Source organism: Miscanthus floridulus, chromosome 4 (genome assembly GCF_019320115.1).
Source record: "Miscanthus floridulus cultivar M001 chromosome 4, ASM1932011v1, whole genome shotgun sequence".
NCBI classification, from domain to species: domain Eukaryota; kingdom Viridiplantae; phylum Streptophyta; class Magnoliopsida; order Poales; family Poaceae; genus Miscanthus; species Miscanthus floridulus.
Genome location: NC_089583.1, coordinates 26839782 through 26911870, shown reverse-complemented (window position 1 = coordinate 26911870; position 72089 = coordinate 26839782). Strand labels below are relative to the sequence as shown.

General features: G+C 43.6%; 2 protein-coding genes and 6 pseudogenes across 2 annotated transcripts; 6 read left to right on the top strand and 2 right to left on the bottom strand.

Annotated features, from left to right (window-relative positions):
• Positions 1-13934: 13934 nt before the first annotated feature.
• On the top strand, positions 13935-14611 carry LOC136548295 (putative multidrug resistance protein). Its single transcript, XM_066539879.1, has 2 exons — positions 13935-14212; positions 14311-14611. The coding sequence occupies exons 1-2, from the start codon at positions 13935-13937 to the stop codon at positions 14609-14611; spliced, it is 579 nt and encodes a 192-aa protein (XP_066395976.1).
• Positions 14612-16532: 1921 nt separating this feature from the next.
• Positions 16533-20420, top strand: LOC136548294 (putative receptor-like protein kinase At3g47110; annotated as a pseudogene).
• A 3198-nt stretch (positions 20421-23618) lies between these two features.
• Positions 23619-25515, top strand: LOC136548293 (putative receptor-like protein kinase At3g47110; annotated as a pseudogene).
• A 6753-nt stretch (positions 25516-32268) lies between these two features.
• On the top strand, positions 32269-34298 carry LOC136548292 (putative multidrug resistance protein; annotated as a pseudogene).
• Positions 34299-38187: 3889 nt separating this feature from the next.
• LOC136548291 (putative receptor-like protein kinase At3g47110) lies at positions 38188-47086 on the top strand (annotated as a pseudogene).
• A 1756-nt stretch (positions 47087-48842) lies between these two features.
• On the top strand, positions 48843-49442 carry LOC136548290 (uncharacterized). The gene has a single exon (XM_066539877.1). It carries the CDS (start codon positions 48843-48845, stop codon positions 49440-49442), a length of 600 nt encoding a protein of 199 aa, XP_066395974.1.
• Positions 49443-54901: 5459 nt separating this feature from the next.
• LOC136551206 (uncharacterized) lies at positions 54902-57095 on the bottom strand (annotated as a pseudogene).
• Positions 57096-57409: 314 nt separating this feature from the next.
• On the bottom strand, positions 57410-70648 carry LOC136548289 (uncharacterized; annotated as a pseudogene).
• Positions 70649-72089: the final 1441 nt, after the last annotated feature.

The following is a 72089-nucleotide window of genomic DNA, read 5'->3' as shown; positions in this document are numbered from 1 at the left end:
ACAAGGCATGGCAGCGCGGGGATATGACCACACGAGCGAGGGATAGGCGTCACATCGATTAGTGCTTGGACGGAGCCATTGAAGGTGTGCCCGCGTGCGGCCACGCACACACAGCAACACGGCATCGTGATGCAGTAGACTATGTACGACATCGAGCTCGGGCTTGGTAGGTGGGTTGTGCGGTTGAGAACAAATGCTATAGCGCCTGGGTTAGTCAGAGGGCGTGGGACAGCGCCACGAGCAGCGGCGCAGCTTTAGACAAGGAGGGCAGCGGGTGGGTGAAAGCTCTAGTTTGGTTTTGGTTAATTGATGAAACCCTAAGTGCTAACCTAGTTTATCAAGATGATTATGAGATAGGTAGCACTACTCCAAGTAATGAAGCAATGGCGAAGATCATGACAATGGTGATGGCATGGTGATGGTCAAATGCTTAAGCTTGGAAAAGAAGAAAGAGAAAAACAAAAGGCTCAAGGCAAAGGTATAAAATGTAGGAGCCATTTTGTTTTAGTGATCAAGACACTTAGTGAGTGTGATCACATTTAGGATAGATAGCCGTACTATTAAGAGGAGTGAAACTCGTATCGGAATGCGGTTATCAAAGTGCCACTAGATGCTCTAACTCATTGCATATGAATTTAGGATCTAGTGGAGTGCTTACACCCTTGAAAATGTTTGTGAAAATATGCTAACACTTGTGCACAAGGTGATACACTTGGTGGTGTTGGCACATCTACAAAGGAGGTGGTGTTTGTAGGGTTGAGATGGGTTTGTAAGGTGAAAATTCGGCGCTTTCGGGAAAATGAAATGCCTATTTTCTATTGCACCGGATGCAAATTCTTGTGGTTGGCACATTAGATCAAGGGTGAAGAAGTTAGAAGTGAAAATGAGTTGATCGCAAAGACGCTGGCATCGGTCAACTGACCGGACGCTGGGTCTGAAAGCACCGGACGCTGGTTTTTGTGTCCGGTCAAACTGACGGGTCTGCACAGTACCGAGGGTATAGCACCGGACGCTGGTCTATGTCCGGTCAAGGTGGACCGGACGTGTCCGGTCGAAAAAATATGCCTCGGGGAGCTTACTGGAAACGACCGGACGCTGGGGCTTCAGCGTCCGGTCAGTTTTATCGGAGCGTCCAGTTAGCTTCGTAGCCATTGAAATCTGACGAACAACGTTTGAAGCTGGTGACGCATGGCGTCCATCGGGCGACCGGACGCTGAGGGCCAGCGTCCGGTCAGTATGACCGGAACGTCCGGTCAGAGCGCGTTTTGCCCAGTGAAGGGGTATAACGGTTCTATTTGATGGGGGCTCTATTTATAGCCCCATGGCCGGCTCAAGGGATATCTCTTGCACATTTTCATTGACATAGCAACCTTGTGAGCTTAGCCAAAGTCCTCCCACTCATCTCCATCATTGATTCATCATCATTGTGAGATTGGGAGAGAATCCAAGTGCATTGCTTGAGTGATTGCATTTAGAGGCACTTGGTATTCGTGTTGCGCTGCGGGTTTCGCTTGTTTCTCTTGGTGGTTGCCACCACCTAGACGGTTGGAGCAGCGGTGAAGGATCGGCACGAGTTGGTGATTGTTCGTGGCCGCCTTTGGTGATTGCGAGGGGAGTTGTACCTTCCCCGGCGGAGTGCCGAAAGGTAACTTTAGTAAATTGCTCGTGTCATTGAGTTACCTCACTTGTGGGTCAGTTCTTGCGGTGTCCTATCGTGTGGACGAGGTTTGTGAAACACCTCTTAGCCGCCGGACCACCAAGTGTTGGTCGAGACAACGGGGACATAGCGTGTTGGCAAGCACGTGAACCTTGGGAGAAAATTGATTGTCTCTTGTCTTTGGCATTCTCCCGTTGATTGGCTATACATTCATCTTGTGATTGGTTCATCCCCTACATGTCGGTATAATCACTCTACTCACTCATTTACATTCTTGCAAACTAGTTGATACAAGCTCTTTAGTGTAATTAGAATTGAGAGCTTGCTTTATTATTTACATTCATCTAGTTGAGCTCTTTAGAGTAGCAAGGTTGAGAGCTCTTAGTGAGTAATTACATAGCAAGTTTGTGTGCCTAAGTAATCATTGCAACTAGAATTGTTGGATAGGTGGCTTGCAACCCTTGTAGAGCTAGAGCAAGTTTGCATTACGCTATTTGTCGTACTAATCAAATTGCTCTAGTTAATTTGTAGATTTTTAAATAGGCTATTCACCCCCCCTCTAGCCATATTAGGACCTTTCAAGTGGTATCAGAGCCGTGGTCACCATTTGATTAAAGGCTTAACAACCTCGGTGTCAAATTATGGCTCAAGTTGTGTTCAACCATGTGGGGGGGCAAACCACCATTCTTTGATGGCACATGCTATGGTTATTGGAAGAGAAAAATGAGGATGTATCTTGGTTCAATAAATGATCAAGTATGGGAAGTTACCGAGAATGACTATGCTATCATTGATCCCGATAATCCAACAAATCAAGATAAGATCAACAAGCAATGCAATACAATGGCTCTCAACACCATATACAATGCCATTGATTCCAAGGTGTTTGAGCATATCAAGGATTGTGATAGAGCAAATGATGTGTGGAAGAGATTGGAGGAAACATATGAGGGCACACCTGCGGTGAAGAGTGCCAAGTTGTATATCCTCAAGGATAAATTGACAAGCTTCAAGATGAAGGAAGATGAGAGCATTCCGGAGATGTTCCATCGATTGCAAGTCATTGTCAACAACTTGAAGGTATTGGGAGAGAAGATCAAAGATGATGATGTCTCCCATCAATTCTTGATGTGCTTACCTCCAAGATTTGAGATGTTAAGATTGCTCATCATAAGAGGAGGATTGAAGGACATTACCCCCAACCAAGTACTAGGTGATGTCATGACACAAGAGACATACCGTGTGGAAAGAGAAGGGGATGACAAGGATGACAAGAAGGAAGAAGAGGACAAGAAGAAGAAAAGCATAGCATTCAAGGCTAGTTCATCATCATACAAAAACAAGGGCAAGTCCAAGAAAGAATCAAGTGATGATGAAGATCTTAGTGATATTGATGATGAGGCTATGGCTCTCTTTGTGCGCAAGATGGGCAAGTTCATGAAGAAGAAAGGCTATGGTGCAAGAAAAAGAAGAGATCACACAAAGAGCAAAGAATATGTGAGATGATGCTACAATTGCAAGAGCCCCGATCATGTTGTAGCAAATTGTCCCTACAATAGTGATAATGATGAAGATGAGAAGAAGAAGCACAAGAAAGATAAGAATGAAAAGAAGGAGAAGAAGGAGAAGAGAATGACCTTCCAAAAGAAGAAGAAGGGTGGAGGCTATGTAGTCACATGGGATAGTGATGGCTCATCGGATAGTGATGACTCTAGTGATGATGGCAAGAAGTCTATCAAGAGAGCACTAGCAAGCATCGCCATCAACAACAAGCCCTCCATCTTCGACACTTCATCAACATGCCTCATGGCAAAGCCTACCAAGGTAAAATATGATGAGAGTGATGATGAATGTGAAAGTGATGCTTTTAGGAGTGATGATGAGGATGAGGAGTACTCCAAGGAGGAGCTCTTGGACATGTGTGAGCAAGTGCATGCTTGCAATGAGATGAAGAGAAAGGAGTGCAAAGAATTGCGCAAGCAAGTAAAATTTCTTGAGCAATCCTTTGATGAGCTCAATGCCACTCATGAGGGGCTAGTGGATGCCCATGAGAAGCTTGGCAAAGCTCACTCTAAGCTTGAAAAGGCTCACTCCTCTCTCATTGAGCAAGTCAAGAAGGAGGAAGCCAAGAAGGAGCAAATGATAGTAACATGTGATGTGGGACTAACATGTGATCTTATTAATGAATCTTTTCATGAACCCATTATTGTTGCTCCCACTAACACTTCTTGTAGCACAACCATTACCACTCCACCTATGAATGATACATCACTAATGGTGGAAAATGAAACCCTCAAGAAGGAGGTGAATGAGCTCACTCATGCCTTAGGCAATGCCTATGGTGGAGATGCCCGCTTGCTAAAGTACTTGGGTAGCCAAAGGTTTTCTCTCAACAAAGAGGGATTAGGCTATACCCCCAAGAAAGGCAAGGCGGCCTTTGTCACTCCCAAAGCTAGCTTTGTGAAGGGCAATGGTCGGTTTTGCAATAGATGCAAGCAAGTTGGGCATATAGAGCAAAATTGCAAGACTAACAAGAACAAGCTACCTAATGTATCCTCAATCAAATTTGATTCTTGTTACATGCTTTATAAGGGTGCCAATGGTGTGAAGGCTAAGTTCATCGGTACACCGATTGTGGGCCCAAAGAAGAAGGCCATTTGGGTACCAAAGACCTTGGTGACTAACCTACAAAGACCCAAGCAAGTTTGGGTACCTAAAAAGAATTGATCTTCTTTTGTAGGTAAATTATAAAGCCGGAGGAAGGCATTGGGTGCTTGATAGTGGGTGCACACAACACATGACCAGTGATCCAAGAATGTTCAATTCAATCAATGAAAGCAAGAGCAATGGGATTGATAGTATCACATTTGGTGACAATAGCAAAGGCAAAGTCAAGGGACTTGGTAAGATTGCAATATCCAATGACTTGAGCATTTCCAATGTGCTACTAGTAGAGAGCTTGAATGTCAACCTATTGTCGGTAGCCCAATTGTGTGATCTTGGTTTCAAATGCATATTTGGTGTGGATGATGTAGAGATCATAAGTGTAGATGGCTCAAACTTGATATTCAAAGGATTTAGATATGAGAATCTATACTTAGTTGATTTCAATGCTAGAGAAGCTCAATTGTCAACATGTTTGATCACTAAGTCTAGCATGGGTTGGTTATGGCATAGAAGGCTTGGTCATGTTGGAATGAAACAATTGAACAAATTGATTAAGCATGACTTAGTTAGAGGCTTGAAAGATGTCACATTTGAAAAGGATAAGCTATGTAGTGCATGTCAAGCCAGAAAACAAGTTGGTAATACACATCCTAAGAAGAGCATGATGAGTACATCCAAGGCATTTGAGTTGATGCATATGGATTTGTTTGGACCAACCACATACACTAGCATTGGTGGAAATAAATATGGATTTGTGATTGTGGATGATTTCACTAGATACATTTGGGTGTTCTTTCTTGGTGACAAGAGTGATGTGTTTGCAATATTCAAATCATTTGTCAAGGGCATTCACAATGAGTTTGAAACAACCATCAAGAAAGTTAGAAGTGACAATGGTAGTGAATTCAAGAACACTAGAGTTGATGAGTTGTGTGATGAATTTGGAATTAGACATCAATTCTCGGCCAAGTATACTCCTCAATCAAATGGGCTAGTTGAAAGAAAGAATAGAACCTTGATTGATATGGCAAGATCAATGTTGAGTGAGTACAATGTGAGTCATTCATTTTGGGCCGAAGCAATCAACACGGCTTGCTATTATAGCAACCAACTCTATTGTCACCCCATGATGGAGAAGACACCCTATGAGCTATTGAATGGAAGAAAGCCCAACATAGCATACTTTCGGGCTTTTGGATGTAAATGCTATATATTGAAGAAAGGCACTAGATTGAGCAAGTTTGAAAAGAAATGTGATGAAGGTTTCTTGCTTGGTTACTCCACTACTAGCAAGGCTTATAGAGTTTGGAATTTGGCTAGTGGTACTCTTGAGGAGGTTCATGATGTGGAATTTGATGAAACAAATGGTTCCCAAGAGGAAGATGAGAATCTAGATGATGTAAGAGGCACTCAATTGGTCAATGCAATGAAGAACATGGACATTGGTGATATAAGGCCTAGAGAGGTGATTGATATTGAAGATGACAAGAATCAAGTGCTCTCTAACTCAAATGTGCAAGCTAGTGGTTCTCATGATCAAATCCAAGCAAGCACTAGTAATGGCAATGTGCAAGATCAACAAATGGCTAGTTCATCATCTCAACCAAGTGATCAATCATATGCTAGCAATCAAGTGCAAGTGCTTCAACCAACCAATGTTGCAAGAGATCATCCATTGGATACTATCATTGGTGATATTTTAAGAGGTGTGCAAACAAGATCAAGATTGGCATCATTTTGTGAGCACTTCTTATTTGTGTCATCCATTGAGCCTAAGAAGATAGATGAAGCTTTGAATGATGTTGATTGGGTCAATGCTATGCATGAAGAGCTAAACAACTTCACAAGAAACCAAGTATGGGAGTTAGTTGAGAGGCCTAAGGGTCATAATGTGATTGGAACTAAGTGGGTCTTTCGGAACAAGCAAGATCAAGATGGGATAGTAATAAGGAACAAAGCAAGATTAGTGGCTCAAGGTTACACTCAAGTTGAAGGTCTTGACTTTGGAGAAACATATGCCCCGGTTGCAAGATTGGAAGCAATTAGGATCTTGCTAGCTTATGCATGTGCCCACAACATCAAGTTGTACCAAATGGATGTGAAAAGTGCATTTCTAAATGGGTACATCAATGAGCTAATGTATGTTGAGCAACCTCCCAGTTTTGAAGATGAGAAGAAACCCAACCATGTCTACAAGTTGAGAAAGGCTTTATATAGATTGAAGCAAGCACCTAGAGCATGGTATGAGAGATTGAGGGATTTCCTACTCTCTAAGGGATTCAAGATGGGAAAGGTTGACACCACTCTCTTCACCAAGAAGCTTGGAAATGACTTGTTTGTAATGCAAATCTATGTTGATGATATCATCTTTGGATCAACAAATCAAGAATTTTGTGAGGAGTTTGGCAAGATGATGGCAAGAGAGTTTGAGATGTCTATGATTGGAGAACTTAGTTACTTCCTTGGTCTTCAAATCAAGCAAATGAAGAATGGCACATTTGTGAGTCAAGGCAAGTATATCAAGGACAAGCTCAAGAAGTTTGAAATGGATAAGAGTAAAGCTATTAGTACACAAATGGGGACAAGTGGAAGCTTGGATAGTGATGCTAGTGGAAACATGGTGGATCAAAAGATGTATCGGTCTATGATTGAAAGTCTACTCTATGTGACTGCATCAAGGCCAGATGTGATGTTTAGTGTATGCATGTGTGCTAGATTTCAAGCCTCACCAAGAGAAAGTCATTTGAAGGCAACTAAGAGAATATTGAGGTACTTGAAGCATACACAACATGTTGGATTATGGTATCCCAAAGGAGCAAGATTTAAGTTGATTGGATATTCGGATTCCGATTATGCGGGATGCAAAGTTGAGAGAAAGAGCACATCGGGCACATGTCAACTATTGGGAAGATCACTTGTATCTTGGTCATCAAATAAGCAAAATAGTGTAGCACTTTCAACCGCCGAAGCGGAGTACATTTCGGCCGGTAGTTGTTGTGCTCAATTACTTTGGATGAAGGCTACTTTGAGTGACTTTGGAATCAAGTTCAAGCAAGTGCCATTGCTATGTGAGAATGAAAGTGCCGTCAAGCTCACCAACAACCCGATTCAACACTCAAGAACAAAGCATATAGATGTCCGTCATCACTTCATAAGAGATCACCAACAAAAAGGGGACATTTGCATAGAGAGTGTGGGCACCGAAGATCAACTTGCCGACATATTCACCAAGCCACTTGATGAGAAGAGGTTTTGCAAGCTAAGGAATGAATTGAACATACTTGACTTCTCCAATATGTGTTGATGCACCCCCATTATATGACATGCCTCTCCTTCGAGCAAAGCAAGGTAAAGTTGATTGACATGTCATCCATTCATTACTAAGGACTTGTTTAGTGCTTCTAGTCATTCCTATCATGTCCTAGGCTCATTCATGAAAATCAAATGAATTTGATGCTTATATGGTACCACTATTGCTTGTATGTTTGAAATGATCTAGTGGTAGCATATGACATGTTTGTGGGCTTGTAAACCTAGTGTTTGATTTAGAAAATGAGCTATAAGTGTTTAACTCAACATGGTACAAGATAACCCTTATTTGGAGGTACGAAGAAGCTTGTCCTTGGATCAAACCGAGTTAAATGTCTTTTGCAAGTAATCTAGATTGAACCAAATTGGGAAAATGATCCTCATTTCACATGGTTTCACCCCAACCTATCGATAATTTGAGCTCATCTTTTGTGCTAATTGTTGACAAAGGGGGAGAGAAACAAAGATATGAGTGATAGGGGAGAAATAGTGGGGAGAGAAAATATATGACAAAGAAAGGGGATTAATTAAAATTTTGAGCATACAAATAGGGGGAGCAAGCTCATAAACTTGTATGGTGCATTTGAATGAGCATTACATATGTTTGTTTGCATGACATAAGTTTTAATTTCAAATATCCATGCTTGTGTGGCGTATGCTAGTTGTAGGTTTGAATGTTGAAATGAAAAACTAGCATGCGTAGGCTAAGTAACTAGACCTATGCTCTTTCTATAGAAACTAGACCCTTGCATGTAATGTTGATCTCACGGGGGATTCTAGTTTTTGTATATGCCTAGTTACTAATGGTGCTAAGGATGGTATATCGGTGCACTCCGATTGGTATCACGCTTCAAAGGTCCATCTCTTATACCTTAGCATCATTTGGTAGAAATTGACTCCTATATTTCCTATCTAAGCATATGTGCAAGCTACAATCCAAACTCTTAGAACATATGTAGGGGGAGCAATTGCTATCATATGGAGTTCATGAAACTTGTCCATATCCTTTACCCATGGTAAATATGCTTGGGCAAGCAACATGGATTCAAATGAACTTTAATTCATATCTTTGTATAAGGGTTGTCATCAATTACCAAAAAGGGGGAGATTGAAAGCTCTAGTTTGGTTTTGGTTAATTGATGAAACCCTAAGTGCTAACCTAGTTTATCAAGATGATTATGAGATAGGTAGCACTACTCCAAGTAATGAAGCAATGGCGAAGATCATGACAATGGTGATGGCATGGTGATGGTCAAATGCTTAAGCTTGGAAAAGAAGAAAGAGAAAAACAAAAGGCTCAAGGCAAAGGTATAAAATGTAGGAGCCATTTTGTTTTAGTGATCAAGACACTTAGTGAGTGTGATCACATTTAGGATAGATAGCCGTACTATTAAGAGGAGTGAAACTCGTATCGGAATGCGGTTATCAAAGTGCCACTAGATGCTCTAACTCATTGCATATGCATTTAGGATCTAGTGGAGTGCTTACACCCTTGAAAATGTTTGTGAAAATATGCTAACACTTGTGCACAAGGTGATACACATGGTGGTGTTGGCACATCTACAAAGGAGGTGGTGTTTGTAGGGTTGAGATGGGTTTGTAAGGTGAAAATTCGGCGCTTTCGGGAAAATGAAATGCCTATTTTCTATTGCGCCGGATGCAAATTCTTGTGGTTGGCACATTAGATCAAGGGTGAAGAAGTTAGAAGTGAAAATGAGTTGATCGCAAAGACACTGGCGTCGTTCAACTGACCGGACGCTGGGTCTGAAAGCACCGGACGTTTGTTTCTGTGTCCGGTCAAACTGACGGGTCTGCATAGTACCGAGGGTATAGCACCGAACGCTGGTCTGTGTCCGGTCAAGGTGGACCGAACACGTCCGGTCAAAAAAATATGCCTCGGGGAGCTTACTGGAAACGACCGGACGCTGGGGCTTCAGCGTCCGGTCAGTTCTACCGGAGTGTCTAGTCAGCTTCGTAGCCGTTGAAATCTGACGAACAGCGTTTGAAGTTGGTGACGCGTGGCATCCATCGGGCGATCAGACGCTGAGGGCCAGCGTCCGGTGAGTATGACCGGAGCGTCCGGTCAGAGCGCATTTTGCCCAGTGAAGGGGTATAACGGCTCTATTTGATGGGGGCTCTATTTATAGCCCCATGGCCGGCTCAAGGGATATCTCTTGCACATTTTCATTGACATAGCAACCTTGTGAGCTTAGCCAAAGTCCTCCCACTCATCTCCATCATTGATTCATCATCATTGTGAGATTGGGAGAGAATCCAAGTGCATTGCTTGAGTGATTGCATTTAGAGGCACTTGGTATTCGTGTTGCGCTGTGGGTTTCGCTTGTTTCTCTTGGTGGTTGCCACCACCTAGACGGTTGGAGCAGCGGTGAAGGATCGGCACGAGTTGGTGATTGTTCGTGGCTGCCTTTGGTGATTGCGAGGGGAGTTGTACCTTCCCCAGCGGAGTGCCGAAAGGTAACTTTAGTAAATTGCTCGTGTCATTGAGTTACCTCACTTGTGGGTCGGTTCTTGCGGTGTCCTATCGTGTGGACGAGGTTTGTGAAACACCTCTTAGCCGCCGAACCACCAAGTGTTGGTCGACACAATGGGGACGTAGCGTGTTGGCAAGCACATGAACCTCGGGAGAAAATCAATTGTCTCTTGTCTTTGGCATTCTCCCGGTGATTGGCTATACATTCATCTTGTGATTGGTTCATCCCCTACACGTCGGTATAATCACTCTACTCACTCATTTACATTCTTGCAAACTAGTTGATACAAGCTCTTTAGTGTAATTAGAATTGAGAGCTTGCTTTATTATTTACATTCATCTAGTTGAGCTCTTTAGAGTAGCAAGGTTGAGAGCTCTTAGTGAGTAATTACATAGCAAGTTTGTGTGCCTAAGTAATCATTGCAACTAGAATTGTTGGATAGGTGGCTTGCAACCCTTGTAGAGCTAGAGCAAGTTTGCATTACGCTATTTGTCATACTAATCAAATTGCTCTAGTTAATTTGTAGATTTTTAATAGGCTATTCACCCCCCCCCCTCTAGCCATATTAGGACCTTTCAGTGGGGCAGCCGCGCTACAGGGCGGTAGCGGTGGCCGAGGGGCGAGTGCCAAGGCCATCGGCCAGCAGCAGGCGTCGCAGCCGAAGGTGGCCAAGCCATGGCCACGCCGCAGCCAGGCCGAGGGCGGCCACCATCAACCTGCCCACGCACCCGCGAGGGCAGAGGCAGCCATGGCACGCACCAAACGCGGTGACCACACACTCTCGGCCGAATGGCCAGACACGTGCTAAGCACGAATTTTAAAACGTCAAAACCAACCGCTTAGAGCCCGGTTGAGTTTAAAACAACAATTCAAGATTCTAGTGGCCACTAAGGGCTTCTCGTCCGAGCAACGAGCATGGCCGGAGAGTGAGCATCGAGGGAGATAGAGAGGTGCCAACAGGAGGTCATCGCGCTGAACGCCAGTTCACGAAGCCTGAAACAAGATCAACAACGTGTTCTAACAAAGTTAGGGCAATTTCTACGACACCACGACAACTCCAACTCATTCTTGGACTTCACCATGCTAAAGTACTCACTTAGAGGCAACTGACACTACAAAATCATAGAGCTAGTGCTTAAGTGTTTTAGCTAGAATTCAATTGCTAAAATATCATTGTCTACAATCCTTTTTGGATTTAGAAAAGGGCAAGGGTTCAGTTAGAACTAAACAACCACTAACACTTTTGCCATAATTTTTAAAATATCTAACCCTTATTAATTTCAACCAACAAGCATTTCACACAATAGTCCATACTTCATACTAACCCATAGGAGCAAAATATTTAAGCACCTTTTAACTATTCTGCTCAATATAATTCACCAAAAATGGCATTTGAACATAAGTTTAATTTCTTGTCGATTCAACGAAAAGTTCTAGTTTAGATTCTGGATTCGATGTTTTGGGCTTTCAAAAATACTATTGAACAACATCTATTCAACCAAAACAAAAGTTGCATTTTTATCTACTAAACTTGTACTTCAAATCTTACTTAAATACTAAATACAAGTTATATTTTATCTTTGTTTACAAAAATTGCTTTCCAGGCTTAATCAAATAAAACAAGCCATTCGCTATTCATTCGCTAGAATTACTATCAGGCATTTTCAAGCACTTTCTTCACGCTTTTTCCAACACAAACCCTAAATGACCTTTATTCACGGATTATTCAAAAGTTTTTAAGCCCAAGACAAGTGGATCGGTAACACTTAATTGGTTCCTTTATTCACGAAGCGAGTCACACACTAAAAAAACGTATTCACATGGATTTATTTGGCCTTGACCTCTGAGCTAACGAAGGCGGTAACACCAGGGTGTTATAGCCACCTAGGTATGCAAACAAGATGAAGCAAAATTTTGTTTATAAGTTGGACAAGGCCTTATATGGACTCAAGCAAGCACCACGTGCTTGGTATGCGTGACTGTGTGAAAAATTGGAAGCTTTGGGATTTGTACCCTCAAAGGCAGACACTTCAATGTTCTACTATAAGAGGGGGAAACATATCATGTTTGTCCTGGATTATGTAGACAATATTATTGTGGGGAGCTCCTCTCACGAAGCAACAAATGCTTTGCTCAAGGACTTGGAGCGAGAATTTGCGCCAAAAGATCTTGGGGATATTCACTACTTCTTGGGTATTGAGGTCAAGAGATCTCGAGATTGTTTGAAGCTGTCACAAGAAAGATATGTTGTTGACGTTGTACAATGAGCCGGTATGGGTCAGTGTAAGCCCATTAATACTCCACTCTCCAAAACAGAAAAGCTTATTGCAACTGAGGGAGATAACCTTGGACCTAAAGACTCGACAAGGTATAGAAGAATAGTGGGGGCATTACAGTATCTCAGTCTCACAAGACAGGATATTTCCTTCTCTGTGAATAAGGCTTGTCAGTTCATCCTTGTGCCGACCATAGTCCATTGGTGTGATGTGAAGAAGCTAGGATACTGCGATCTGTGCATGGGTCCCTAAATCTGGGACTCATAATTGGAAGATCTCAGTCCATGATGGTAAGTGCTTTTTCGGATGAAGACTCGGTAGGATGCCCTGATGACCAGAGATCAACTGGTGGTTTCGATGTGTTTCTCAAGTCAAATTTGATCTCATGGTGTGCCAGGAAACAAGCGACAGTTTCACGGTCAAGTAGATAAGTAGAATACAAAGTGCTAGCCAATGCGACTGCAGAGATAATGTGGGGGTAGAAACTCCTTGATGAATTGGGAATTGAGCATCCTTCTGCAGCTCAGTTCTGGTGTGACAACATTGGTGCAACATATCTGTCAACAAATCCAGTGTTTCATGCTCGTACCAAACACATTGAAATATATTTTCATTTTGGAGAGAAACAGTAGCACAAAACTTCTGGATATTCAGTTCATTCATTCAGAAGACCAGCTTGCTGATGGGTTTACAAAGCTAGTTGCAGGAGCCAAGATATATAAGTTCAGGAACAATCTCAACCTTGTAGCCGGCTGAGATTGAGTGGAGGGTGCTAAGATGAGTATTGTTCAGTAGGGTTGGTTAGGAACGTTCCTTGTCTTGTAATCCATGGTACATAGTTTGTTATGGGTGTATCTATCTTGTTGTATCTTGATTCATTGGACAAGCCACACTAGGGCTGTTCCTGGCACGCAACCGAGCCGTCATGTGACGCAACTCGTTCCACCAATTCTCACAGGTACGAGCGATTCATCCTGAGGAAAACGAACATGACGTGGTCGTTTTAAAAATAGAGAATGAGAAATTTAGAAATCTTATTGTATTACTCAATTTTTGTAGATATTTTATTTAAAAATGGCTAAATCATAGATTTTAGAATTTGGAATCTAATTTTAAATAATCTCTTGGAGGTACACTTAGACAATGTGCACATTAGGGGGCGCAAGCAGCAACGGCGATTGGGGTGGGATGTGTCGTCGCCCAGTCCAATCATCACTGCTTGTAGGATTGTATATTGGGCAGCATAAGTGGCGTGGCCAGGGCAGGCCCTAAAAATTAGGGGGCCCCTAATCTGAGCATCTCCAACAGTACCTAAAAAATTCTTCCTAAAATCATTGAGTTTTCCAAGTCCCAAAACAATATTCGAAGCATCAAAGATGGGTTTCTCTAATAGTTTTCTAAAAAAAACACTCCTAAAAAATAAAAAAACAAACCCAGTGGCATTTTCATAAATGGCGTCATCTAAAGGTAGAGAAAAAAGCATCGTGTGCGTCGCTGCGGTTCGATTGCTCCTCCGACTCGGCGAGGGGTGCGATGTCGGAGCCGACGGACGCTGCCTCGCTGGCTGGCACCAGGACCGTGGCAAGGATGTTGTGCTGCTCGAGCAGTCGAACCATCTCCGCCACGCTCGAGGAGTCGGCGAGGCTCTGGATCAAGCAGGGACTCGCCAAGGGCGTCGCCATCGGCAGCAACGGCATCATCTTGACCATCTGGGCATTCAACGTCTGGTACGGCAGCCGCCTCGTCATGTACCATGGATACCAGGGCGGCACCGTCTTCGCCGTCTCCGCTGCCATTGTCGTCGGTGGCCTGTACGTGACCGTGATTTTATCATCAGTCTGCTCTGCTGCATGTTACTCCTAGTCCTAGATGATGATGTGATGACGGCGCCATTAACGAAACCATGCAGAGCTCTGGAGTCCGGGCTGTCGAACGTCAAGTACTTCTCCGAGGCGAGCTCAGCGGCGGAGAGGGTCCAGGAGGTGATCCAGCGGGTGCCCAAGATCGTCTCAGAGAGCAGCGCCGGCGACGAGCTGGCCTATGTCGCCGGGGAGGTGGAATTCAAGAACGTGGAGTTCTGCTACCCATCGCGCCCGGAGACCCCGATCTTCGCGAGCTTCAACCTGCCCGTGCCGGTGGGGTGCACGGTGGCGCTGGTGGACGGCAGCGGGTTCGGGAAGTCGACGGTGATCGCGCTGCTGAAGCGGTAGGTGACCCTGGACGGCGTGGACATCCGGCGGCTGCAGCTCAAGTGGCTGCGTGCGCAGATGGGGCTTGTCAGCCAGGAGCCGGCGCTGTTCGCGACGTCGATCCGGGAGAACACCCTGTTCGGCAAGGAGGACGCCACAAAGGAGGAGGTCGTCGCGGCGGCGAAGGCTGCCAACGCCCACAACTTCATCTCCCAGTTGTCACAGGGCTACGACACGCAGACAAGCTATTTACCACACCACTTTTGCAACTGTCGTATGCATGCAGTCGTTTGGTTCGCTACGCTTAGCAGCAGAGGGTCACGTGTGCCTCACGTGTCTCCCCTTCATACGTGGACAGCCACGTCAACTGCTTGACACCGCCTGGGCTGTTTAAGACCTATATGGACCGAATTAAGTGGATTGGAGAGCCAAAAGTGTGATTTCATAGTTTGGGGACCCAGACGAAATCAGCCCAATACTTTAAGGACCGGCCGTGCAATTTTCTCTTTTATTTGTCAAGATATAGTAGCATCATTTGGGGCCTGGCTGATTGGATCGGTAGTGTTAAGTTCACATGCCCATGACAAGAGTTTTGGTTTTTCCACTATTAATATTTAATAAACAAGAACATAAACATAGGTTGATTATAAGTTGCTTAAGCTATCACAAATATAAATGTGTGAATGTTTAACATAGACGGTTTATGTAAAACAGTCGTATCTATTAATTCATTTTCAGTGGTGGCTTAGTAACATAAACCATATAAAAAAATATTTTTAAAAATTCAAATGCTCTCCGTCATATTATAATCAGTAAAGCATAATTTAACATATAGTTATGAATAATTAATTAATCTAATTTAATAAAGAAATTCACCATCTAGATCTAGATAATGAAAATCTAGGTCTTGATCTACTACTAGATCTATAACTACTCCACTCATGTATGGATCCATAATTATGAAATTGATGATATATAATGGAAGAAACATGCTTTGCATCCCCCCTCCATACACACACACCATAAAACCTAGATCGAATCAGACCACAAATTATGAAGATTCATCCAAACATATATATATAGGACATATGCATTAACTAAACTTCTTGAGCAACCTCATTTAGAGAAATGGAGATCAAAACCTACCCTTGTATTTTGCATGTTTGAATCTCTAGGGATGTCTAGAATGGGGGGCTGGCTTGGTTAGTACAGTACTGGTTGGGGAGGAAGAATGGTATTTATAGGGCATGTTTGGCACAGCTCAGCTTCACTAGTAAAGCCGTTTTTTTATAAACAGCTTCATGAGCAACTTTTTAGATGAAGCTGAGCTATTTTGGAAAAACTGTTTGGCAAAACAACTTCATGCATGGATGAGAAAGAGAAATAAGGGAAAGAGTTGGGATAAGCTACTTTTTCAGCTTCATCCCAACTCATGTCTTTGTGAGAGGGGGAGAAAAACAACTTTATAGCTGTTTTAGAAATGAGTGTTTGGCAAATAAAATAGCTCACAACAGCTTGTGAAGCTATTGTGAGCTGTGCCAAACATGCCCATAGAGTTGTTTGTATAGTCTTTAGGTTAAGAAAAATACTAGCGTAGATACATTTACACTAGAGTTTTTCTTAACATACTGACTATACAAACAACTCTATGGGCCTGTTTGGCACAGCTTCACGAGGAAAATGGACTTGGCGAATGACCCATAAACAGAATTTGACTAATCAATACTACCTTTTTGACTGGACTTGCTACTTGATGGAATAATGACACGCGCGTGCATAGAGCACAAGCACAGCTGCCCAAGTTGTGAAGTGTTGACGCACTCTGCATGCTATTTATGAAACCCTTGACTTCCTGAGCGCACAATGCTACTAGCTACCAGAGGCAAGGAGACCATTCTCTGTACTGGCTCAAATCCCTCCGCACCTAGCAGCCTAGCTATGATGTTCCTCCAGCTGCTTTTGCTGCTCTCCGCCATAGCAACCAACTGTGCAAGTGCAACCGCTACCGCTTCCTTGCCAAACCATAATGGTGACGAAGGAGCTCTTCTCGCTTTCAAGGCAATGATGTCCGGCCACTCTGGCGTGCTGGACTCGTGGAACAAGAGCACCAGCTACTGCAGCTGGGAGGGCGTCACCTGCGGCAGGAGGCACCGGTGGAGGGTGGTAGGCCTGAACCTCAGTTCCCAGGGGCTCGCCGGCACCATCTCCCCTGCCATCGGCAACCTCACCTTCCTGCGCTTACTCGACCTGAGCTACAACAGCCTTCAGGGTGAGATCCCAGCCAGCATCGGCTCCCTCCGGCGGCTCCGAGGCCTTCACCTGGTTCAAAACACGCTCACTGGTGTCATCCCGAGTAACATCAGCCGCTGCATCAGCCTCCGTGAGATTTTCATCCAAGACAACAAAGGCCTGCAGGGAAGCATACCAGCCGAGATTGGCAGCATGCCATCGCTCGGTTCTAGCGCTGGACAACAACAGCATTACCGGAACCATCCCGTCGTCTCTTGGCAATCTTTCCCGGTTGGCCGCGTTGTCCTTGGCAATCAACTATCTTGAGAGATCAATCCTTGCAGGCATCGGCAACAATCCATATCTCAAGTGGCTTCAACTCTCCCTTAATAATCTCTCTGGTGTGCTCCCTCCTTCCCTATTCAACCTGTCATCTGTTTATTACTTTTTTGTGGCAAATAACAAGCTGCATGGCCATCTACCAACTGACCTGGTGAAAAGCATTCCGAGCATCGAAAAACTTTTGATTGGAGGAAACCGATTTACTGGAGCTCTTCCGCTGTCGCTAACCAATCTCTCCAGGCTCCAGCTTCTTGACTTGGGATTTAATAATTTTACTGGAGTTGTTCCTGCTGAATTGGGCAGGTTGCAACAACTTCAAAAGTTTGCTCTGTCTGATAACATGTTAGAGGCAAACAACGAGGAAGAGTGGCAATTTATTGGTTCTTTGGTGAATTGTAGCAGATTACAGGGACTGGGCTTTGGATGGAACAGGTTTGTAGGGAAGCTGCCAGGTCCGTTGGTTAATCTGTCTATTAATCTCCAGTGGTTGCAGATTGCCAACAACAACGTATCCGGTGTCATCCCATCAGATATTGGAAATTTGGCAGGACTTGAGGTGCTTGATTTTGGCAAAAACTTACTCACTGGGGTCATTCCTGAAAGCATTGGGAAGCTTACACAATTGAAGGTGCTAGGCCTCAATTCAAACTACCTCTCAAGACATCTACCATCCTCCATCGGGAACCTGTCTAGTCTACTTCAGCTTTATGCAGGCGGCAACAGCTTGGAGGGGCCAATTCCACCAACCATTGGAAACTTGAGCAAACTTTTAGGCTTAGCTCTGCAAAATAACAACCTTACTGGATTGATTCCTAATGAGATTATGGAGCTGCCATCGATCACAATGTTTCTGGCTCTGTCCAACAACATGCTGGAGGGACCACTTCCGTTAGAAGTTGGTAGTTTGGTACATCTTGAACAGCTCTTCCTATCAGGAAACAAACTATCAGGTGAGATACCTGATACTATTGGCAACTGCAGGGTCATGGAAATCCTCTCAATGGATGGCAACTCGTTCCAGGGAAATATACCTGCTACGTTCAAGAACATGGCAGGCTTGACTGTACTTAATTTGACGGACAACAAACTAGATGGAAGCATCCCTGGCAACCTGGCTACCCTTACCAACCTACAGGAGTTGTATCTTGGCCACAACAATTTATCCGGAACAATCCCAGAGCTTTTAGGTAATTCAACATCGCTGCTTCGTCTAGATCTGTCCTACAACAGTTTGCAAGGTGAAGTACCAAAAGGAGGAGTTTTCAAAAATTTGACTGGACTATCAATTGTTGGTAACAATGCATTGTGCGGGGGATACCACAGCTCCATCTGCCAAAATGCTCGAGCTTTCATGCAAGAAAGAATAGCAAAGGCATACCCAAGTTTCTTCTAATAACAATCCCAACAATAGGAAGTCTCATCTTATTTTTTCTGGTTTGGGCTGGATTTCACTACAGAAAGTCCAAGACAGCACCGAAGAAAGATCTGCCACCACAATTTGCAGAGGTAGGGCTTCCAATAGTTCCGTACAATGATATACTGAAAGGAACAAATGGATTTTCAGAAGCAAATGTGCTTGGAAAGGGAAGATATGGTACAGTATACAAGGGCACACTAGAAAATCAAGCCATTGCCGTCGCCGTAAAGGTGTTTAATGTCCAGCAATCAGGATCCTACAAAAGCTTCCAGGCTGAATGTGAGGCACTAAGAAGAGTGAGGCACCGATGCCTTCTAAAGATCATTACATGTTGTTCTAGCATCAACCACCAGGGTCAAGACTTCAGAGCACTAGTCTTTGAGTTCATGGCTAATGGCAGCTTAGATAGATGGATCCACTCAAATTTAGAAGGCCAAAATAGACAAGGAGCGCTCAGTCTGTCACAGAGGTTGGATATCGCTGTGGACATTGTGGATGCTTTGGACTATCTTCACAACGGTTGCCAGCCATTGATCATCCATTGTGATCTCAAGCCAAGTAACATTCTTCTCAATCAGGACATGAGAGCTCGAGTTGGAGATTTTGGCATTGCTAGAATTCTAGATGAAGCAACAAGCAAACATCCTGTGAATTCCAGTAGCACCATAGGAATAAGAGGTTCCATTGGATATATTGCTCCAGGTAACTAAAGTTATTTTATTTCATGCTTCAAATAATAGCATCTATCCCTATTAGCTAATCAATATGTGTTGTTGCATGGGTTAGTAATTGTTAAAAAATAAGTCAGAAATTCATGGATAATTGGGTTAGAGCTCAACAAAATTGCTTATCTTTGCTCTTTCCCATTTGCTCATATGCTTGCCTTTAGTTTGAATCTTAGCTTCCGCTATGTGTTGGATATAGAAACTGCCATTCAATGCTTCCCTCAAACATGTACCCATCGTCTGCGACACACATCATGCATTTATACCATAAGTGGATAACTTGGAAAATATATATGGTTACTTGTAAAATAGTTTTTTTTAACAGACGTTGTATGCTATTAGATTTAGACTCAGAATTAGTTTAAAATGTTTATAATAACAACACAGGTGGGTTATTTTAAGTTAGTTTTCACAATGTCATATGTTGGTAATTTAAATATACAAGATAGGAAAGGCCATTTAAGAATGTTTTTATAATGGCCGAGGTGTGTAATTTTTTAGAAAGCACAATATACCAAATGCATATTATCACCACTGGTAACTATAGTATACTGAATTGATGACTGATGCCTTTTATTTTTGTGAGAACATCTCAGATTTACTTTTAGTTATGGCTTATTATCTTGTGAGCACTAATGTGGAGGCTCCAGTAGGATTATCCAATTGCTAATAGTAAGATGCACATCAAGTAGTCTTTGAGTTTTATACATATATATACCTATGTATCCTCATATTTCATTCCACTCCAGAATATGGAGAAGGGCTTGCGGTGTCAACATCTGGAGATGTGTTTAGTCTTGGCATCACTTTGATCGAGATGTTCACAGGGAAGAGCCCGACAGATGATATGTTTAGAGATGGGATAAGCTTGCATTATTATGCCGAGGCAGCTCTTCCTGACAAGATAATGGAGATAGCAGATTCCAACATCTGGCTGCATGATGGAGTAAACAATAGCAATGATACAAGACATATAACAAGAACCAGGGAATGTTTGTCGGCCGTCATTCAGCTTGGTGTCCTTTGTTCAAAGCAATTGCCCACGGAGCGATTGTCAATGAACGATGCTGCTACAAAGATGCATGCTATCAGAGATAAATATATTTTTACTCAATAATAAAATGGTGTTAGTTCATACTATTAGTCACCACTACCTTATACTATCATGTTTCTCTAAATGTATTGTTGGAGTCTATAATATATTTGCTTATCTTTTTTCGGTAGTAATATCTCCTTCTATTAATATATCTACCCAGGGAGCAACCCCCTCCTGTTATGTAAACAAGTATACATATTTGATTATTTTGGGGATGTGTTGTACATGTTTTTTTATCAATTTTGCTGTGTTGTCTTTTATCATAGGCTGATAGGCATCATCATTGGTTAAGATGTTGGTGATCCCAAAAGATAATGGGTTAGTTGGAATCATGCTAGTATAAATGTCACGATGCCATTACACTATTTGTCTGACTTGTTATTACATTTTGCTGTATAATCAAACCATACCACTTTATACATATTTGATGATGTTGAGCCCACATATAGTCAATTGTATTTCGGTATTGCCTACAATCCCCTTTTTCTTCCCCTCCTCCGATGCCTCCAGCTTGCCTAATGCCCTAACCCACTAATGTGGGCTCAATGATGGTGGCCCTCCTAGGCTTTGGAGAGGGACACAAGGCCCGTGTGGAAGTCCCAGATTGGTTTTGATAATTGAGTGACAACCATAGGTGGTACACTAGGTTGAGCAAGATATAGAACCATGGTGAAGATGTGGCTTGGTGATGTGATGATAGTGCCCATGTGTGGTTAATGTAATGATTTAAACTATTGTAATAGTAAATACGTTTAGTCTGATATTCTATAATTTGAAATATATATGTGTTTGGACTTCCTAGGTCCACATATATATATTGGTACTTGATTTTACATTGTAAAACTGGGTGCGGCAAATTGTTATCGGAGCCTAGTTGATTGTAGGATGATCAGCCTAGTTAGAACTACACGACTTTTAGGCTTTTATCTCTTACTCCTCCCTCATGTGGTCAGGCATAGCAAGGAGGCCAGCAGGGAGCTAGCGACCCTGACGGAGAGGACTCCGATAGCTCCGATGATGATGGGGTAGTGGTGGCAACGACAACTACTAGGGCTGATAGGACGCCAAGCGTTGGACCATGGAATTATGCACCCACGTACAATGGTAACAACTTCTACCACCTATGTATGTTGCCTCTCCTGCATCATTTCTACACTCAAGTAGAGGTGGGGTACATGACTGAGCACTGGATTCACCCGAGGCACTAGGGCTTTTGGAAGACCTTGGTGTACATCAACATGGCTGGACAGGTGCGCTCTGTCCACAACCCGAGGCACATGAGACAGTTGTTGGAGATGATGTCAGGTAAGATCTGGGGGTCTACCGCTCCTTCTTCCCTCGGATAGAGAGGGAGCCAGACTGCTACCTTCATCACCATGAGAGCGGTCAGTCTAGGTGTTGGGGTTTAGTCCCACATCGTGTAGCGATGGTGGGGGAGCACAACATATAAGGCGAGAGAAGCCCCCACCTATCAGGCTAGTCTTTTGGGTTGAGAAGGCCCAAGGCTTTATATGTTGTTAGCTCCGGTGGACCTGGACCTGTGGGAGCGCAGGCTCGTCGTAACGAGCCGGGCCGGCTGTAAGCCAGCTCCAAGATCGAGAACTCGGTGGTCACCACCGGTTCCAACAATTGGTATCAGAGCCGGTACCCGAGGTCAGAAAAAGCTAAACCCGATAAAAAAATCTCGAGCGTCACATATGGCGGGGGCACCCCGATGTATGACTAAGGGGGAGATTGTTGGGGTTTAGTCCCACATTATGTAGCGATGGTGGGGGAGCACAACATATAAGGCGGGAGAACCCCCACCTATCAGGCTAGTCTTTTGGGTTGAGTAGGCCCAAAGACCTTATATGTTGTAGCTCCGGTGGACTTGGGACATGTGGGAGCGTAGGCTCGTGGTAACGAGCCAGGCCGGCTGTAAGCCAGCTCCAAGATCGTGAACTCGATGGTCACCACCGGTTCCAACAATTGATATCAGAGCCGGTACCCATGGTTAGAAAAAGCTAAACCCGATAAAAAAATCTCGAGCATCACATATGGCGGGGGCACCCCGATGTGTGACTAAGGGGGAGATTGTTGGGGTTTAGTCCCACATCGTGTAGCGATGGTGGGGGAGCACAATATATAAGGCGGGAGAAGCCCCCACCTATCAGGCTAGTCTTCTGGGTTGAGAAGGCCCAAGGCTTTATATGTTGTTAGCTCCGGTGGACCTGGACCTGTGGGAGCGCAGGCTTGTCGTAACGAGCCGGGCCGGCTGTAAGCTAGCTCCAAGATCGAGAACTCGGTGGTCACCACCGGAGCCTACGCTCAATCTCCCCCTTAGTCACACATCGGGGTGCCCCCGCCATATGTGACGCTCGAGATTATTTTATCGGGTTTAGCTTTTTCTGACCTCGGGTACCGGCTCTGATACCAATTGTTGGAACCGGTGGTGACCACCGAGTTCACGATCTTGGAGCTGGCTTGCAGCCGGCCCGGCTCGTTACCACAAGCCTGCGCTCCCACAGGTCCAGGTCCACCAGAGCTAACAACATATAAAGCCTTGGGCCTTCTCAACCCAAAAGACTAGCCTGATAGGTGGGGGCTTCTCCCACCTTATATGTTGTGCTCTTCCACCATCGCTACACGATGTGGGACTAAACCCGAACACTAGGTGCCAAGTGTCTTCAGTTGTAATACGTATGTTTCCTCCGATATTCTATAATTTAGAATATAAATGTGTTTGGACTTTCCAGGCGTACATATATCGGTGCTTGGTTTGACTATGTAAAAATGGTATGACAAGACAAGACATTTGTCATCCGTTGCTTCCTTCTAATCAGACATACGTACGCTTGTCTCGGTTGTTTCGTTGGTGTTGAACAACAACCGGTACGGTGGTTGTTGAAACCACTTGCATGACAGGTAGACAGTCCCTTCAAACCAAAATGGCACGCATTCCAGCATGACTGCATGGGTTGACCGCTAATAGTATTTAATAGACAAGAGCAACGCTGCCAAAACACCTGCATCCTTCACATTTTCAAAGCCACTTCTTACAGGCAGGAGCTTCCTGCCACGATTATCTCTATCCATTCTCAGTTTCTTTCTGTAGGTATATATGTGTGGCATCGTGTCTCTTTTCTAGAGTTCTTATTGGTATCTAAAATTTTTGAACTAATATCATCTGCTTTGTAATGTGTGCCTCTGATGAGTGCAGACATATATATCGAGCTCAGGATGAGAATCTGGTATCGCCCTGTTCGCTTGGCTTATAAGCCGTACTTTTTCGGCCAACGAATAATATTTTTCTCTCACAACAAATCAGCCAACAGTACTTTCAGCCATGTCTGTCTGCTGCTTTTCTTCCTGGTCATATCTACTATTTTACTCTTGGGTTCTTCCCAAACAACTCCAAGCAGCAATAACAAGGACCGAGAGGCTCTCCTTGATCTGAAATCCTTCATCACCAGTGATCCCTCCGAGGCTCTATCATCATGGGGGAATGGTTCGTCGGAGTGCACATGGACAGGGGTGAACTGCAAAAATGGTGGCAAGGTTACAGAGCTGGATCTCAAGGCCCTCAACTTGGTTGGGACTATCAGCCCTCACATTGGCAATCTCACAGCTCTACGTTCCTTGTACCTACATGATAATCACTTTGCCAGTAACATCCCTAACCATCTCGGTCGGCTTCGTCAACTCCAATTGCTAAATCTTAGTGGTAACCTTCTTACCGGAACCATTCCCCCGGCTTTCACAAACTGCACAGTCTCATGACCATCGATTTGTCAGGGAACGCCATTTCTGGTGGAATCCCTGCATCCATGCATCTTGTTCAGAAACTTCGGGTCCTAAACACGGGGAAGAACCAGCTAGATGGCAGTATTCCCCCATCAATTGGCAACTTGTCACTGCTAAGCCATCTTGATGTCAATACAAACAACCTCACCGGTGAAATCCCTGAAGCAATGGGCAGGCTGGATCATATCCAGCACCTCCAGCTCTCCATAAATAGCCTAAAAGGCATAGTTCCCCGCAACTTTACAATCGCTCTACACTTGTTTTCTTTGCATTTGCAAAGAATGACCTTTATGGTGAGATCCCGAGTGACATCGGTTTTCGGCTCCCAAACCTACGCGTGTTCCGCAATTGCTTCAACAAGTTCAGTGGTCCGATCCCACCGTCTCTCCACAACGTGACCAAGATTGAAAGCATAAGGATGTCTAACAACCTATTTACCGGCTCAGTGCCACCTGGTCTTAACAGACTACATAGTCTTGTCATGTACAATATTGGCTTCAACCATATATCTGACACCACAAGCATCATTACAGGCCTAACAAACTGCACTAACCTGCAATTCATTGCCCTTGATGAGAATCTCATCGAGGGATGGCTGCCTGATTCATTTGGCAACCTGTCAAGTTCCCTTGAAAAGCTATACCTTGGCGGCAACAGGATAAACGGTCAAATACCGCTGTCCATAGGAAGTTTAACATCTTTAACATTGCTCAACATGAGTTACAACCAACTATGTGGGAGTATCCCATCAGAGATAGGTCGTCTCAGCCAGCTGACAGTGCTTGGGCTTGCTGGGAACAAACTTTCATGGCTACTCCCAGCAGAGATTGGGCACCTTACTCAACTCACATGACTAGAGATTAGCAAGAATGAGTTGGTTGGTAGAATCCCAGACGAGTTGGGTCTGCTCCAGCGTGTTCTTTCTCTGGATATATCCAGCAACAAACTTCATGGGGACATCCCTTCCTCCCTCTTTGCACTCAGGAGCCTTAGTTCTGTTCTTAATCTGTCACATAATTCACTTTCTGGAGCATTAACTGATACCATTGGCCAGTTAGAGAATATCATCGCCATTGACCTCTCCGACAATCTACTCAACAGCAGTATCCCACTGTCGATAGGGCAGTGCCGGAGCCTGCAAGCATTATCCTCGAGCAGAAATGATATGTCAGGAGTGATCCCTGATAGTATTGGGAATAATCTTAGAGGTATGCAAATACTAGACCTTTCAGACAACAAGTTAACCGGTAGCATACCTGAAAGCCTAGCGAAGCTGACTCTTAAACTATTAAACCGCTCAATGAATGACCTAGCCAAGTGTCTTCAGTTGTAATACCTATGTTTCCTCCGATATTCTATAATTTAGAATATAAATGTGTTTGGACTTTCCAGGCGTACATATATCGGTGCTTGGTTTGACTATGTAAAAATGGTATGACAAGACAAGACATTTGTCATCCGTTGCTTCCTTCTAATCAGACATACGTACGCTTGTCTCGGTTGTTTCGTTGGTGTTGAACAACAACCGGTACGGTGGTTGTTGAAACCACTTGCATGACAGGTAGACAGTCCCTTCAAACCAAAATGGCACGCATTCCAGCATGACTGCATGGGTTGACCGCTAATAGTATTTAATAGACAAGAGCAACGCTGCCAAAACACCTGCATCCTTCCCATTTTCAAAGCCACTTCTTACAGCCAAAACACCGCTAATAGTATTTATGTGAAGCTGAGCTGTTTTGGAAAAACTGTTTGGCGAAATAACTTCACCAACAGTTTTATGCATGGATGAGAAAGAGAAATGAGGGAAAGAGCTAGGATAAGCTACTTTTTTTAGCTTTATCCCAACTCATGTCTTTATGAGAGGGGGAGAAAAACAGCTTTATGGATGAAGCTATTTTAGAAATGAATGTTTGGCAAATAAAACAGCTCACAACAGCTCGTGAAGCTGTGCCAAACAGGCCCATAGAGTTGTTTGTATAGTCAGTATGTTAAGAAAAACTCTAGTGTAAATGTATCTACGCTGGTGTGAACCTTAAGAAAACTGTCCGTATAAATCCTTCTACCCTTGGGGGTCACACTTAAGCTAACTGTCAGTATAGATATATTTTACACTAGCGGTAGTGATTTACCTTTTGTGGTTTTCTTAAACCTACCTGCACTGATGGCTCATAACCATGGGCCCACTCTTCTCTTTCTATTGACTCCTATTCTTTATGAATCGTCTATGAAAAAAACTAGACGTCAGGAAAAAAAAAACTATTTCTGTATTAGTGAAAGGGGCCCATATGTCATAGGCTCTTGCAGAATTAATTTTATAAACATGTGCCATTCAGACGGCCTCCAAAATAAAGTGTCACGCAAATATTGATGCTACTTTAATTAATCCTAACATATTTCTTAGTAAAAATAATCATCAAACACTCAGCACATGATGATTTTTCCCCCACCCTACATACCCAAGACTGTCGGTCTATCTTGAGGTCGTCGACAGGCATCAACTTCAGAGTTCGCAGACTTTCCCTTTGTTTCAACATATGACTGTTTCCGCACCAGTACCCAACAAGACAATGGTCATCAGTTCCAGAACACCGTTTTAGACACGCTAGTGCTGATTTCCCCGGTCTGTGATAATGATATATAGAGCTGTCCTGAAATATTGGTTTGAACACATCTGTAATGATGCAATGCAAGGGCGGTAACCAATCTATGACATCTGCTCGGCGGTGCGGGTGATTAGGTTTTTGGGGAGCGTCTTCGCGACTGCTCGCTTCTTCCTGGTGACTACCGACGTCTTCTTCTTCCTCCTCGGATCATCTACTTCTCGGTGGACGTTCGAGGGACTGCAATGCCTACATCTTCCTGCACCGACTGTGGTCTGCGACTTCGAGCAACTCACCATGAGTGGGACTGGAGCCACCGGTGCTTTGAGCATGGGTCCCTCCGCAGGGTACATCTCTATTATCAAATTGGTTAAATTCAATCTCATTTTCGCTATGATGAGTACGTTGTTTAAGAACATATTTGCTACTAATCTAAGCAGTAGTAAAATCACACATGTGCACATATTTGTCATCACAAATTTGTTATTATTTTTCTAGATTAATTTTAACATGAAAATGCCTAAATTTCTAACAATCAAAAACCTGATATTAAGCAATTTTCTGTTAGTGGTTTTGCTGCTGCTTTGAAGCCAAATGATATTTTAACATGAATTGGACTAGGAAGCCTCGGGCTGGTGATTAAGAAAGGGGAAGGGAGAGTGGTACACTGCCACCGCCACGTCGCGGGAAGCGGCCCCGGCAGAGGTGGCCCGGTCACAACCCGACTAGGCACGGTAGCGCGGGGATATGACCGCACGAGCGAGGGGCAGGCGGCATGTCGGTTAGCGCTTGGACGGAGCCATTGAAGGTGTGCCCGTTTGCGGCCACGCGCACGTAGCAGCACGGCGTTGCAATGCAGTAGACTACATACGACATCAAGCTCGGGCTTGGTAGGTGGATTGTGCAGCTGGGAACAAATGCTACAGCGGCCGGGTGAGTCGGAGGGCATGGGACAACGCCACGAGCAGCGGCGCGGCTTGAGACAAGGAGGGCAGCGGGTGGGGCAGCTACGCTGCAGGGCGGCAGCGGCGGCTGAGGGGCGAGTGCCGAGGCCATCGGCCAGCAGCAGGCGTCGCAGCCGAAGGTGGCCAAGCCATGGCCACGCCACAGCCAGGCCGAGGGCGGCCACCATCAGCTTGCCCACGCACGCGCGAGGCCAGAGGCATCCATGGCGCGCACCAAACGTGGTGACCACACACTCCCGGCCGAACGGCCAGACACGTGCTAAGCACAAATTTTAAAACGTCAAAACCAACCGCTTAGAGCCCGGTCGAGTTTAAAACAAGAGTTCAAGATTCTAGTGGCCACTAAGGGCTTCTCGTCCGAGCAACGAGCATGGCCGGAGAGTGAGCATCGAGGGAGATAGAGAGGTGCCAACAGGAGCTCGTCGCGCTGAACACCAGTTCACAACCAAAGCCCGAAACAAGATCGACAACGCGTTCTAACAAAGTTAGGGCAATTTCTGTGACACCACAACAACTCCAACTCGTCCGTGGACTTCACCATGCTAAAGTACTCACTTAGAAGCAACTGACACTACGAAATCATGGAGCTAGTGCTTAAGTGTTTTAGCTAGAATTCAATTGCTAAAATATCATTGTCTACAATCCTTTTCGGATTTAGAAAAAGGCAAGGGTTCAGTTAGAACTAAACAACCACTAACACTTTTGCCATAATTTTTAAAATATCTAAACCTTATTAATTTCAACCAACAAGCATTTCACACAATAGTTCATACTTCATACTAACCCATAGGAGCAAAACATTTAAGTACCTTTTAACTATTCTGCTCAATATAATTCACCAAAAATGGCATTTGAACATAAGTTCAGTTTCTTGCCGATTCAACGAAAAGTTCTAGTTTAGATTCCGGATTCGATATTTTGGGCTTTCAAAAATACTATTGAACAACATCTATTCACCGGAACAAAAGTTGCATTTTTATCTAGTAAACTTGTACTTCGAATCTCACTTAAATACTAAATACAAGTTATATTTTATCTTTGTTTATAAAAATTGCTTTCCAGGCTTAATCAAATAAAACAAGCCATTCGCTATTCATTCGCTAGAATTACTATCAGGCATTTTCAAGCACTTTCTTCACGCTTTTTCCAAAACAAACCCTAAACAACCTTTGTTCACGGATTATTCAAAAGTTTTTAAGCCCAAGACAAGTGGATCGGTAACACTTAATTGGTTCCTTTATTCACGAAGCGAGTCACACACTAAAAAAACGTATTCACAGGGATTTATTAGGCCTTGACCTCTGAGCTAACGAAGGCGGTAACACCAGGTTGTTACAGCCACCTAGGTATGCAAACAAGACGAAGCAAAATTTTGTTTATAAGTTGGACAAGGCCTTATATGGACTCAAGCAAGCACCACGTGCTTGGTATGCGTGACTGTGTGAAAAATTGGAAGCTTTGGGATTTGTACCCTCAAAGGCAGACACTTCAATGTTCTACTATAAGAGGGGGAAACATATCATGTTTGTCCTGGATTATGTAGACAATATTATTGTAGGGAGCTCCTCTCACGAAGCAACAAATGCTTTGCTCAAGGACTTGGAGCGAGAATTTGCGCCAAAAGATCTTGGGGATATTCACTACTTCTTGGGTATTGAGGTCAAGAGATCTCGAGATGGTTTGAAGCTGTCACAAGAAAGATATGTTGTTGACGTTGTACAATGAGCCGGTATGGGTCAGTGTAAGCCCATTAATACTCCACTCTCCAACACAGAAAAGCTTATTGCAACTGAGGGAGATAAGCTTGGACCTAAAGACTCGACAAGGTATAGAAGAATAGTGGGGGCATTACAGTATCTCACTCTCACAAGACAGGATATTTCCTTCTCTGTGAATAAGGCTTGTCAGTTCATCCTTGTGCCGACCACAGTCCATTGGTGTGATGTGAAGAGGCTAGGATACTGCGATCTGTGCATGGGTCCCTAAATCTGGGACTCATAATTGGAAGATCTCAGTCCATGATGGTAAGTGCTTTTTCGGATGAAGACTCGGCAGGATGCCCTGATGACCGGAGATGAACTGGTGTTTTCGATGTGTTTCTCAAGTCAAATTTGATCTCATGGTGTGCCAGGAAACAAGCGACAGTTTCACGGTCAAGTAGAGAAGTAGAATACAAAGTGCTAGCCAATGCGACTGCAGAGATAATGTGGGGGTAGAAACTCCTTGATGAATTGGGAATTGAGCATCCTTTTGCAGCTCAGCTCTGGTGTGACAACATTGGTGCAACATATCTATCAGCAAATCCAGTGTTTCATGCTCGTACCAAACACATTGAAATATATTTTCATTTTGGAGAGAAACAGTAGCACAAAACTTCTGGATATTCAGTTCATTCATTCAGAAGACCAGCTTGCTGATGGGTTTACAAAGCTAGTTGCAGGAGCCAAGATATATAAGTTCAGGAACAATCTCAACCTTGTAGCCGGCTGAGATTGAGTGGAGGGTGCTAAGATGAGTATTGTTCAGTAGGGTTGGTTAGGAATGTTCCTTGTCTTGTAATCCATGGTAGATAGTTTGTTATGGGTGTATCTATCTTGTTGTATCTTGATTCATTGGACAAGCCACACTAGGGCTGTTCCTGGCACGCAACCGAGCCGTCATGTGACGCAACTCGTTCCACCAATTCTCACAGGTACGAGCGATTCATCCTGAGGAAAGCGAACATGGCGTGGTAGTTTTAAAAATAGAGAATGAGAAATTTAGAAATCTTATTGTATTACTCAATTTTTGTAGATATTTTATTTAAAAATGGCTAAATCATAGATTTTAGAATTTGGAATCTAATTTTAAATAATCTCTTGTTGCTACACTTTGACAATGTGCACATTAGGGGGCGCAAGCAGCAACGGCGATTGGGGTGGGATGTGTTGTCGCCCAGTCCAATCATCACTGCTTGTAGGATTGTATATTGGGCAGCATAAGTGGCGTGGCCAGGGCAGGCCCTAAAAATTAGGGGGCCCCTAATCTGAGCATCTCCAACAGTACCTAAAAAATTCTTCCTAAAATCATTATTGAGTTTTCCAAGTCCCAAAACAATATTCGAAGCATCAAAGATGGGTTTCTCTAATAGTTTTCAAAAAAAGCACTCCTAAAAAATAAAAAAACAAACCCAGTGGCATTTTCGTAAATGGCGTCATCTAAAGGTACAGAAAAAAGCATCGTGTGCGTCGCTGCGGTTCGACTGCTCCTCCAACTCGGCGAGGGGCGCGATGTCGGAGCCGACGGGCGCTGCCTCGCCGGCTGGCACCAGGACCGTGGCAAGGATGTTGTGCTGCTCGAGCAGTCGAGCTCATCACCGGCCGCCGCGCCATCAACATCGCCGGCCGTCTGGCGAGCTTTAAAAGGCGCAGGGCCGCGTCATCCAATTGCTGTTAAGCGGCACGAGCACGATGGGGCGTGTGGCTGTGGGTGCCGTGAACGCTGGATTGGTGGTGTCTGAGCTCCGGGTGATTCCGTAGTGGATGCGTCCGTGGGGGCCGGGGAGCTTGCGCGGCTTTATTTCGGAGCATGCGTGGCGCGTAGCGGTGTGTCCGTATGCCGGCAACAAGCCTCTGCGGCGAGGAGCATGCAGTCGATACTGGACTCCCAGGGTGAGGGGCGGATACGCGGACGCGACCACGCGCGTATCTTTACGCGCAAACAGCTCGGTTTTCCCAAATGCTAAGACATGGGGAAGTGGGATTAGGAGTGGTTAGAGATTGATTTTTTCCAATCTTACTATCCTAGATTAGGAGAGTATTTTGAGAACTCTTGGAGATGCTCTCAGTAATTAGTGACTAAGCTTAACTAATTTGAGCCCAGTTAGTCTAAGTGTCAGTTACATTTTTTAGTTCTTTATGCAGCTTACTAGAATCAATGTGCAAACATTCACCAATTATCTACATTGCGATGTTCTAACTCTCGAGTTCACTATGACTACTCGTCTTCCACGTGATAATTCATTATTGGACCCGGCATTGGCATCCACTGACACTCAACGGCCAATGCATACGGCACGATGACAACGAGGAGGCGACACTTGCCATGACGAGTTCCTCCTAGCTGCCACTAGTCGGCCAGTTAGTCCTTCCGGCCTGTTGCTACCGACATGCCTTCTCAATTTTCATTCTCATCTAACTTTTCAATTAAGATAATAGTGCACTTTCTTGACTAGTAGTTCAATGAATGGTTGAGAAGGTGGTTAAATACCTATTTTATGTAGTTCTTATTATTGAAAATTGTAAGCTGTATAATGGAACCTAATTTAGTTATTTTATTTGGAGTAAATTGCACGGCTGGTCCTTAAAGTAGTGGACTGATTTCGTCTGGGTCTCCAAACTATTAAATCGCACTCTTGGAATCTACTTAATTTGGTCCATGTAGGTCCTAAATAGCTCAGGCGGCGTACGCAGGGGAGGCACGCGAGGCACACGTAACCCTCGGCAGCCGTTGGACAGCCACGTAGCTGCACACGCATGGATGGGTGCCAATGCCGCCGCTGGCGGTTTGCTTGCTTGCGTGCCGTCGTTGGCATATATGCACGCAGAGGGGTACCGCTGGGCGCGCACGGCGGAGCGGCAGGCGTCGCGGACGCGGGAGCGGTATCCCCAGGTACCATTGTCGAAAGTCTGATCTGCTACTGCATCCAGGACCAGGACATTGGCAATCAACTTGTCTGAGCTCAAGAAAATGCTGGGCACTTGTCACTACTTTGGTGGAGCTGTATTCCTCGTGGATCAGCTGTGTATCAACGCTCATGAGCATGCTTATTTATATTTGTTAAGCATATGTGCCTCAAATATATATATCAACGCTCATTGGCGTGCTTATTTTAAAAAAAAAGGTCTACTTGCCTGAGTTCCAACTGGGTTGCCCACCCGCCCATTGTCGCATCGCATGGACTGTTTGTGTTTGTATGCATAAATACAATGCACTAGTTCGAGACACAAACTTTAGACCATACCAATACTTGTCACACCTCCCAACAAATGCAATTTGGTCGCAAATGGTACATATTGTAACCATTTTGGCCTAAATTTAGCATTGAAATTAGAAGTATTCACGATCCGCACCATACATCCGAATAGATGACAAATAGTAAAAGAAATAGGATTTGAATGCACACGTACGTTGATCGATTGCTTTCACTTAGCATGAGAGCAGGCTGAGCACGACCGCGGACGCGGTAGCAGCAGAAGCCTCAAGGTGGGGTCCACGTCGGAGGTGATCACCAGCGTCTCCAATGACAGCCTCGTGGTGCAGGACGTGCTGAGCGAGAAGGTGCCCAACTTCGTGATGAACTGCTCCATGTTCCTGGGCAGCTACGCCGTCGGGTTCACGCTACTATGGCACCTCAAGCTGGTGGCGCTGCCGTCCGTGCTGCTGCTCATCATCCCCGGGTTCATGTATGGCCGCATCCTCATCGGCCTCGCGCGCCGGATCAGGGAGCAGTACACCCGCCCCGGCGCCATCACCGAGCAGGCCGTCTCGTCCGTGCGCACCTTCTACTCGTTCGTAGCCGAGCGCACCACCATGGCGCAGTTCTCCGCCGCGCTCGAGGAGTCGGTGAGGCTCTGGATCAAGCAGGGACTCGCCAAGGGCGTCGCCATCGGCAGCAATGGCATCATCTTCACCATCTGGGCGTTCAACGTCTGGTACGGCAGCCGCCTCGTCATGTACCATGGATACCAGGGCGGCACCGTCTTCGCCGTCTCCGCTGCCATTGTCGTCGGTGGCCTGTACGTGACCGTGATTTTATCATCAGTCTGCTCTGCTGCATGTTACTCCTAGTCCTAGATGATGATGTGATGACGGCACCATTAACGAAACCATGCAGAGCTCTGGGGTCCGGGCTGTCGAACGTCAAGTACTTCTCCGAGGCGAGCTCAGCGGCGGAGAGGGTCCAGGAGGTGATCCAGCGGGTGCCCAAGATCGTCTCAGAGAGCAGCGCCGGCGACGAGCTGGCCTACGTCGCCGGGGAGGTGGAATTCAAGAACGTGGAGTTCTGCTACCCGTCGCGCCCGGAGACCCCGATCTTCGTGAGCTTCAACCTGTGCGTGTCGGTGGGGCGCACGGTGGCGCTGGTGGACGGCAGCAGGTTCGGGAAGTCGACGGTGATCGCGCTGCTGGAGCGGTAGGTGACCCTGGACGGCGTGGACATCCGGCGGCTGCGGCTCAAGTGGCTGCGCGCGCAGATGGGGCTCGTCAGCCAGGAGCCGGCGCTGTTCGCGATGTCGATCCGGGAGAACATCGTGTTCGGCAAGGAGGATGCCACGGAGGAGGAGGTCGTCGCGGCGGCGAAGGCTGCCAACGCCCACAACTTCATCTCCCAGTTGTCGCAGGGCTACGACACGCAGACAAGCTATTTACCACACCACTTTTGCAACTGTCGTATGCATGCAGTCGTTTGGTTCGCTACGCTTAGCTGCAGAGGGTCACGTGTGCCTCACGTGTCTCCCCTTCGTACGTGGACAGCCATGTCGACTGCTAGGCACCGCCTGGGCTGTTAAGACCTATATGGACCGAATTAAATAGATTGGGGAGCCAAGAGTGCGATTTCATAGTTTGGGGATCCAGACGAAATCAGCCCAATACTTTAAGGACCGGCCGTGCAATTTACTCTTTTATTTGTCAAGATATAGTAGCATCATTTGGGGCCTGGCTGATTGGATCGGTAGTGTTAAGTTCACATGCCCATGACAAGAGTTTTGGTTTTTCCACTATTAATATTTAATAAACAAGAACATAAACATAGGTTGATTATAAGTTGCTTAAGCTATCACCAATATAAATGTGTGAATGTTTAACATAGACGGTTTATGTAAAACAGTCGTATCTATTAATTCATTTTCAGTGGTGGCTTAGTAACATAAACCATATAAAAAAATATTTTTAAAAATTCAAATGCTCCCCGTCATATTATAATCAGTAAAGCATAATTTAACATATAGTTATGAATAATTAATTAATCTAATTTAATAAAGAAATTCACCATCTAGATCTAGATAATGAAAATCTAGGTCTTGATCTACTACTAGATCTATAACTACTCCACTCATGTATGGATCCATAATTATGAAATTGATGATATATAATGGAAGAAACATGCTTTGCATTCCCCCTCCATACACACACACCATAAAACCTAGATCGAATCAGACCACAAATTATGAAGATTCATCCAAACATATATATATATATATATATATATATATATATATATATATATATATATATATGACATATGCATTAACTAAACTTCTTGAGCAACCTCATTCAGAGAAATGAAGATCAAAACCTACCCTTGTATTTTGCATGTTTGAATCTCTAGGGACGTCTAGAATGGGGGGCTGGCTTGGTTAGTACAGTACTGGTTGGGGAGGAAGAATGGTATTTATAGGGCCTGTTTGGCACAGCTCAGCTTCACTAGTAAAATTGTTTTTTTAAAAACAGCTTCATGAGCAGCTTTTTAGATGAAGCTGAGCTATTTTGAAAAAACAGTTTGGCAAAACAGCTTCACCAACAGCTTCATGCATGGATAAGAAAGAGAAATGAGGGAAAGAGCTGTGATAAGCTACTTTTTTCAGCTTCATCCCAACTCATGTCTTTGTGAGAGGGGGAGAAAAACAGCTTTATAGATAAAGCTGTTTTAGAAATGAGTGTTTGGCAAATAAAATAGCTCACGACACCTTGTGAAGCTATTGTGAGCTGTGCCAAACAGGCCTATAGAGTTGTTTGTATAGTCTTTAGGTTAAGAAAAACACTAGTGTAAAGGTATCTACACTGGCGTGAACCTTAAGAAAACTGCCGGTGTAAATCCTAGATCTACACTTGGGGTCACACTTAAGCTAACTGTCAGTATAAATATATTTTACACTAGCGGTAGTGATTTACCCTTTGTCGTTTTCTTAAACCTACCTGCACTGATGGTTCACAACCATGGGCCCACTCTTCTCTTTGTATTGACGCCTACTCTTTTTGAATCGTCTATGAAAAAAACTAGACGTCAGAAAAAAAAAAACTATTTCTGTATTAGTGAAAGGGGCCCATATGTCATAGGCTCTTGCAGAATTAATTTTATAAACATGTGCCATTCATACGGCCTCCAAAATAAAGTGTCACGCAAATACTGACGCTACTTTAATTAATCCTAACATATTTCTTTGTAAAAATAATCATCAAACACTCAGCACATGATGATTTCCCCCCCACCCTACAAACCCAAGACTGTCGGTCTATCTTGAGGTCGTCGACAGGCATCAACTTCAGAGTTCGCAGACTGTTTCCGCACCAGTACCCAACAAGACAATGTTCATCAGTTCCAGAACACCGTTTTAGACCCGCTAGTGCTGATTTCCCCGGTCTGTGATAATGGTATATAGAGCTGTCCTGAAATATTGGCTTGAACACATCTGTAATGATGCAATGCAAGGGCGGTAACCAATCGCTTTTGACTGAAGAAACCTGAACCCATCTCGGTACTCCCTTCATATGTAACTGCAGCTGGATCAGTAAATCCGGTATCTCTGCTGTGGCTCAAAGACTTCAGCAGCCATGCTGCTCTTCATAAGCAGATGCCGCCTCCTCCAGCTGTTCCTGTTAGTGCTCTCCACCACCACAACTAACCGTGCAACTGCTTCCTCATCTTCGTCCACGGCCGCGAGGTAACTCTTCTCGATTTCAAGGCCAAGATCCCCTGCCACTCCGGCGTGCTGGACTGGACTCGTGGAACTAGAGCACCCGCTACCAGGGTTTTCTCTACGGTTTTTTTTTAAATCTCGGTGGTCACCGATAAATAGAAATATCGGATATATCAGATATTTATCGGCAATAAAAAACTTTGGCACAAAATTTACAAAAAATTGTTATTTTTATCCAGGCAACCATGTATATCATTTTAGACAAAAAAAACAAAAATGAATCCATCCTATATATGACCTATAGTACAAAGAACCCTTTTCACCACACAATGACGTCTGGATGATTGGACTATAAAGGGTTAAGTCCAATTTACACCCTACAACTTGCAGCAAAGTTCAGATTTCAACCTCAAACTTCAAAACCGGACAACTTTGGTCCTCCAACTCTTGAAAAAGTTCAACTTTCAACCTTCTGTGCGGTTTTGCGGATGAACAGTATTTTTTGATATTTTTTGGAGCGCCGGAATTTTATATTATTTTTTCGAGCATCTTAACGTCCTCAAATGAAAAAACTCAAAACTACAAAGTTGTAGATCTCATCGAGGTCTACAATTTACATATAAAAATTATCTTCATCCGACATCGTATTGAAGGGTTTTCTATTTTTTGAAATTTGAGTCTCATCACGCGATAAAATATGGTGCTGAAATTTTATATTATTTTTTCGAGTATCTTACTGTCCTCAAATGAAAAAACTCAAAACTACAAAGTTGTAGATCTCATCGAGGTCTACAATTTACATATAAAAATTATCTTCATACGACACCTTATTGAAGGGTTTTCTATTTTTTGAAATTTGAGTCTCATCACGCGTGAAACAATTTTGTCGCGTGATGAGACTCAAATTTCAAAAAATAGAAAACTCTTCAATACGATGTCGGATGAAGATAATTTTTATATGTAAATTGTAGAACTAGATGATATCTACAACTTTGTAGTTTTGAGTTTTTTCATTTGAGGACAGTAAGATACACGAAAAAATAATATAAAATTTCAGCACCATATTTTATCGCGTGATGAGACTCAAATTTCAAAAAATATAAAACCCTTCAATACGATGTCGGATGAAGATAATTTTTATATGTAAATTGTAGACCTCGATGAGATCTACAACTTTATAGTTTTGAGTTTTTTAATTTGAGGACGTTAAGATGCTCGAAAAAATAATATAAAATTTCGGCGCTCCTGAAAATATCAAAAATTACTGTTCACCCGCAAAACCGCCCACAAGGTTGACAGTTGAACTTTTTCGAGAGTTGGAGGACCAAAGTTGTCCGATTTTGAAGTTTGAGGTTGAAATCCGAACTTTGCTGCAAGTTGGAGGATGTAAATTGGACTTAACCCGACTATAAACTATATGTCCCGTAGCAACGCTGACATTTTTCTAGTATATCTGATGGAGGAAAGGTTCCGCTAACCAACTCATTTAGTGGAGAAATGGACTTGGCGAATGACCCATAAACAGAATTTGACTAATCAATACTACCTTTTTGACTGGACTTGCTACTTGATGGAATAATGACACGCGCGTGCATAGAGCACAAGCACAGCTGCCCAAGTTGTGAAGTGTTGACGCACTCTGCATGCTATTTATGAAACCCTTGACTTCCTGAGCGCACAATGCTACTAGCTACCAGAGGCAAGGAGACCATTCTCTGTACTGGCTCAAATCCCTCCGCACCTAGCAGCCTAGCTATGATGTTCCTCCAGCTGCTTTTGCTGCTCTCCGCCATAGCAACCAACTGTGCAAGTGCAACCGCTACCGCTTCCTTGCCAAACCATAATGGTGACGAAGGAGCTCTTCTCGCTTTCAAGGCAATGATGTCCGGCCACTCTGGCGTGCTGGACTCGTGGAACAAGAGCACCAGCTACTGCAGCTGGGAGGGCGTCACCTGCGGCAGGAGGCACCGGTGGAGGGTGGTAGGCCTGAACCTCAGTTCCCAGGGGCTCGCCGGCACCATCTCCCCTGCCATCGGCAACCTCACCTTCCTGCGCTTACTCGACCTGAGCTACAACAGCCTTCAGGGTGAGATCCCAGCCAGCATCGGCTCCCTCCGGCGGCTCCGAGGCCTTCACCTGGTTCAAAACACGCTCACTGGTGTCATCCCGAGTAACATCAGCCGCTGCATCAGCCTCCGTGAGATTTTCATCCAAGACAACAAAGGCCTGCAGGGAAGCATACCAGCCGAGATTGGCAGCATGCCATCGCTCTCGGTTCTAGCGCTGGACAACAACAGCATTATCGGAACCATCCCGTCGTCTCTTGGCAATCTTTCCCGGTTGGCCGCGTTGTCCTTGGCAATCAACTATCTTGAGGGATCGATCCCTGCAGGCATCGGCAACAATCCATATCTCAAGTGGCTTCAACTCTCCCTTAATAATCTCTCCGGTCGGCTCCCTCCTTCCCTATTCAACCTGTCATCTCTTTATAAATTTTATGCGGCTTTCAACCAGCTCCATGGCCATCTACCATCTGACCTGGGGAAAAGCCTTCCGAGCATCGAAAAACTTTTGATTGGAGGAAACCGATTTACTGGAGCTCTTCCGCTGTCGCTAACCAATCTCTCCAGGCTCCAGCTTCTTGACTTGGGATTTAATAATTTTACTGGAGTTGTTCCTGCTGAATTGGGCAGGTTGCAACAACTTCAAAAGTTTGCTCTGTCTGATAACATGTTAGAGGCAAACAACGAGGAAGAGTGGCAATTTATTGGTTCTTTGGTGAATTGTAGCAGATTACAGGGACTGGGCATTGGATGGAACAGGTTTGTAGGGAAGCTGCCAGGTCCGTTGGTTAATCTGTCTATTAATCTCCAGTGGTTGCAGATTGCCAACAACAACGTATCCGGTGTCATCCCATCAGATATTGGAAATTTGGCAGGACTTGAGGTGCTTGATTTTGGCAAAAACTTACTCACTGGGGTCATTCCTGAAAGCATTGGGAAGCTTACACAATTGAAGGTGCTAGGCCTCAATTCAAACTACCTCTCAAGACATCTACCATCCTCCATCGGGAACCTATCTAGTCTACTTCAGCTTTATGCAGGCGGCAACAGCTTGGAGGGGCCAATTCCACCAACCATTGGAAACTTGAGCAAACTTTTAGGCTTAGCTCTGCAAAATAACAACCTTACTGGATTGATTCCTAATGAGATTATGGAGCTGCCATCGATCACAATGTTTCTGGCTCTGTCCAACAACATGCTGGAGGGACCACTTCCGTTAGAAGTTGGTAGTTTGGTACATCTTGAACAGCTCTTCCTATCAGGAAACAAACTGTCAGGTGAGATACCTGATACTATTGGCAACTGCAGGGTCATGGAAATCCTCTCAATGGATGGCAACTCGTTCCATGGAAATATACCTGCTACGTTCAAGAACATGGCAGGCTTGACTGTACTTAATTTGACGGACAACAAACTAGATGGAAGCATCCCTGGCAACCTGGCTACCCATACCAACCTACAGGAGTTGTATCTTGGCCACAACAATTTATCCGGAACAATCCCAGAGCTTTTAGGTAATTCAACATCGCTGCTTCATCTAGATCTGTCCTACAACAGTTTGCAAGGTGAAGTACCAAAAGGAGGAGTTTTCAAAAATTTGACTGGACTATCAATTGTTGGTAACAATGCATTGTGCGGGGGGATACCACAGCTCCATCTGCCAAAATGCTCAAGCTTTCATGCAAGAAAGAATAGCAAAGGCATACCCAAGTTTCTTCTAATAACAATCCCAACAATAGGAAGTCTCATCTTATTTTTTCTGGTTTGGGCTGGATTTCACTACAGAAAGTCCAAGACAGCACCGAAGAAAGATCTGCCACCACAATTTGCAGAGGTAGGGCTTCCAATAGTTCCGTACAATGATATACTGAAAGGAACAGATGGATTTTCAGAAGCAAATGTGCTTGGAAAGGGAAGATATGGTACAGTATACAAGGGCACACTAGAAAATCAAGCCATTGTCGTCGTCGTAAAGGTGTTTAATGTCCAGCAATCAGGATCCTACAAAAGCTTTCAGGGTGAATGTGAGGCACTAAGAAGAGTGAGGCACTGATGCCTTCTAAAGATCATTACATGTTGTTCTAGCATCAACCACCAGGGTCAAGACTTCAGAGCACTAGTCTTTGAGTTCATGGCTAATGGCAGCTTAGATAGATGGATTCACTCAAATTTAGAAGGCCAAAATAGACAAGGAGCGCTCAGTCTGTCACAGAGGTTGGATATTGCTGTGGATATTGTGGATGCTTTGGACTATCTTCACAACGGTTGCCAGCCATTGATCATCCATTGTGATCTCAAGCCAAGTAACATTCTTCTCAATCAGGACATGAGAGCTCGAGTTGGAGATTTTGGCATTGCTAGAATTCTAGATGAAGCAACAAGCAAACATCCTGTGAATTCCAGTAGCACCATAGGAATAAGAGGTAACTAAAGTTATTTTATTTCATGCTTCAAATAATAACATCTATCCCTATTAGCTAATCAATATGTGTTGTTGCATGGGTTAGTAATTCTTAAAAAATAAGTCAGAAATTCATGGATAATTGGGTTAGAGCTCAACAAAATTGCTTATCTTTGCTCTTTCCCATTTGCTCATATGCTTGCCTTTAGTTTGAATCTTAGCTTCCGCTATGTGTTGGATATAGAAACTGGCATTCAATGCTTCCCTCAAACATGTACCCATCGTCTGCGACACACAGCATGCATTTATACCATAAGTGGATAACTTGGAAAATATATATGGTTACTTGTAAAATAGTTTTTTTTAAACAGCCGATGTATGCTATTAGATTTAGACTCAGAATTAGTTTAAAATGTTTATAATAACAACACAGGTGGGTTATTTTAAGTTAGTTTTCACAATGTCATATGTTGGTAATTTAAATATACAAGATAGGAAAGGCCATTTAAGAATGTTTTTATAATGGCCGAGGTGTGTAATTTTTTAGAAAGCACAATATACCAAATGCATATTATCACCAATGGTAACTATAGTATACTGAATTGATGACTGATGACTTTTATTTTTGTGAGAACATCTCAGATTTACTTTTACTTATGGCTTATTGTCTTGTGAGCACTAATGTGGAAGCTCCAATAAGAATATCCAATTGCTAATAGTAAGATGCACATCAAGTAGTCTTTGAGTTTTATACATATATATACCTATGTATCCTCATATTTCATTCCACTGCAGAATATGGAGAAGGGCTTGCGGTGTCAACTTCTGGAGATGTGTTTAGTCTTGGCATCACTTTGATCGAGATGTTCACAGGGAAGAGCCCGACAAATGATATGTTTAGAGATGGGATAAGCTTGCATTATTATGCGGAGGCAGCTCTTCCTGACAAGATAATGGAGATAGCAGATTCCAACATCTGGCTGCATGATGGAGTAAACAATAGCAATGATACAAGACATATAACAAGAACCAGGGAATGTTTGTCAGCCGTCATTCAGCTTGGTGTCCTTTGTTCAAAGCAATTGCCCACGGAGCGATTGTCAATGAACGATGCTGCTACAAAGATGCATTCTATCAGAGATAAATATATTTTTACTCAATAATAAAATGGTGTTAGTTCATATTAATCACCACTACCTTATACTGTCATGTTTCTCTAAATGTATTGTTGAAGTCTATAATATATTTGCTTATCTTTTTCCGGTAGTAATATCTCCTTCTATTAATATACCTACCCAGGGAGCAACCCCCTCCAGTTATGTAAACAAGTATACATATTTGATTATTTTGGGGATGTGCTGTACATGATTTTTTATCAATTTTGCTGTGTTGTCTTTTATCATAGGCTGATAGGCATCATCATTGGTTAAGATGTTGGTGATCCCAAAAGATAAAGGGTTAGTTGGAATCATGCTAGTATAAATGTCACGATGCCATTACACTATTTGTCTGACTTGTTATTACATTTTGCTGTATAATCAAACCATACCACTTTATACATATTTGATGATGTTGAGCCCACATATAGTCAATTGTATTTCGGTATTGCGTACAATCCCCTTTTTCTTCCCCTCCTCCGATGCCTCTAGCTTGCCTAATGCCCTAACCCACTAATGTGGGCTCAATGATGGTGGCCCTCCTAGGCTTTGGAGAGGGACACAAGGCCCGTGTGGAAGTCCCAGATTGGTTTTGGTAATTGATTGACAACCTTAGGTGGTACACTAGGTTGAGCAAGATATAGAACCATGGTGAAGATGTGGCTTGGTGATGTGATGATAGTGCCCATGTGTGGTTAATGTAATGATTTAAACTATTGTAATAGTAAATACGTTTAGTCTGATATTCTATAATTTGAAATATATATGTGTTTGGACTTCCTAGGCCCACATATATATATATATATATATATATATATATATATATATATATATATATATATATATATATATATATATATATATATATATATATATATATATATATATTGGTACTTGATTTTACATTGTAAAACTGGGTGCGGCATATTGTTATCGGAGCCTAGTTGATTGTAAAACTGGGTGCGGCATACTGTGTTTGGACTTCGTCAAGATCTGTCCTAAAACAGTTTGCAAGGTGAAGTACCAAAAGGAGGAGTTTTCAAAATTTTGACTGGACTATCAGTTGTTGGTAACAATGCATTGTGCGGGGGGATACCACAGCTCCATCTGCCAAAATGCTCAAGCTTTCATGCAAGAAAGAATAGTAAAGGCATACCCAAGTTTCTTCTAATAACAATCCCAACAATAGGAAGTCTCATCTAACTTTTTCTGGTTTGGGCTGGATTTCACCACAGAAAGTCCAAGGCAGCACCGAAGAAAGATTTGCCACCACAGTTTGCAGAGATAGAGCTTCCAATAGTTCCATACAATGATATATTCAAAGGAACAGATGGATTTTTTGAAGCAAATGTGCTTGGAAAGGGAAGATATGGTACAGTATACAAGAGCTCACTAGAAAATCAAGCCATTGTCGTCGCCGTTAAGGTGTTTAATATTCAGCAATCAGGATCCTACAAAAGCTTCCAGGCTGAATGTGAGGCACTAAGAAGTGTGAGGCACCGATGCCTTCTAAAGATCATTACATATTGTTCTAGCATCAACCACAAGGGTCAAGACTTCAGAGCACTAGTCTTCGAGTTCATGGCTAATGGCAGCTTAGATGGATCCACTCAAATTTAGAAGGCCAAAATGGACAAGGAGCACTCAGCTTGTCACATAGGTTGGATATCTTCATGGATATTGTGGACGCTTTGGACTATCTTCATAACAGTTGCCAGCCATCGATCATCCATTGCGATCTCAAGCCAAGTAACATTCTTCTCAATTTGGACATGAGAGCTCGTGTAGGAGATTTTGGCATTGCTAGAGTTCTAGATGAAGCACCAAGCAACCATCCTGTGAATTCCAGTAGCACCACAGGAATAAGAGGTTCCATTGGATATATTGCTCTAGGTAACTCAAGCTTTTTTCTGTTTCATGCTACAAATAATAGAATATATCCCTATTAGCTAATCAATATGTGCTTCAGCGTGGTTAAAAAATAAGTCAGAAATTCATGGATAATTGGGTTAGAGCTCAATAAAATGAGAAAATTTCCTATTTGACACTAGAAAAAGTACAACTTTCTTATTTGGCACCCAAACTCAAATTCTTTCCTATCTGTCCTCATCTCAAGTTTTTCATTTCTATTTGACACTTCCGTTAGTTTGGAGTTATAACGGTGTTAAGTGCTAGAGAAAAAGACCATTTTACCCCTGGCGTTTTTCTTCCCGGTTATTAACATGCTGGTTATTGCTATCTTGTTTGGACGTTTTTACTTTCAAATGTTATGTTTTCCTTTTTCAATTGCTTCTATAAAATAAAGGAAGGAGCATAATCTTATAATTACTTTTAAATATGTTCAGTTCAATATCAATTATTTAGGTACATTATACATAACAGTAAAATAGAACTATCTGAGCACATTTTTTTAGTTTAGTTACGTATCGCATGCATGATAGCTAGCTTCTTCATTTATTTTCTGATTCTTGACGATGACACGTGAGCCTGCACGCACGTCTCCACGAGCTCATGTACACACGCTAACTTTTCTCTTCTTCGTGTGATCAAAGCATCGAGGCAACAATGTATGGACACGCATCTTCAAGTAACTGGCTCGCTTACTTTCTTTTAGCACGCACAGGCTAACAGCGGCTTCACAGCAGCCTTGGCCAGCACTAGTACAGAAAATATTTCTAGAGACGGCCAAAAGTGATCTTTAGAGACGGTTTTAAAACCGCTACTATGCCAGCGATTGAAAAATAAGTGATTTTCAGAGGCGGTTCTCTTAAGACAACCGACTTTGAAAATCGATTTTCGGAGGCGGCTGACTTAAGTCAACAGTCACTAAAAATAATTTTCAAAATTTTTTAATAATCATTTAGAGTCTAATAAAAATAAGAAAAAAATATTTCTAATGGAGCCCAAAGGGCTGAGGATCAGCCACAACTCACAGGATTTATTTTTCCCTTATTTTGAATATAAGTGCCGACACCTAGGATTCAAACCCACAACCTCTCCCTCGCGCGATCCCTCCTCTACCACTGCACCACACAATTACTTGTGTCTAGTTCTAAGATGCTGTCCATTTGTACTAATATGTACGAATCTTGTAATCAATATTTTAACTCATAAACAATCTTAAATGAGAAAACTTTCAACTACAAAGTTTTAAATCTCGTCGAGCACTACAACTTTGATATAGAACATTTCTCCATCCAAGGTCATTTGAAAAACTCAAAAATTGAAAATTCAAAATCTGAGACTTAATTTATATATTTGGAACCATAAATGATCTCAAACAAAAAATTTATCATCTACAAAGATTTAGATCTCGTCAAGCTCTACAATTTTGATATAAAGTTTGTCTTCATCCGACTTCATTTAAAAAAAGAAATGAATTTATTTGTGCTGCAACTATTTTTAAGGACGGTTGACTTAGTCGGTTGTCTTAAGAGAATCACCTCTGAAAATCACTCATTTTCAGAGACGGTTGACACAAGCAATCATCCTTGAAAATAGCATTTTCAGAAGCGGTTCTCTTAACGGAACCACCTCTGAAAATAGATTCATTTTTAGAGGCGGATTTCTTAATGGAACCGCCTCCAAAAATTGATTTCTAACAACGGTTGTATAGCTACAGTGCCTCCCGCGAAGGTTAGTGACGGCGTGCTAAGACAACCGCTTCGGTTAGAAAAGGGAGGCGCCTCTAAAAAATCATTTCTGTACTAGTGCAGCAGCCCTACTAGCTCGGACCTGGGCGCGTTGGCCCTGGCCGCGCCCAGCCTCAGAGCCCGTGCTAGCTGCCCCTTCCCTTTGCTTAAAGGGTATTTCAGTCTTTTCCCATTGCCTCACTAGGTGATTTAACGGTGTTTCCTCACAGAATTAACGGAAGTGTCAAATAAGAAAGAAAAACTTGAGACAGGGACAAATACGAAATAATTTGAGTTTAAGTGCCAAATAAGAAAACTGTACTTTTTCTGATGTCTCTGATGTCAAATAGGAAATTTTCTCTAATAAAATTGCTTATCTTTGCTCTTTCCTATTTGCTCATATGTTTGCCTTTAGTTTGAATCTTAGCTTCCGCTGTGCGTTGGACATGGAAACGGGCATATTCAATGCTTCCCTCAAACATGTACCCATCGCCTGCATAGTGAGACACATCATGCCTTTATACCATAAGTGGATAACTTGGAAAATATATACGGTTAATTTTTAGATAGTTTAAAAAAAACAACAGATGTATGCTATTAGATTCAGACTCAGGATTACTTTAAAATGTTTATAATAACAGTACAAGTGCATAATTCAGAAGCAAATTTTAATGGTTATTACTATATGTAAATTTTCATGTTGGCGTTATGGATAATTTTGATGAAGATGAGGGGTTGTGTCAAGTTAGTTTTCGCAATGTCATATGTTGGTAATTTAAATATACAAGATAGAAATAGTCATTTAAGAATGTTCTTATAATGGGAGAGGTGTGTATTTTTAGAAAGCACAATATATCAAATGCATATTATTTTTGAGAGAACATCTCGAATTTATTTTTAGTTATGTCTAGCCTTGTAAGCACTAGTGTGGAAGCTCCAATAGCATTATCCAATTACTAGTAGTAAGACGCACATCAAGTAGTCTTTGAGTTTTATACATATATACTTATGTATCCTCATATTTCATTTCACTACAGAATATAGAGAAGGGCTTGCGGTGTCAACTTCTGGAGATGTGTTTAGTCTTGGCATCACTTTGATCGAGATGTTCACAGGGAAGAGCCCGACCGATGATATGTTTAGAGATGGGATAAGCTTGCATTATTATGCCGAGGCAGCTCTTCCTGACAAGGTTATGGAGATAGCAGATTCCAACATCTGGGTGCATGATGGAGTAAACAAGAGCAATGATACAAGGCATATAACAAGAACCAGGGAATGTTTGGCGGCCGTCATTCAGCTTGGTGTCCTTTGTTCAAAGCAATTGCGCAGGGAGCGACTGTCGATGAACGATGCTGCTGCAGAGATGCATGCTATCAGAGATAAATATATTTTTACTCAATAATAAAGTGGTGTTATTAGTTCATATTAATCACCTCTAAATATATTGTTGAAGTCTATATTATATATTTGCTTCTCTTTTTCCAGCTGTAATATCTCCTTTTATTAATATATCAACCCATGTCACATGGTCATTATAAGGCCTTGTTTGGATACACATGTATTTATCCCAATCCACATATGTTGAAGTGGATTGGAGTGGAACTAAACTAAGTTCCATTTCATCTAGTCCAACACATACGGATTGAAGTGGATACACATGCATGCAAACAAGGCCTAATTGCAAATTGCAAACCAACGGTCCATTCCAGCTTGAACCTTGGTCGCAAACTGCAGTCTCCAGCATAGACTACGAAGACGACACAACAGGCAGCAAGCATATATTATACAGAATGATTAGTCACACAGCGTGAGCTGTGAGCGTATCATAGTCAGCCAATGCAAAGAAACCAAGCTCTGCGCCGACACGTAAGAAATCAAAATCCATCGCCGCCGGCCATGCTGCCCCTAAGACTAAGAGCCTGCAGCTGCAGGCGCCTGCTGCAACTGCTCCTGCTGATCTCCGCCGCAGCGACAACCAGTGCAGCAGCAGCAGCCTTGTGTTCCTCAGGCCATGGCGACGACGAGGGAGCTCTTCTTGCATTCAAGGCCAAGATCTCCAGCCACTCTGGTGCGCTTCTAGCGTTCTGGTCGCTGGACGGGCGCAGCTTCAATTTAATCAACGATGCCTTCATGATTCTCCTCAAAAAGAGACTACCGCCCAGGAGATCAGAGACTACCGCCCGATCAGCCTAATGCATAGCTTTGGAAAGCTTATTGCCAAATGTCTTGCCCATCGGCTTGCTCTGGTGCTCAATGATCTGGTGCATCCCTGTCAGAGCGCGTTCATCCAGGGACGGTCCATACATGATAATTTCCACACCGTTCACCTGACCTGCAAGACCTTGCACCAGAAGAAGCGTAATTGCCTCCTCCTCAAGATCGATATTGCGAAAGCCTTCGACTCCGTCTGTTGGCCTTTCCTTTTGGAGGTCCTACAACGGCTCGGCTTCAGTCAGCGGTGGAGGGACTGGATGTCTATCCTCCTTGGATCGGCAAGCACCAAGGTCCTCCTAAACGGCAGACTGGGCAACCGCATCTACCATGCCAGAGGCTTGCGGCAAGGTGACCCCTTGTCCCCGATGTTGTTCGTCCTAGCTATGGAGGTGCTTGGCGGACTCATCCGGTGGGCTGAATCCCAGTCAATCTTCTCACCTCTCCGGTGTGCCGCATTGCGTTCACGGGTGTCGCTATACGTGGACGACGTCGTCATGTTCATTATGCCAGAGGTGAACGACATCATCGCCATCAAAACCATCCTGCAGATATTCGGCAAAGCGTCAGGTTTGTACACAAACCTGGACAAGTGTGTCGCCAACCCGATTGCCTGTTCACAGGAGGAGCTTCAGCTGGTTGTGAACATGCTGTCCTGCACAATCGGAGCCTTTCCATGCAAGTACTTGGGCATCCCTCTCTCTACTCGCAAGCTGCGACGGAGCGAGGAGCAATTCCTCATTGACGCCGTCGCGGCGCGTATTCCGCTCTGGAAAGGTCATCTCATGAACACTGCTGCGGACAGGGTGGCGTTGACATAGGCAACGCTCTTGGCCATCCTGGTGCACCTCTCCATTGCCGTGTGCCCGTCGCCATGGGCGGTCGACCTCATCGATAAGCTATGTCGATCGTTCATCTAGACTGGGTCGGCCACAGTGAGCGCGGGCATGTGTCACGTGGCGTGGGAGGTGGTATGCAGGCCCAAGGAGCTCGGTGGCCTCGGCATCATCGACCTGCGAAGGTTTGGTCAAGCTCTCAGACTGCGCTGGGATTGGGTGCGGAAGGTTGACCCGAACAGAACTTGGATCAACCTTCCGTCGTCGTCAGACAAGGCCACTCGTGCCCTCTTTCGTGCAGCAACCATGACGGTGGTCGGAGACGGGAGCTCAACGCTGTTCTGGCAAGACTCCTGGATTCATGGGTGCTGTGTTGACCAAATTGCGCCTGCGGTGTTCGCCTCAGTCCCCTGGGCGAAGGCGATGATACGGTCTATGGCGTCGGGTCTGGTTGATCACGCCTGGGTGTCCGACATAACTGGGGCACAAACTGTTCAGGTCTTCCTCCAGTACCTGGACCCCTGGGAGCGGGTTCGCGGTGTCCAGCTCATGCTGGGGGTTCCGGACTCCGTCATTTGGCGTTGGTCCGCTGACTATAAGTACTCCGCGGCGTTGGCGTATGGTGCGATGTTCATCGGATCGACCTCGCCATTCGGTGCTAAGTTGATTTGGGAGACGCGCGCACCGCCCAAGGTCAGGTTCTTCTTCTAGTTGGCTCTGCATCATCGTTGCTAGACCGCGAATCGGCGGATGTGACATGGGTTGCAGGACAATGACACTTGCATCATGTGTCTTCAAGCCTCCGAGACCCTGCTGGGTTGTGTCCGCAGCCATCAGGTTTGGAACATGCTCCTATCCAAGCTTGGGCTCACAACCGTGGTCGCTCATGGTGACGTTGACCCCTTCCTCTAGTGGACCTGGGCTAGGCGTAGGGTGCCCCGAGGCAGCAGGAAGGGTTTTGATTCGCTCGTCATGCTATCTGTTGGGTGCTTTGGAAGGAACGCAACGCATGGACTTTCAGGAATGAAGCCAAGGATGCTCGCGAGCTGTGTTTCGAGATCCTACAGGAGGCCGCCATGTGGTTGCAGGGCCGGGTATTCTACCCTGTCGTCGCTCAGTTCATTTATGTAATTAGTCTCTTGTGGGGTCACTGTCGGCTTCCTCTGGTTTTTCGTTTGCTGCTCTGTTTTATGTTTGTGCAGCTCGTCGGGGCAACCTTTGGTTACCTTCGGTCGAAGCTGGTGTTGTTTGTTTGGCTCTTTTTCCTCTTAATGAAATATGTGCTACAGTGCATGTTCGCGAAAAAAAACTCTGGTGCGCTGTCCTCCTGGAACCAGAGCAGCAGCCACTGCAGCTGGGACAGGCATCACTTGCGGCAAGAAGAGACACCCGTGGGCCATGGCGGGTGGTCGCTCTGAGCCTCAGCTCGCAGGGGCTGGACAGGCACCATCTCCCGTTCTCCCCTGCCATCGGCAACCTCACCTTCCCGCATTCACTCAACCTGACCTTCAACGGACTGCGGGGAGGGATCCAGAGACTTCACCTGTTGCAGAACATGCTGGCGGGCCACATTCCTAGCAACATTGAATTTTTTTTTATTTTTAACACTTTTTGTTAACTAATTTTAAATCTAACACTGTTTTTTTTTCAAAACTAACACTTTTGGCCACGTCTATTGCCATGGCGCGGCGAAATGGTGGCACGACGGGAGGATGACGTGGCGACGATTGGGGCTGCTAACCGGTGATGTGGTAGGGTCTGTCTTGCCACCGATCTTGGTGCGGCAGTGACGCGCCCTGATAGGTGGTGCGGCAGACCCGGATAAAAGGCCCGCGGCCCAGTCCCGCCTGCCTGCCACGCTTGCCGTGCATTCGCTCTGTCTGCCCGCCGTGTCCACCCGCCTGGCTGGCGTGCCGCGCCCTCCCACCACTCCCAAGTGTTGTCAGTGCCAGGCCCTCCGTTGCTGCCTCCCTCCCTCCCTTCCCTTCCATTCCCTGGCCGCCTCCCTCCTTCCTCGGCCTCATTCAAGGTAATAACACACTTTTTATTTTCGTTTGAATGGTGGATTGGAATATTATGAATGGGAGTTAAGGTTAGGAAGAAAATTATGTTTGGAAACTATGGGCTATGGTTTGGAGGAAGATATTAGTTTGATTTTGTCAATATTAAGGTTAATTATTTAGTTAGAAGTATGTTTACCATGTATATTTTTGTTGCTATAAGTGTTGGTTATATTATTTGAGTTGCAATGCAAATGATTATATTTTACATTAATTTGTGTTGTTTTGATTGATGTTTAATTTAAACTGTTTTATTAGAAGGAAGACATGTTTCAGGAGCAGTTGTGGCGAAAACGGGGTCGTCCTAGAGAATTGTACCCCGACGAGTCTAGCTAAGATGCCCCCGTCCTTCCTGACCTCCCTGTCCCTAACTATGACTATGGTCGTCTGGCCGACGTGTTTCAATCGAGACATCCGGACACAGCGGCTTGTAGCTTCTACACATGCAGTCATTTTAATGTAAGTAATTGTTTCTGTATGTTTTTTTCTTCATTTGTATTACTATGTTACCAATATTTTGTTAGAAATTTTGTTGTGTAGGCCCATGAGAGGTGCTTTTTCTTTCAGTGGATCGACGGTGCAGACAAGTTTGACATTAGGTACCTCCTTTTCGATGATTGTTGAAATGTTGAGCTATATGTGTTCATGTACTAATGTCACCTTATTTAGGTGTTTTCAATGGCGAAGTGTCATTTCAAGGAGTGGTTGTATGCTCCTAAGAACCAATGGCCGAAAGAACCGCCAAAGGCAAAGCAAAATAAGAAAGAAAGGTTAATTTACAACGCACCTCCAGTCAAGTGCGAATGCGGTGTTAAATCCAACTACGGTCTAGTCCTTTCGGAGCTTGGAATAGGCCATTATTGCGGCCATATGGCTGACTATGATGAGGTTGGTTATTTTGTGGTAAACATTAAATCGTATTTTGTTTCTTTTGCTAAGACATATATGATATAATTTTTTATTTGAACAGAGCACTAGGAAATGCAGGTGGGAATGTTATGATGGTCAAGCTAAGTTCTTGGATGAACTAAAGGGGAAGCAAGTAATTATATGGAAGAGGGGATATGGACCTGACTACGTCAACCTATTTGTTAAACATCATAAAGACAAGATGCGTGAGTTTGCTAGACAACGCGGTATTTGTAACCCAATCGATGTTGGGCTTGACAAATAGGGATTGGAGAGACAGATGACGTTAGAGGAGGAGAGGGCAAGGAAGGAGGCAAGGGAGGAGACAAGAGTACAGATGCAGGTCTTAAACGAGCATGTTGTTGCATTATGTGCCAATGAGTGCTTGAAAGCTTTTTTTCGTTGCCTAATTTTAAATGTAATATAAGCACGTTGCTAACTGATTGCATTTTATACATGAAGGGATTGGATGCAGCGAGGAACATGCTGCAGAGGTGGCATTGCAAAATTTGAACTACTTGGTATGCAATACGAACACAATATGAAAGCACATGCTGCCCTCGTCTTCTATGCCTGCTAGCCTTGTGACCAGGGTCTTTGCAAACGGAGCAAAGATTCCTACCACGGGTCTCGTTGAAGTCTCCCCCTCCATACATGTCTTCGCCGTACCCTCTCATAGCGTCCATGTCCTCCTTGAGTCGCTTCTTCTTCCTCCTACCCTTCTCTACCTTCATTAGATCCAGATGCGGCATGTAGTCATAACCATTATAAGGTGGCCACTGTGTCGGGTCAAGGTATGGCTCGAAGCTCATCTCCTAACACTATACCACACACTTTTTACAGCGACTACAGAAGAGTCGCTATAAGTCGTTATAGCGACCGATCATCGGTCGGTATAGCCCTTTACCAACCGACGTCATTAGACGGTGTAAGTGGCGTCGGTATAAAGTTATACCGACCGACATATTTATAGCGACCGATAGTTGGATGCTCTTAGTTATACCGACACTTGATCTGTTACAATCTTTACCGACCAATGGTTTGATGGTGTATATCTTTTTACCGACCAACAATCCATCGCTATGTACTGACATTATTATATATAATTAATTTACATTTACCATATAATTTCAAGCCTATTCAACATCCACACCAATCCACATTACTCATTAACCGCATAATAATCCGTAGCAATTCACGTTACTCATCAATCGCATGTGATTAGATAAACATATCTCAAGTTTTCATTGAAGCCAACATTTGCACTTGTACAGTTGTGCATCTTTACAAAAGAAAAAGTACATAGGCAACCTAGCTAGCTTGGTCAAATGGCAGCCACAAGTCATATGTTGGCTTGCACAATCTAATTAGTTCACTACAAAATGCCTCAACTCCAATTACTCAAACAAAATATCATTGGTGAGTATTTCGATTGATCTTGCTGTTGACATTATCCAACATCTCACAACCTCTAGGTTCTCCTAGCTGAACAAAGTCAAGGTGACATTTGTTAATAGAACAGAATTACATAAAGCTACAATACATCTCTGCATCAACTAAATCTAAGTCAAAAATGAATATCAAAATCATCTAGATTTCTGTAGTCTCTGTTGCAAGAAATGATAAAAACATATTTGACATTTGTTGCTAGAACGTGTCATGACCATATTTGAAAATCAAGTTGTAACAGGAGACAAGAGGGTTATTCTTGTTGCCAAACGACAACTAAACATTTTTCCATTCATTTATCTGACATAAGTTAACACAGGCTAAGATAAACCGTTCTACTATATATGTTTCATAAATGGTGAAAAAATACATGTACAGGGAAGATTGATCTTGTTCATTTGATCTTCTGAGTAGAAGGGAGTTTAGCCTCCAGTTTCTTTTCATGGACACTATTTGTTTTCTGAGGCCTTAGTGATTGGAAGTGAAGTTTGAAAATGCATCTTGAAGGAGAAAACAGTTTGAGGAGCATGATAATATGGGATATTGACTTTTATGGTGTTTTCCTGGAATATGAAGTGGAACACCACTTGCAAGATTAGTAGCTTCTTGTCAGCCTTTGCATGTAGTAAATTATTGACAATGTTAAGATGAATATGAGATGATAGGTTAATTCTATAAGGTGACCCTGAAGTGGAGCACCACTTGCAAGATTAGTAGCTTCTTGTTAGCCTTTGCATGTAGTAAATTATTGGCAATGTTCAGATGAATATGAGATGCTAGGTTAATTCTATAAGGTGACCCTGAAGGCCTGAACATTTACTATCCCCTGTTTTGGTTGACTAACCACACAGACCATATTTGGCCTCCTAGCTGGTGTTTTGCAAGCATATGCTACTAGAATAATATTTGTACTACTCAAGTGGAATTCTGCTTTCCAATATTTATCAAATTTAATTATGATTTTACTACTTCTAAAAATAGACATATATAATGGATTAATAGCTGGATCTTACAGGAAACTACTTAGATTTCAGTGCTTTTAATCTACTGTCAACACTCTATAGTTTGGAAATCAGCTGAAATAAACTTAAGTCACTCAGAGGAGAAACATACCTGAAGTACCATGATTGGTTGTTGATGCCTTGCTAACCTTCATCTATCACAAATATCAATAGTTAGAAGTTTGGTCACTAATCACATATGAGAAAACAGGAAACAATGACTAGGACAGTTTATTACTCTATTGTATGGCCATGCAATCGGCAACTTAAGAGCATCAGCCATCTTCTCCACACTAGTATAAGAGCGAGGCAGAATTGCATCCCTTTTGATCACAACATTCACAACAACTTCACAATAATGCTTTCCAAGAGCTACACCTCCAAGAGTGGTTTTAGGATTTACTGAAATAATTGTTCCCCTAGCCACAGCTGTATCAGATCTGACTACTTCATATAATATCACATCCCTTCCAATCTGAATCAAGTAATGCATCTATGAGAATTGAAATAATGATAAAGCAAATAATGCAATTATGATAAGAAACTTTGTAGCATGGATGAGAGCATTACATGTTCTTCATGTGAATGAGAGCGAGGGGCATTTACATTCATCGCCTGTGCCGGTTTAGCTGCCTAGGGTTGTGCTGGTTTGGCTACCTTAGTCTGTGCTGGTTTGGCTGCCTGGGGTTGTGCTGGTTTAGCTGTTTGAGGCTGTGATGGCTGGGCTACATGGGGCTGCATTGTAGGGGCTGCATTGGTGAGGCTACACTGACGAGACTAGACTTGTGAGGCTACATTGGGCTGCACTGCTGGGAATAGATTGGTAGGGCTGCATTGAGAGGATGGGGCTGCACGGGGCTGCATTACAAGGGCGGCATTGGAAGGGCTTTGTGTAGTTGGGGCTGCAGTATGCCTATCCACAAGCAAGTTTTCACCCACATCAATGGCATCATTGCTCTCATTATCTTCATAAGCTTCATCTTCTTGAAAATGAGCATCATGATATGCCTCATGAACATGTTTTGTAGATCTTGGGCTCTACAAACAAAATGGAAGAGATAATGAGATAAATCTGAACAAGGTATTAAGAGGCCAAACAACTAGCTGATGTATTGTTATAGTAGTATATACCACACGTTGTGAATTAGAACCATTCTATGACATTACTTCTGTATTTTGCCTTTCCTGTGCAAACCTTTTCTCCATTATTTGCATTTGCGCTTCCATTTGTGTCAGGCGCTGTTCTAGAGCTTCACTCCTACTTTTAGCCTTTTTACGGGCCAAAACTTCCATTTGAAATCTTGTAGGTGTGTAACACTTCAGTCCTGCTATACCAACATCTTGAGGAGTAGGTCCTAGACCTAAAGCTCGCACACGGCCTCTTGGCTCCTTTGAACCCAAAGCAGCAGCAAATACGTCACCTTGTTGAATTGTTCTTTCTGTCAACTCTGGATGGGCCTCAATAGTTGCTTTAAGTTTGCTCTACATAAATGAAATGTCAATATTTGCACTCCATAAAGATTACATACTATAATTCAGCAATCATACATGAATAACTTACAATTATTGGTTCTGCATTCCTTATTGCAACACCATTTTTTCTTGTTTGAGTTTTGATATAGAGTTCATCCCTTCGAGGAGGGCGTCCAAGTTCATCAACCTACAAGTGTTTTAGCTTTCAGCATAAAGAAGAAATACAGATTACCCTCCTATCAAGAAGCAAGTTTCATAGCTTTTCCCCATGGCACTCATCATCAAGAGCACAATCGTCGCTGTTTTCTTGGTTCTTGGAGTCATATCTTCCACATCCATATATTGTGTTGGTGCAATTGGTGCAACGGAGGCTCACAGTACCCGTGTAATGTGGATGGGTGCCGCAGGTTATGCGAGCACGAACACCACAGGAGCGATAAGGCCTACTGTAAAAGTGTTGGGCCTCCAAGGGAGTGCTGCTACCCAAATGAATAGATAGCTACTAGTTTAATGAATAATCCGCCCGTGTGTTTGATGACAATGCAATAAAACATGTTTGCTTGCTTTGGTATTACTCTCGTCATTTCAAGTTTTTATGTCTGGAATAATTGTACATAATATAAGACACAATGGGAAATAAGTAATTATAGTTCTATGTAGTATGTACCATTTCATGTCCAGAACAAGCAAAACTCTTAGTGCCTGCTGTATGATGTATCTCCAACTTAGCACGGTTTGCTTTGGCAATTTGCGTCCGAACCTAAGATAGAAATTGTTACATTATGCAAAGATATTGAACAATACAAGTTACGTATGTATATAATCAGATTAGCCATACATCACATTCAGGAGACTTCCAATAATTTACGAGAAAGTTCCAATCCTCATCATTAACTCTATCACCATGTCTTTTCTCCAATTCCTCATCTGTTAAGTTCTCATCAAAATACTGCTCCTTTAGGGTTGCCTTAAATTCCTTCCACTTCCTTGCTGCGGTGATTAAAAACCAATTCTTACCAGCATCATCTATATCATAGAATTTCTGTTTTTTTCATGGAAAAGTACAAAATCAGTTTTACACAAGAAAACAACATATATTGTTCTAGTAGATAACCATACCACATGTTCTAGCATAAAAACAGCATGCTGTTCTAGCATAAATAAACTGACATTTGATTGAGTTATTTTTTTTGGCATCAATAAAAAACAGCATACTATTCTAGCATAAATTTACCTGTACTTCATCCCAAACTGCATCCTTTTCTTCAGCATCAATAAGCCTCCAATCAGAACAACGAACTGATAATTTCTTCCTCACCAGGCAACCAATAACACTAGAAAGTTGCCTATAATTCTTCCCTACAGGCTGACCATATTCATTAAGGGTAATTATGATTTTCGGCATGTCAGGTGTCCTTGCAAATACAACCTCCATTCTAGTGATACTCCTCCCATTCCTTTTCTTGTGTGGACTAGTGTGAACATCTGTTACAAGCAATTTTAATCATGAGAAACAGCTCAAATGATAGGATATGATATTGTTGCAATAACAAGATAGAAGACATGGTATAATACCTTTGTTGTCACATAAAAAGTCTCCAATTGATTCACAATCCAGATCTTCATCAATCCGCTCGTTTATTGCACTCTCAACATAATTTCTTTCTAGCCTTGGGCGCAAATTATGGTGTTCAGTTGCTGCAGCACTTGTGTGATGAGTTCTCTACAAGTAACATGACAGCATAAGTACTTGTCATTTAATATTCAAACACTAGTAACAATCTTTCTATAGAACCTTTGTTCTTTTCTTAGCTTGACCATGCTGCACTTCTGGCCTGGGAGGGATCAGGCTCGCTAGCATCTCTTTGTTTCTTGCAATGTTTGCATTCCTTTCCAGTTCCATCTCGGTGAGGGGAGCATCATCATTATTTCTTCTAGCGCTTGCCATTTTTTCTCCTAAAAAATGAAAAACAAATCAGCAACCTTTTACGGTCAAATAAATCACCACATTATTTAAACAAGACTTACTTTTTGGACCCCTTTTTAGATTTTTTTGTCAACAATTATACCATCTATGTCACTTCTAACAGAAGGGACAACCCCATTAATAATATCCACAGTCACATTGTCGTTTAGATCAGGAAATGACATAATCAATCCATTATCACCAGCAATGTGTTCATTATCCAAATTATCCAAGTCATACACATCAATAGGTTTTGACTGAACAGCAGCAGCCCAGTTACTATCGCCGACTAGATCAGGAACATAGTAAGCACCCTGTTATCAACCCAATCACACATGAATAGCACCATATTTCCTTTTTGATGATAGTTTAGTTCAAGAATTTCCTTTAGAATACCATAATAGACCTTTTTCCTATTATAGTGTTATCATTATTGCCCCTCTCAAAACTTGTTGACTCTGCAACTACAGCAACCCCACTATTTTGAACAACTCTACCCTCATCATAGGATCTTGTGTGAAAATTAAATCCATTAATGTTAAAGCTATTATACTTATGTGCAGTCATTGTTGGCCCCTTTGCCAAAATTTTAATCTCATCTGTTGCTTCCTCACCCATTTCTTCCACCTGTATTCATGAAAACCTGCTATTAACCTAAACGTGAAATCCATGTAAAATTACATTTACTGAGATTTCTTCTTACTTACATGCAACCTGAACCACTCATGAAAGGATGAATGATGCATGCGGTTGATGTCTCATTTATTTTGAACACCAATTGAGGATAGATATTGAGCATGCTTGCTGTGAATGTGTTATTTTATCAGTTGAGCAGGCGATGGAAATTGATCAAATGAAATGTTAAATAATTGAGATGTCTTACTCCAAGTAAGGTCCTATATCAGCATAGTTGAATAGAACATATCTATGAGCTTGTAGCCATGTCTTGTGATCTATACTCACTGCACACTTTCCAGCCAATCCTCGACCAATGTTACGGAAGAAAGGAGTTGTGCTACAATCTCCATGATTTATAATTTGATGGTTCAATTGATTTGCACCATGTAGATAGCGAGAACAAAGTGTAAGGCACTCAGTAAACATAGACCACTCCATAATTGATCCCTTAGGGTGACTTTTTGTATGAACAGAACCCTTTAATTGCATTAGATATCTATATAAAAACAAAAGGCACATTGACAATGTTATAAAAATAGTAGGTACTTAAACCTTCAACTATGTTACAATATTTAGATGTCTAAAAAGATTACCTCTCTACAGGCCACATGCTGCGAAAATGAACTGGACCAGCTATTCTTGCTTGGGCAGGAAGATGTACCATCAAGTGTACCATAATATTGAAAAAGGAAGGAAGAAATATAGTCTCAAGAAGGCTCAAGGTTTCAGCTATATCAGCCTCTAGACTTTCCATATCACTTATTCGAATGATAGGTGAGCTAAGTTTTTTGAAAAAATTACTTATACGAATGACTGCAGCACTGACCATTTCAGGCAATATCCTTCTCACAGCAAGTGGCAGCAAGTGTTGTAGAATAATATGGCTCTCATGACTCTTTAGTCCAAATATCTTTTTCTCATTAACATGTATATTATGTCGTATATCAGATGCATAACCATCAGGAAACTTGACCCCTTTTAGTATTTGACAAAATAATTTTTTCTCATCCGAACTCATTGAGTATGGTGCGGCTGGTAAATACATTTGGTCATCCACATCAATAGGGTGAAGATCAATTCTAATACCTAGAGCTTGAAGGTCGAGGCGAGAATTTAGATTATCCTTAGACTTCCCATCTGTGCCCATGAATGTATTAAGTAAGCTTTCACTCACATTTTTTCCTATGTGCATGAAATCAAAATTATGACGCAACATCAAATATTTCCAATATGGAAGTAAGAACCAAATAGATCTCCTTTTGTAAATTACTAAGGGCTCCCCTTCCTTACGTCTCTTCCTAGTTGGTTTCTTTCCAGATGGATCCTTGCCAAAACTATTACTAAGATCTTTAGTGCACTCAAAAATTTCCTCTCCAGAAAGTGATTTAGGTGCTGTCCTAACCTCAGTTGTACCACCAAATTTATTGGCATCAAACCTAAATGGGTGATTTTCATGCAAGAATCTTCTATGACCCATATAGCAAGTCTTCATACCATTACTAAGTCTAAGTGAATCTGTAAAGAAGTGACAATCTAGGCATGCAGCTTCACCAGATGTGATAGATCCGGACACATATCCTAGACTAGGGAAATCAGTAATAGTCCACAATACTGCTGCCCGCAACTGAAAGTACTCACCTCTCGAAGCATCATAAGTTCTAACACCATGTTCAAACATATCTAACAAGTCATAAATAAGTGGCTGACAATAGAGATCCATATCACTACCAGGAGCATTTCTACCAGGAATCAGATAAGATAGGATGAAATTTGATTGCTTCATGCACATTGAAGGTGGAAAGTTGAAGGGAATACAAATACCAGGCCAAACACTATAGCAAACATTCATGGTTCTAAATGGATTAAAACCATCAGTGGCGAATGCTAGATGTATGTTTCGGCTATCTGCAGCAAACTGTGGATGCTTTTTATCAAAGGCCTCCCATAGAGGTGAATCTGCAGGATGCCTTAGTAGACCATCCTTTTTCCGGTCTTCATCGTGCCATCTTGTTAGCCTTGCTGTTTTTTAGGACAGAAATAACCTTTTGAGTTGTTTCTTTATAGGAAAGTAACGAAGAACCTTCCTAGGAACCTTATGAACACGTTTCCCATCTAAACTCTTCCTTTCTGATTTCCATCGTGAAACCTTACATTTCGGACACGAATTCATATTCACATTCCCCTTCCAATAGAGAATGCAATCATTTTCACATGCATGAATACTATTGTAACCAATTCCAATGGATTTCACCAATTTCTTAGCTTCATGAAATGTTCTAGGTAGTGCTGAACCCTTAGGAAGTGCATCATTAAGTAGATCAAAAAGCAAATTAATAGATCTATCAGACCATCCTCCAAGGAGTTTGATATGGAGCAATCTAATTAGGAACCTTAGTTGTGTATATTTCTTGCAATTTGGGTACAACTCCTTGTTATTTTCTGCTACCAACTTCTCAAGGGCAACTAGTTCAGGACAAGGCTCTAGAGTAGAACCGTTGTCCTCAAAATCTCCTCTATCATCCAAACCAGCAGCTAAGTCTCTAAGAAAATCAGATATGTCATCATCCTCACTAGAATCCTCTATAAACTCAGCATCATCATAATTCCCATCATCATGATTCACATGATTCATTGAAGAGCTACCTTCTCCATGTAAGGTCCATGTTCTATACCCTTTTAGAAACCCATCACATATCAAGTGCTCACGAACTTCACTTGCCTCTTTCCAAAATGAGTTAACACACTTTCTACAAGGACATAATATCTTGCTGCCTACCGCTGAATTCCTAAATGCAAAAGCTAAGAAACTGTTCACCCCTTGCAAATATGTCTTGGTGTGCCTATATGAAAATTTTAGGTTAAATTCCATTTTACCTAAAAATAGCACTCTCAGTAGTTGTGAAGTTATTATCTTTTACCTAGCATTATCATCAATCCATGTTTTATCCATCATCAACCTTTATGCAAGAGATCCAGCAGCTTACAGTATTAAATAAAAAAAACATCACAAGCATTGAAATAGTTGCATACTTTGATAATACTAAAAAAATGAATAGCTAGCAAAAGGTAGGACCCTACCGATGGAAACAAGGAGAGTTGCTGCCACAATATCGTTCGAACGTCTTCTCAAGGTGTGCAAGTAGAACTACCTGTTGTCCAGCAGCAGCAACACCACGCTCAACACCTGAGCCCATACAATGAGAGTTGTTGAACAAGATAAAATCACAGAACACAGGAATTGAAAATATATATATATGCATCTATCCTAACGCAGCAGTTTAGTTCTGGACTTATGACCTGAAATTGCTAAAGGCTTGGTCCACAGCACGTTTCCGCAGCAAGCAACCAACACCACAGCACAAGCAGACTAGCAAAGTGAGTTCCGGCCAATGGAGAAGCTGCCCTTGCACGTCGCCAAGCAATGTCCAAGAAAGCAAAAAGATTAACGACATTTAGCTAAAACTAATTCATTCAAAACCAAAAATGAATCTTTAAGACTGTTGAGACTAAAGTCTGAAGAAAATCACCGCTCGAAGTGACCGACTGCTGAAAATGAAGCATGGCACCACACGGTTGGAGACTATGGCTCCCAGCTGGGCGTGGACCTCCTGCACGGCGTGGCCCTGCTGCTAGGCGTGGTGGTGCGGCCCCCTGCTCGGCGCAGAACCTGACAGCAGTTTACGTTTATGCATCATATTATCCCAAAGGCTGGGTCTGAACGAGTCACATATGCTACAAGGATCTTCAAAAACTTTAGAAGACACCTAGAAAACTACTACTAAATTATATGTACTGCTACTACTGCTACAGCATGTCATTTCTGAATAAAGTAAGAAAAGATGGAGCATGCCTGTATCCCAAAGGCTGGGTATGAACGAGTCACATATGCTACAAGGATCTTCAAAAACTTCAGAAGACACCCGGAAGACTACTACTAAATTATATGTACTGCTACTACAGCTACAGCATGTCATTTCTGAATAAAGTGAACGAGTCACATATGCTACAAGGGTCTTCAAAAACTTTAGAAGACAACCGGAAGACTACTACTAAATTATATGTACTGCTACTACAGCTACATCATGTCATTTCTGAATAAAGTAAGAAAAGATGGAGCATGCCTGTTACCTTAGAGAGGATGGAGTAGGGTCACGTCCGCTGGTGGTGTTGCTCCTGCTAAGCGCACGGACGGGGATGGCAGGGCCGTTCGTGAGATGCAGAGATGCAGCGCCGGTCGTGACCTTACAGAGATGCAGCGTCGGTCATTTCTGAATAAAGTAAGAAAAGATGGAGCATGCCTGTTACCTTGGAGAGGATGGAGCAGGGTCACGTCCGCTGGTGGTGTTGCTCCTGCTGAGCGCACGGACGGGGATGGCGGGGCCGTTTGTGAGATGTAGAGAAGCAGCGCCGGTCATGACCTTGCAGAGATGCAGCGTCGGTCCCTTCCCGTAGATCCAGAGTGCGCGGCAGACGGGGAAGGGGCCTGCCCGCAAGCACAGCTGCAGGGGAGGGGAGGGAGCCGGCCGGGAGTGGAAGCAGCCGGGCAGAGGAAAGAACCTAGCGGCACGGACCACTGGGAGCGGCGCGGCACCTTACAGCAGTGGTGGCGCGGACCCCTGGGAGCGGCGCGGCTGCCTGCAGTGGCGTGGCCCCTGGGCGCGGCCGCTGCCTGCAGCAGCGGCGCGGTAGCACTGCAGCAGCTGCTGGGATCCGGCCCCTGGACCGTGCGTGGTGGCGATTTGGGATGGAGGGAAGGGTGGCAGTGTTTTTTTTCACGGAAGGAAGGGGATAAGGTCATAAGGGGAGCGCGAGCCAGAAAAAAAAGTGGCGGCTGTGAATTTTTTTTACGCTCGTACTAGGGTTTTCGAGATTCAGTTGGCAAATTTTTGGCACGAATCGGTAGCTGCAGCATGCTAGATTTTAGCTCTATATACACCGACCGACTGTCCGACGTTATTACTGACCTATCCCGTCCGACAGTTAGACTCTATCTATAGTGACCGATGTATAGCCGCTGAAGGCGCCTTTACCGACCAATGGTTCGTTGGAATGCTTTACCGACCAATGTTACATTGCTAAATAACTAGTTTTAGCGACCGATGTCTGACGCTAATTCTGGTGTGTGGTATAGTTTAAATACTAACGGTGTTTGAACGGAGATACAAGGGTGACATATATGGCAGATCCTCATAGTTGTACATGCGAACCCTACAGGTCATGATCATATGAGAGCAAGGGGCATGCATGATCTGAGGGACATTGCAACTGCACTCTACCTTTTCAAGATCAACTCGATAGTTTCGTCCACCATAACGTTCACCACTCAAGCTTGTGCCACCCTTGCCACATACACTAAAGATATGGCGGCAGGGTCCATACGGCTCGGCGGTGTGCTGCTTGGCCAATTTCTCAGGCCTCCTTCTAATGTTCTGCTCTGGCCTTTCCAAAACACCCCTGCTCAGCTATATTCCGCTGCGTAAGTTCCCACCTCTTGACAAAATATTCATTGCACTTATGAAAGGAGAACTCAACAATTCCAGACATAGGCAACGATCAAACTTCGGTGAATACACGGTTGAAGGACTCCGAGGAGTTAGTGGTCATCATGCCATACCTGAAACCCCCCTCATAATATGCTAACATCCACTGAGCCTTTTGTTCCATCTGTGCCTCTAACCAGGCCTTTTCCACTTCATTTATCATCTTGTCTAGTTCTCTCTTTGTCTCCTTGAACTAGTGCTCTGTATGTACACAACATAGAGCCTTTACCTTATCACATACCTCGTGCTTCCTCTGACGCCGCCTAGAAATTAGTGGCAAAGTGTCTCATGCACCATCTATGCACTAGAGGCAGGAACCCATCTATCTGCTCAGCTGCAGCATTAAGAAGCCTTAGGTGATGGTCCGAGATCAAACATATAGTCCGAGATGGGCCTAGCACTTGTACACGTAGAAGCCGCATGAACCATGACCATGATTCATTGTTCTCTCCCTCTGCCAAAGCAAATGTCATGGGTACTATCTAGTCCTCAGGATCAACAACAGCAGCCATCATCAAGGTGCCCCTATACTTTCCTATCAGGAAAGTGCCATCAACAAGTATGACTGGCCGACAAAACTGGAATGCATGTTCCGTTTGCGCGAACGACCAGAACACACGATAGAGGACATGCCTCACCGGGTCCCAAAAACACATCCCTCCGGTGTCCACAAACCATTTCAAGCCAGGGTTGTAGTAATGCATTGCACATAAGATGCGGGGCACCCTGTTGTACGCTTCCTCCCAACTACCCCATCAAATCGCCAGGGCAATTTGCTTAGCACGCCAAGCCTTTCCGTACTTCACATCGTACTTAATGAATCCAGATATGGACTGTTGTAAAGAAGACATCGAAATGTCATTATTATCATCAACGAGCCCCAATATACGACGGGTAAGGTAACGTGTAGTGAGCTGCTGATGATTTTCCTTCCCCTATTTGTTAGGCAAGTGTGGGGTTCGACAACTTTACTTATCCTCCACTTGCCATCACTCTATCTCTTTCATGCATTTAACCTCCACATACAACCGTTTTTGCGTATCATGTGGTACCTCAACTCCTGGTCCGAATGAGTGATGTTGTACGGCCTATGGTGATACATAGCATAGTCCTGAAGGAAGAGCTTCATCTTTGACATTGTATTGAATATCATCCCCTTCCTAAGGGTTTCTTTCTCATGGTCATACAATGATTTCCTACACATCTGGAGACCGGTGTCACAAACTGCCATATCCATCATGCTGACATTCCTATAGTTTGGAACTGCCCCTGAAAGGTACGTTCATCGACCTTAGTTGCTCAAGCTCAGTTGCTATGTAAGGTGGTGGTGGAACATACTGCTGCACTTCGCTAATTCTGGCCCATGAATCATAGGGGATATCATCTGCTGCCAAATCTGTGACTAGTCTACCCTGAGCCTGGATACCATGCAAAATCTCAGTTGGTACTGGTAATGGCATAGTATGAATCGGTACTGGCATGGCATCAACCGGTGTTGGCATAGCATCTGTACCTCCTTGGTCATCATCAGAATCGTCTGAATCACTGCTAACTACATCACCAATCCTATCCTCCTCCTCCTACTCCTCTTCCCATTTGAACTCGTTTACATCGAAGTCATTGCTTATACAGCCTACTACAGTTGAATGAAACTGCTCCTGCGTCAATTGGACCGTCCAAATCCATGTTACCCTGAGTTGCTTCCCCTTAGACCCCTAATTCTTGTTCATTGCCTCCAACACCATCAATGGACTGGGCCGTCCTGGACACCCTGCATCCTGTATCCATTCTGCACCACCACCTCAGCCATGGACACATTGGAACCTTGGAGCACCCTAGTGTAGCTGAGACCAGTGAGCAGGGTCATGCAAGGGCATGAGGACATAGTGTGTCCTAGTCTTCCCAGTATCAAACCTCCCCTTCAGTGTGAAATAACCGCCAAACTTTGCATTCAAAAGGATACAAAGGTCATTGAAGCTAGGAGGTTCATCAAACCATTCCAATTCTTCTTCATATCCTCAAACATACCATCTTCTCTCCTAACACTTCCTCCATATAAAACTCTAACACAACAATCCATCAACAAAAGCATTTCAAGAAACTTCATCAATTCGTCGAAATCGTCGTACGTAATATCCATAGTAATATTAATACATATTCCAACTATAACTATACTAACTAATCTAATATTAACATCTATACAAGGCTAACTACAACAACTAATGTATAACTAGACTCACTAGGGGAGTACCTCGCGGCAGTGGCGCTCGTCCTCGCGGCAGCGGCAGTCGCAGGCGCTACAGTGAGGGCGGTGGCGGGCGCGGCGGGCGGCCGGAGGGGGTGGCACGCTGGTGTGCGGGCGTGGCAGGGAGTGGTGGGCGACTGTGCGGCTGCGGCCGGCGACAGGAGTGGCGGGTAAGGCGCTGCCGATGGCAAGCGCGGCGGGCAGGCGAGGCGGCGGGCCCCCGCGGCGCCGGGTAGGCGCGGCGGGCGCTAAGGCGCGACGAGCAGGCGGCTAGATGCAGGCGGGCGGGAGTGGGCCGTGGGCCTTTTATCCGGCTCTGCCACGCCACCGATCAGGGCACATCACTGCCGCGCCAAGATTCAGTGGTGCGGTAGACCCTGCCACATCACTGGTCAGCAGCCTCCAGTCTTCGCCATGTCATCCTCACATCGCGCCACCATGCATGGAGCGGCACAGGCTTTTTGCCGCGCCATGGCAATAGGCGCGGCCAAAAGTGTTAGTTTTGAAGAAAAAAACAAACTGTGTTAGATTTAAAATTAGTTTACAAAAAATGTTAAAAATAAAAAAAAATTCGCAACATCAGCCGCTGCACTAGTCTCCGTGTGATCTGAATCAGCCCGCCGAGATTGGCGACATGCCATCACTCTCGGTTCTAGAGCTGGCGAACAATAGCATCACCGAAACCGTCCCGCCGTCTCTTGGGAACATTTCCCGGCTAACCTCCTTGGCAGCTATCTTTAGGGAACAATCCCTGAAGGCATCGGGAACAATCCGTATCTCGGCTTCCTTCAGCTCTCCTGCAGTGGCCTCTCTGGTGTGCCTCCTCCTTAATTCCCTTTTACAACCTATCCTCTCTTTATTTCTTTCATATGGCTGTCAACAAGCTCCATGGTCGTGTACCATCTGCCTGGGAAAAAACCTCGCCAGCGTCCAAAAATTTGGGATCGAAACTAACCAATTTACTGGAGCTTTTCCACAGTTACTCACTAATCTCTCCGCCAGGCTCTAGATTATTGACATGGGAAACAATAGTTTTACCGGAGTTGTTCCTTCCTGGACTGGGGCAGGTTTGTGAAAATAGACTGAGCAGAAGTGAAAATGCACATCGGCTTCCTCTACCACTCAGTGGTAGAGGAAGCCGATGTGCGTTTTCACTTCTGCAATCCATTTGCTCAGAGTTGGTGATGAGCAACGGACTGAATAATGGCACCATCCTTGGCACCTTAGGCAACCACAATAACTTGTCACGACCAATCCCATAACAGTTAAGTAATTCAACATCACCGCTACGCCTTGATCTATCCTTCACAATTTGCAAGGTGAAGGACTAGAAGAAGGGGTTTTCAGAAATCTAACTCGACTATCAATTGATGGGAACACCACGTTATGTGGTGGAATACCACAGCTTCATCTGCCAAAATGCCCAAGCTCTAGCACAACAAAGAATAAGAAAGGCTTGCCGAAATCTATTAGAATAGCAATACCAACTACAGGAGCTCTGGGCTGGATTTCTTTACATAAAGTCCAAGATAGCATCGAAGAAAGAACCACCACCACATTTCCTAGAGATAGAGCTTCTAGTAGTTCCATACAATGATGTACTTAAAGGAATAGATGGATTTTCTGAAGCAAATGTGTTTGGAAAGGGAAGATATAGTACAATATGCAAGGGCACACTAGAAAGGCTGTGAATGTGTTTCATGTACATCAAGCAGGGTCCTACAAAAGCTTCTAGGCTGAATGTGAGGTAGTAAAAAGAGTGAGGCATTGATGCCTAGTAAAGATCATTACATGCTGTTCTAGCATCAACCACCAGGGTCAAGACTTCAGAGCACTAGTCTTTGAATTCATGACTGCTTAGATAGGATCTAGTCAAATTTTGAAGGAGAAAATAGACAAGGAGTCCTTAGCTTGTCACAGAGGTTGGATATCACTAGTGGACATTGTGGATGCTTTGGACTACCTTCACAACGACTGCCAGCCATCCGCTATCCATTGCGATTTAAAGCCAAGCAACATTCTTCTCAATGAAGACACATGAGGGCTCGTGTTGGGGATTTGGCATTGCTAGAGTTAGATGAGCCAACAAGCAAACATGCAATGGCTTCTAATTGCTCAATAGGAATAAGAGGCTCCATCAGATATATTGCTCCACGTAACTCAAATTTAACTCAAATTTGATGTTCTCCATGTTCTTCACATGATAGTATCTAATTATTAGCTAGCCCTGTGCACATGGCATATCTTCTAACTTCTATGCATGTTTATGTGTGCTCCAAATTACTCCACATCCAAAACTTTTCATTTCTACCTTTGTAGTGATGCAAACAGCAAAATGTATCTCTCATTTCAACCTTTGGTTTACCCTTCTGATCCATATTATGTTCTTGTTCATTGGAAAAATTATTAAATCATTTATTTTATTTAGTGTCCTGCGCCTGCAGTGTGTGTTGCAGTGCCTTGCAGTGTGTTGCGTCTGTCCCTCTTCTGATGCTGCCTCCATCTACTCACCCAGTCTTTTATTTGCCTCCTTGTCCTATTGGCCTACTACACCCAGGCACCCCACACTAGGTTGTTGATCATGCCACATCCAAAACTTTTCACTTTGGATTGTTAATAAGAAACACTAAATAAAAATAGATGAGTTACTAATTTTTTTAATTTTTTGAAGATTTATTTAATTTATTTTATCAATTTAAAGAGTAAAAGTGTGGTTTATAATTTTTTTTCAAGTTAATATACTTTGTTTGCATAAGCTTTTTGTGTGAAAATGATTTTCTAAAATTCAGTTAAGTCACGATTAGTATTGTTAGATTTTGGAAAATAAAGCCTAAAAATGTTTCAAAACTAGTTCCGAAAATTAGTTCAGTTTTAAGTAGAAAAAGTTTTAAAAATGTCTTTCTAAAAATGTTTTAGAAGTATGTTTAAAAAAGTTTAAATTTTTTAAATAGTTTACAAATATATTCTCAAAATAAGTTTCAAATTTTAGTCTCCATTTTTTAAATGGTATGTTTAGCTTTCAAAATTGGTTCGGAAATGATCTTTTAAAAATATAGTTTCAAAAATGATTTTCTAATATTAGAGATTTCAAATGGGTTTAAAATTACAATTTTAAAATATAATAAGTTATAAAAGTTTGTGAGTTTTGAAACTTAAACTGTTTTAAAATCATTTGGAGAAAAATGGTTAAAAAAATCAATCATATATATAAATAAAAAACCTTTCTTTTTTTTTGTTCCTTTCGCCCCTCTTTTGGCCTTCTTCAGCTTGTGGCCCATGTCCGGCCCCGCCCCCTTCATCTTTTTTCCAGCACGTAGGTCGCCTCGCACTGACGGCCCAGCTAGAACAGCAGCAGGTCCGGCCCGCCTCTTGTGTCTTTCCATTTTCCATTATTTCAAATACATTCTATAGTAGATAATCCAACTGTAGTTTCTTATATACAACCTGTCAGCTCTTCAGAAGTCTTCCGGGGCTTCAAATTGAAGAAGTAGACAACAAAGAATCCAATTGTTGTTTCTCATATATTTTCCAGGATCATTGCAATCATAGGGAACAAAAGCACCGTTAGATTCATACTAACATTTACCATAATCTTTTGTAATGAACAATGAATTTGTAATGAGAAGTGCAATCAAGATTTGGTTGGCTTGAGAATCTGTGATTAATTATATGCTTGTGATCATTTGTCTTAAAGTGAACGTCTAATATTATTTGAGTGGATGTATAAATATTATAGTGCACAAATATGGGTTATATTGGTGGTAGTATGGGGATAGACCTGGTACAGTCAATTCCTGACGGCCTAGTTACCTTTTCCTGCCGGATTGGAATGACAGGAAAAATGCATGATTCCTGTTGGGGTGTTTTCGTGATGGGATTTCCTGAGAATTATACTGACAAGAGCTGATCTTGGCTAGTCAAACCTAAACCGTCACGAGCTGTCTATCAGGAAAATATGGTTTTTCTGTCGAGATGTTCCCATCGGTTGTTTCTTAACTGCCTACCCCATAAAAAATTATATTCCTGACGGTTTTTTAGGCTCTCCTGTCGGTTTTCGGCCATGAGGAAAAATTGTAGCCAGATCATCCCCATCCCGCACGAACGAACTCGAGTCTGGTGGGCCTCCCATTCGATCCAAGCCGGGTGCGCATGCCGAGGAGACCCTAGGCCTATGTTTTCGCCCTATGCGCGACAACCGAAACCCACCTCCCCCTCCCTTTTCGTGTCCAATCGATGTCGTAAACCCGTGCCCCTTCTCTCCAACATGCCCCACCAGCTGCATTGCCCGTGGTGTTGCCCCTCGCACCCCCGCACTGCTTTCGTCAGCACCTTTCCTAGCTCCACCGAGCGTCGCCTCGCCACCCGGACACCATCTGCCGCCCATCCCTATATGATGTATGCTGTGCTGCCACTCGGCCCAACATGTTGTTACGCGCCGCCGCCATACCCTTGAGCTCACCAGTCACCAAGAACCATTGCACCCTTTTGCCGTGGCCGGCCGTTGGCCGCCAGTGCCATTTTCTGGACATAAAGAACCACCTGGAGGAGTCGCAGCTGCGCTACAATGCCGGAGAGCCACTTCGCACCTATCCTCATGGACCCCAGAGATGAGCCCTACGCCGACTGTGCGCCCGCCGTTCTGACTTCTGAGGAGTCATTGCGACGAAACTAGGTTGCCGACGGCATTTGTTGGAAGGACGCTTCCCAGCCATCCAACAGAAGATCAATGAATCGTTTATGTTCCTTTGGGCATGTGCGGGATTTAACGCGAGGCAGACGATTGACCAAAGCATGATTAGTGGAGGGACGGGGCAAGGAGAATGATCCACATCCACTGCATGTGACGGTGAGGCGAAGACTGTGACATGCATGAGGAAACAAGTTGTGAAGTGGTGACGCCGTGACGAGATTGACCGTAAAGACAGAGGGGGTGATGCTTCATTTGTTACATTCCCAAAAAGGTGGTACATATCATGGGAAAGTTGCATTGGTACTACTTCTCTTCCTATTTTAGTGCATTCCGAAGAAGTGAAACACTTTTTCTTTAATATAAAGTGTTTATATGGAACTCCGCGGCCACGGCCATGGACGCAGAGCTCCGGCCAAGCCCTGGCGTGCCCACGGCGGCCGCCTTCCCCCCTTCCCCCCCCCCCCCCCACCCTCACCGAGGCTACCTGCCCTGACCTAGCCCAACTGTCTCCACCGTTGCTAGGGCCCCTAAACCGCCCACCGGCCTTCCTCCCACAACCCCCTTTCCTTCTAAGGCCGCCGGAGTTTGGGAATAAGGGAGGGGCTCGCCGAAACCCTAATGCGGGAGGAGGAGAAGGCCTACCTCGCCAGATCCGCCATGGCCGGCATGGGTGGGGGTGTAAGTGCGGGGAGGCGGTGGAGGTTGCCAGGCGCGGCCGTGGGGAGGAGCTCGCCCGGCGCGGCTGCAGGGTGGATCTCGCCGAGAGAGAGAGAGAGAGATAGGGGGGGGAGAGAGAGAGAGAGAGAGAGAGAGAGAGAGAGAGAGAGAGAGAGAGAGAGAGGAGAGAGGGGGTGCGGTGGGGAAGAAAGGGAGCCGCGTGTTGCGTTCGTGTGTGCGGTGTGCGGGCTGATGGATAAAAAAATGGCCGGCCAAAACGAAGTCATTACCAAAGTATACATAAACACAATTTCAAAAAAAAAAAGTATATATAAACACAAACAGAAGACATCCCATCAGGCTGCTCCTATTCATCAGTTCATGAAATTGGACAGGAAATGTTGCAGTAGTGGTACTAGCTAGATATCACCCCGAATTAGTGAACAAGAAGTTCATAGTAGATCGTTGACACATGCTCATATGCACACACATAATGTGAATCTTCCTGCTCCCCTAACATTTTTTGCATGAGTAATATTTACTGGATTACAAACCTTTTTACTCTGCTAGCATCAGCCAATTAGGTTGAATCTTGAGCACCAGACCGATTATGTAAATAAAGAATGTTCAATCTAAAATTCACAAATTAAATACTGCCAGGCGACGAGAACATTTGGAATTTGAAATAAT

Bases quoted from the DNA above. Each gene is read 5' to 3' on its own strand.
- LOC136548295 (XM_066539879.1), top strand. From the start codon at position 13,935: ATGTCGGAGCCGACGGACGCTGCCTCGCTGGCTGGCACCAGGACCGTG. The intron at 14,213-14,310 runs GTACGTGACCGT...GAAACCATGCAG, and splicing joins GCCATTGTCGTCGGTGGCCT to AGCTCTGGAGTCCGGGCTGT.
- LOC136548290 (XM_066539877.1), top strand. From the start codon at position 48,843: ATGTGTCACGTGGCGTGGGAGGTGGTATGCAGGCCCAAGGAGCTCGGT.